We start from the raw sequence: 70,911 nt of genomic DNA, 5'->3' as shown, positions 1-70,911 counted from the left end.
CTAATGGATTCTCCTGGAGGCATAAGACATCAGTTACTCCAAGCTTGAGCAACCCCATCAGGATAGTTCTCCCAAATGTTTCCCTCCCGAATTTCTCCACTTCCTTTTCCTTCCACGCAAATCTTGTCGTGTTGGCCAATCCGACCGCCGGAACCGACCTGTTCTCCATGTTCTCCACCAAAAAAGCTCTCTTCAAAAATGAAGAAACTCGATACCAAAACAACAAACTTTCCTCCCTCCGGTCTTCCTTCGACCTTCTGGCTCAGCGGGCTTTGGGGCACCTCGGTACCAAGCTTGATCTGAGCCAAAAGGCAGAGAAGCGATAACCCACAAATGGAACTCTGCAACCGCCGGGCCCCCGGGGGTCTCGGCAGACCTCAGCGGGTGGGTTGGCAAGAGCCGGCTCCTCCAATCCCAGCCACCCACCGTTTCCCGTTTATTTATTTTTATTTTTTGGGGGAAAAAAATTATTTATTACGTTCCATACCATTAATTCTTTACAAAAACATAATTGTCATTCAAACTCTAACAATGGTATATTTTTTCAAAAACAAACCCAAAACAAAAACCTCAGGGGAGCATCATCCCTCCCCGTCATCCTACAAACTACCTTTCCCTATCTCTCCGTCATAATCTATCCCCTTACAAACCTAAATCACATCTAAATCACACCCAGCCCTAAACCCCCCTTCCACCTCTCCCGGGCAGCATGCTGCCCCCACTTCCTCTCCTCCCTCTTCATCCTCCCTCTCAAATCTCCTTCCACCCTCCTCACTATTCCTTCCACCCCCCTATCTCTCCCTGTCTTGACAAAGTTCTGCCTGGCTTCCCAAAGCCCCTGTTTAAAGAGACTTATGAGAAGCCAGAGCAGAAACCTATCCCTATCTGTACCTCTCGCTCTCCCTACACCTCTCTCTAACCTTGCCCATGTCAACACAAAATCACCTCTTACCAATCCCAACAACACCCGTGCCCTAGCCCATACTACTCCGGCAAAGGCACAGTCCCAAAAGGCATGACGCACAGTCTCCTCCCTGCCACAAGTGGATCTTGGACAGGTGGGGGATCGCGCCAAGCTATGCCGGTACATGATGGAACGTACCGGCAAGCACTTGTGGAGGCTCAACCAATTCAGGTCCTTGAGCCTGTTGTCCAGGCCACGCGCCTGCACTCCCTCCCAGACCCCTGCCGAGATGCCCGCTACAGGCCCCGGACTCCCTGCCTGTCTGACCTCCTCGTACAGGTGCCTGTGATCTAAACCTACTCGGGCAACTTCAACCTCGGGGTGCGCACGCAGCCACTTGGCCGCATGACCAAAGTGCCACGGCAGCTGTTCTGCCCGAGGACCCGTGTTAGACCACACCATTACGCTTCTCGCCTGATACGAGAAGAACACCCGCAGGAGGTAGCCGGACGGGTGTATCACTGGATGAGCAAGCTCCGTCAACACGAACGAAACAAAAATTGCATCCAGCTTGAGGGGGAAATGTGGTATCCCCCTACCTCCCTCCCCGATGGGACAGAGCATGCGAGCCCTGGCGACCCACTCGTACCTGCCACCCCACATGAACTGAAACACGAGCCTCACTAGAGGCCTCCTCAGACAAGCAGGCAATGGGTAGATGTACGCCAAGTACAAAAGAGATGGCAATACATCCACCTTTAGGACAAGGACCTTGCCCATAAAAGACAAAGACCTAGCCTTCCACATTGCCAGCCTCTTCTGTACCACTGCGATACCCATGTTCCAGTTCAGCGTCGCTGAGCCGGAGGTCTCAAAATGGACCCCGAGAATCCTCAGGGCCCCCTCACAGAGAGATAACCCCCCGGGCACATCCGTCCTGCCGCGCCATCTTCCGAAAAATTTTACGGAAGACTTTGCGTGGTTCAGAACCGCTCCCGACGCTCGGGTGAAGTCCCCAATAATGGCAAGGGACCTTGTCAGGCACGAGTCCTTGCAAAGCAGCAAGGAAGTGTCATCGGCGTACTGCGTCAACTTGACGCGCATACCACCGCTTCCAGGGATCAACAAGCCCTCCACCCCTGTGTCTGCCCTAATGGCAGCCCCCAGAGGCTCCATGTACAGAACGAAGAGGAGAGCCGAGAGCGGGCACCCCTGCCTGACCCCTGACGAGAGGTCAAAAACGTCACCCATGTGGCCGTTTACGCTAACCCGGCACCCCGCTCCGACATATAAAGTACGGATCCATCCTATAAACTTCTTCCCAAATCCTAACCTATCTAACACCCTGTAAAGAAAGGATCTATTCACGCGATCAAAGGCTTTCGCCTGATCTAGCGCTGCTACCATTAAAGGCAGCCCTCTATCTTCTACCCAAGCGATGGAGTCCCTGACCAACTGCAGGTTCCACCTGATAGAGCGGCCCTCAACCCCACACGTCTGATCCTCATGGACGACGTAGGGAAGGGCTGTGCGCAACCGATCCGCTAGGACCTTTGCAAGCAACTTGTAGTCTACACACAGCATGGTCAACGGCCGCCAGTTGCCAAGGTCTGTGGCGTCCCCCTTCTTGTAAAGAAGTGACAGCACACCGACGGCCATTGAACCCCCCGGGACCCCCGTCTCAAGGATGGCCATCAAGACTTCGAGGACCACCGGTCTGAGTATCCCCCAAAACTTGAGGTAAAACTCGGCCGGCAGCCCATCCATCCCAGGTACCTTCCCTTTTCCCATCCTCCTGAGGGCGCTCTCAACCTCTTCAAGGGAAATCTGAGCCTCCATCGCTTCTCTAATGTCCTCCGGCAATCGCCGGGACAAGTGTTCTAAAAACACACTTCCCTGCTCTACATCTACATCCCTCTCCTTAAAGAAACCTCGGAAATGGTCAGTGGTCACTCTGACCATCTCCTCCGGTTCTTTAGCTACACTACCATTTCTTCCCTAACGCCATGCATTACCTTCCTACTCTGTCTGGCCCTAACCGACTTAAAGAACATAGCGGAACAAGTCTCATTATGTTCTAGAAAGCCACTATGCGCACGCTCCAGGAAAGCTCGAGCCTTCCGCTCCTGCAGCTCCCTGAGCTGCGCCTTTAGGGCTGCAGATCTCTCCCAGTCAATCGACCCGCCGAGGTTGCCTGCCTCGTACTCAAGTTCAATTAACCTTTTGGATACGATCAACCTCCCTCCTTTCCTCCCTCTTTTTCCTTTTACAATACCCTATTATAAAAGCCCTAATCCTCACCTTAACCAAATCCCACCACTCTAACACCCCCTCGCACATAGACCGGAGGCCGTCAAGCCTTCGAAAGAAACAAAAAAATGCGTCAACGAAAGCCTGCTCCTCCAGTATATCCCGATCTACCTTCCAGTACCCCCTACTGAAGAGGCAGACTGGCGACCCCACCTGCAGGAACACCCCGTCGTGATCCGAGAAGAAAACAGGCAACAACCGCCCAGACAACTGACCCAAAGACCTGGATAGAAAAACGTAGTCGAGCCTCCGCGCCACCCCCCTGGAGTTGCGCCATGTAGGACCGACCATTACCGGAGTAGTGTGCAGGCCACCATCAACCAGACCATGGCAAGCCATTAGCCCGGTGATGGCTCCTGCACTACTATCACCACCTACCCCTAAATCTATATTAAAATCCCCCCTATCACCAAGTGCCTATTTGTAACACACAGGGGCGCCAGACAGTCCACCATCTCCCTCCTGTCTGCCGCCACCTGTGGCCCATACACCCCAATTAACCTATAACTAGCTTCTCTATACCTAACATCTATCCCCAATACTCTACCCTGCATTATAACAAAAGTGCTCTCTACCTTAACCTCTCTATTCCCACATAAAATCCCTACTCCTGTTGAGTGCACCCCTCCTATGCCCCAAAAAGTTTACCCCTTAATCCACTCCCTCCTAAATCTAGACACATCCCCACCATCCCTCAGGTGAACCTCCTGTAAAAAACAGAAATCAAAACCCACCCCCTCTAAATAACAAAATACCGCCCTCCTTTTAACAAAATCCCTTAACCCTCTAACATTTAAATTTAAAAAAGAAACCGACATTCATTTAATAATTACCTATAATCTAACCCAAAACCCAAAGAAAAAACAGGAGACTCACCCGATGCTCCCCTGGTCCATCTCCACCGGCAGGGATGTCCCCTCTACACCTGACGTCCCCCCGTCCTCCATCTCTCGAGACCAGGATGCAGGCATGTTGTTAGGTATTGGAGTGTCCTGCATCCCGGGCTCTCCACCACCACTTTCCCTGTAGGCTGCCTGGCTGAGGATAGGGGACCCCATCCCCTCAAACAGGAGTTGGGATCCCCCCTCAGACAAACAGCCCGGATCCCCATCCTGGCTCTCTCCCCCCACCAAACTTCCAGGAGCTGAGGAAAAGAGCGAGGACAAACGAACATTACCCCCCCATCCCTCTTTTTGCTACCCCCTCCCCATCCACTCCCCCCTCCCCCTCACCACCTGCCGAGCCCCCCTTCATCTTCCGCTTCTTTTTTTCCTTTTTTGGTGTAGGAGGTAGCGGGGAAACACTACCCTTCTTCCCCGCTAGCTCCTCCACCATTTCCCTCATCTCTTCTACCCAAAAACTCTCCATGCTATCTCCCCACTCCCGCACCCCCCCCTCCCCCTCCACAGGTCCTGCCACAGGCACCCCCCTCCCCCCCCACCGGTCCTGCCACAAGCACCCCCTCCCCCCCACAGGTCCTGCCACGGGCACGTCCTCCACTCTCTTTCTTTGTTCATCCTTTCCTTCTTCTGCTCCAGTTTCTATCCCCTTCCCTCCTGTTGCCACTCCTTGCTTCTCCTCTGGGCCTACGCCATGGTCCAGCGACGTCCTTCCTGTTCCTCCTCTACCCCCATCCCCCGCTCCTGCTCCCCCCCCAGCTGCAGACGGGTATGACCTGTGACGAACCGGGCACTCCCGCCACAGGTGTGCTGACGAGCCACACCCGTGGCACGCCTTTGGTTCGTCACACTCCCTCGCCTCGTGCTCAGCAGATCCACAAATTCTGCATTTCTTCGTGCTGCACGAGGCGAGGATAAGACCATAGGCCATACATCGCCTGCAGAACGGGGGCTGACGCGCATAGTACAACGTCCCCCTGTCAGCCCCCAGGGAGAACATTGCGGGAGGATGGAGATAGCCTCCCAGGCCCTTGGAGTCTTCTCTAAGGAGAGCCTGATAGCTTCTCCTGCCATCCCAGAATCCAAGGGAGTCCTTTAGGTGTCTTGCCGTTGAGATGTTGTCCATATATCGACCCAAAAATGCTCTCACTTCCTCGTCTTTTACATGCGGGTTATACATCTTAATGGTCACCACCCTAAAATTGTTCTTTGCCAGGCTTGTTACACCATAGTGACAGATGGGCTTGGTCTTCTCCACTTCTTTCACCTTCTGCATTATCTCCTGGTGCTTTTCCTCTGTGAAAAAAGTAACATCAAAAGCTCTCTCTAATGGGTTTTCCTGGAGACAAAGAACTTCTCTTACCATGAGCTTAAGTACTCCCATCAGCAGAGTCCTCCCAAAAATTTCTCTCCCAAACGGCTCCATGTCCTTCTCTTTCCATGCGAAACGCACTGTATTTGCAATCCCTATCCCAGGGATTGACGTGGATGGTGTTTTACGTGCCATCTCCTCCAGGAGAATGGCTCACTCGCTCCGGCTCCAACTCTCTACAAAGAGGGAAAAAGAAACAGTGTTGAATGATTTTTGGCGGGAAAATCACCAAAAAATACCTTTATCGCCCTTCTACTTCGACCTCCTGGCTCAGCGGGCTTTGAGACACCTCGGTGACAAGCTTGAACTGAGCCAAAAGGCCGAGAAGCGATAACCCACAAATGGAACCCTGCAACCGCCGGGCCCCCGGGGGTCTCGGCAGACCTCAGCGGGTGGGTTGGCAAGAGCCGGCTCCTCCAATCCCACCCACCCACCCACCGTTTCCCCAGCTACAGACAGACAGGCAGGCAGGCAGGCAGGTGTTTTTTGTAAAAAGTCGCTAATGCGTCTTTAAGTCACTATCCTGGCTCATCTATGTCAATTTCTCTTGAAACAAGATACCGGGCTCTGCAAGAAGCAAAGCCACTCCAAAAATACATTGAACTCATAAGTGTTCCTCTCCACGGAAGTCTTTAGTAAAAGGCGAAAGGCTTGTGCTTAATGAAGAGAAACCAGAGTCATATGGAAGTCAGAGGTCGGGGGCCCGAGACACACTCTGTGCACTGTAGGCCGGGTCCCCGCGGGTGCTCCCGGAACCCACTCTTCCAAGTTTGAGGGCTGTGGATGAAAAGAAGGTCACAGACACAGAGACACGAGACACAGAGAGAGAGAGACACACACAGAGAGAGACACAGAGAGACAGAGACACACACACACACACACAATGACACACACACACACAATGACACACACACACACACACACACACACACACAACATCCTGGCCCAATTTTTTTTTTTTAATTATTATTATTATTATTATTTATTTTTTTACTAAAATGGCGGGAAACGGGGGACCCCATTGAAAGGCGCTTCGCCCTTTTTTCAGTTTGAATGTTTCTTTCCTTCTCTTCTTCTGCTAGCTAGCTAAGCTAAGCTAAGCTAGCTGTTTACATAGCTTTGTGAATGAGTATTTTTCCTTGACAACGGGAGAAAAGTGTTGCACCGTTCCCGGAGGTACTGCAATACCGGGTCGATGCGTGGAGCGGACGGAGCAAGCCCCATTTCCGACTCCCTGTTCGAAAAATCCATTTAATATGTAGTCCCCCTATGGGGGACGTATCAGATATTAAACTGATAAGAACAGATTTTTTTTTTTTTTTTACAAAAATAATATATTTACCATCAATACCATTCATTCTTTTACAAAATCATAATTCTAATTCTCATTCATTCTTAATTCAAATTATTTACAAAATACACCAAAACAAAAACCAACCTCAGGGGAGCATCGTCCCTCCCCGTCATACCTAACCAATACCTAACCCTTCCCTATCTTCCCTTCCCTAATCTATCCCCTTACAAACCTCACTCTAACACTCCCAGCCCTAATCCCCCCTTCCACCTCTCCCGTGCCGCATGCTGCCCCCACTTTATCTCCTCCCTCCTCATCCTCCCCCTCACATCACCTTCCACCCTCCTCACTATCCCTTCCACCCCCCAATCTCTCCCTGTCTTAACTAAATTCTGCCTGGCTTCCCACAGCCCCCTTTTAAAGAGACTCATGAGAAGCCAGAGCAGAAACCTGTCCCTTTCCGTTCCCCTCGCTCTCCCTACGCCTCGCTCTAACCTAGCCCAAGTCAGCAAAAAATCGCTCCTAACCATACCTAGCAACACCCGTGCCCTAGCCCAGACTAGTCCGGCAAAGGCACAGTCCCAGAAGGCATGGCGCACAGTCTCCTCCCTGCCACAAGCAGATCTTGGACAGGTGGAAGATCGCGACAAACTATGCCGGTACGTACCGGCAAGCACTTATGGAGGCTCAACCAATTCAGGTCCTTGAGCCTGTTGTCCAGGCCCCGCGCCTGCACTCCCTCCCAGACCACTGATGAGATGCCCGCTACAGGCGCAGGACTCCCTGCCTGCCTGACCTCCTCGTACAGGTGCCTGTGATCTAAACCTACTCGGGCAACTTCAACCTCGGGGTGCGCACGCAGCCACTTGGCCGCATGGCCAAAGTGCCACGGCAGCTGTTCCGCCCGAGGACCCGCGTTAGACCACACCATTACGCTTCTCGCCTGATACGAGAAGAACACCCGCAGGAGGTAACCGGACGGGTGTATAACTGGCTGAGCAAGCTCCGTCAACAAGAAAGAAACAAAAATTGCGTCCAGCTTGAGGGGGAGATGTGGTACCCCCTACCTCCCTCCCCGATGGGACAGAGCATGCGCGCCCTGGTGACCCACTCGTACCTGCCACCCCACATGAACTGAAACACGAGCCTCACTAGATACCTTCTCAGACAAGCCGGCAATGGGTAGATGTACGCCAAGTACAAAAGAGATGGCAATACATCCACCTTTAAGACCAGGACCTTACCTATAAAAGACAAAGACCTAGCCTTCCACATTGCTAGCTTCTTCTGAACCACTGCGATACCCATGTTCCAGTTCAGCGTCGCTGAGCCGGAGGTCTCAAAATGGACCCCGAGAATCCTCAGGGCCCCCTCACAGAGAGATAACCCCCCGGGCACATCCGTCCTACCGCGCCATCTTCCGAAAAACTTAACGGAAGAATTTGCATGGTTCAGAACCGCCACCGACGCTTGGGTGAAATCCCCAATGATGGCAAGAGACCTTGTCAGGCACGAGTCCTTGCACAACAGCAAGGAAGTGTCGTCGGCGTACTGCGTCATCTTAACACGCAGCCCACCGCTTCCAGGGATCAACAAACCCTCCACCCCTGTGTCTGCCCTAATGGCAGCCCCCAGAGGCTCCATGTACAGAACGAAGAGGAGAGCCGAGAGTGGGCATCCCTGCCTGACCCCAGACGAGAGGTCAAAAACGTCACCTAAGTGACTATTTACACTTACTCGGCACCCCGCTCCGACATATAATGCACGGATCCATCCTATATACTTCTCCCCAAATCCTAATCTACCTAACACCCTGAATAGAAAAGATCTATTCACGCGATCAAAGGCTTTCGCCTGATCTAGCGCTGCTACCATTAAAGGCAGCCCTCTATCTTCAACCCAGGCGATGGAGTCCCTGATCAACTGTAGGTTCCATCGAATAGAGCGGCCCTCAACCCCACACGTCTGATCCTCATGAACGACGTAGTGAAGGGCTGTGCGCAACCGATCCGCTAAGACCTTTGCAAGTATCTTGTAATCTACGCACAGCATGGTCAACGGCCGCCAGTTGCTAAGGTCAGTTACTTCCCCCTTCTTATAAAGAAGTGACAGCACACCAACAGCCATTGATCCCCCCGGGACCCCCGTCTCAAGGATGGCCTTCAAGACTTCGAGGACCACTGGTCCAAGTATACCCCAAAACTTGAGATAAAACTCAGCCGGCAGCCCATCCATCCCAGGCACCTTCCCTTTTCCCATCCTCCTAAGAGCACTCTCAACCTCTTCTAGTGAGATCTGGGCCTCCATCACGTCTCTAATGTCCTCCGGCAACCGCCGGGACAAGTGTTCTAAAAACACATTTCCCTGCTCTACATCTATTTCCCTTTCCTTAAATAAACTTCGGAAATGATCAGTTGCCACCCTGACCATTTCCTCTGGTTTACTTACTACACTACCGTTTTCTTCCCTAACGCCATGCATTACCTTCCTACTCTGCCTGGCCCTAACCGACTTAAAGAACATAGCGGAACAAGTCCCATTATGTTCTAGAAAGCCTCTATGCGCACGCTCCAGGAAGACTCGAGCCTTCTGCTCCTGCAGCTCCCTGAGCTGCGCCTTTAGGGCTGCGAATCTCTCCCAGTCAATTGACCCGCCGAGGTTGCCTGCCTCGTACTCAAGTTCAAATAACCTTTGGATACGATCCACCTCCCTCCTTTCCTCCCTTTTTTTCCTTTTACAATATCCCATTATAAAAGCCCTAATTCTCACCTTCACTAAATCCCACCACTCTAACACCCCCTCGCACATAGACCGGAGGCCGTCAAGCCTTCGAAAGAAACAAAAAAATGCGTCAACGAAAGCCTGCTCCTCCAGTATACCCCGATCTAACTTCCAGTACCCCCTACCGAAGAGGCAGACTGGCGACCTCACCTGCAGGAACACCCCGTCGTGATCCGTGAAGAACACAGGCAACAGGCGCCCAGACAACTGACCCAAAGACCTGGATATAAAAATGTAGTCGAGCCTCCGCACAACCCCCCTGGAGTTGCGCCATGTAGGACCGACCATTGCCGGAGTAGTATGCAGGCCACCATCAACCAGACCATGGCAAGCCATTAGCCCGGTGATTGCGCCTGCACTACTATCACCACCTACCCCTAAATCTATATTAAAGTCCCCTCCTATCACCAAGTGCCTATTTGTGACACACAGGGGCGCCAGACAGTCCACCATCTCCCTTCTGTCTGCCGCCACCTGTGGCCCATATACCCCAATTAATCTATACCTAGCTCCTCTATACACTACATCTATCCCCAATACTCTACCCTGCATTACAACAAATGTGCTCTCTACCTTAATCTCTCTATTCCCACACAAAATCCCTACCCCTGTAGAGTGCACCCCTCCAATGCCCCAAAAAGATTTCCCTTTATCCCACTCTCTCCTAAATCTAACCACATCCCCACCATCCCTCAGGTGAACCTCCTGTAAAAAACAAAAATCAAACCCCACACCCTCTAAAATATTAAACACCGCCCTCCTTTTAACTACCTCCCTCAACCCTCTTACATTTAAACTAAACAATTTAACTGAAATACTCATTTTATTTAATTAATTACAACCAATCAACCCCTCAACAAATAAACCCCAAAAACCAATGAAAAAAAACAGGAGACTCACCCGATGCTCCCCTGGTCCATCTCTACCGGCGGGGACGTCCTCTCTCCTCCTGACGCCCCCCCGTCCTCCTCCATCTCTCCAACCCAGGATGCAGGCAGTGTGTTAGGCCTATTGCCCTGCATCCTGGGTTCCTCCCCACCCTCCAACCCCCCCTCCCTGTCTGCCTCGGGGCTGAATGCAGGGGATCCCAACTCCTCAAACAGGAGTTGAGATCCCTCTAACAAACTGCCCACAGACCCCTCACCGGAGGCCAATGAAACCCCCCCTCCCCCCCCCCGCTGATCTCTTAGCCCCCCTCCCCACCCCCCCTCCCTCTCACTCCCTGCCCGACTTCCCCTCTTCTTCCCCTTCTTCTTTGGTGAAGGAGGTAGCGGGGAGACACAACGTCCCTTCCCCGCTAACTCCTCCACCAATTCCCTCGTTTCCTCCTCGAGGAAGTCCGGCAGGTTGTCCCCCCAATCCCTCCCTCCACCTCCCCCTCCCACCCCCTCCCCCAACACCACCACCCCTCCCTCCTTTCCCATCACTGTCACCGTTCCCTCTTCCACTCCTTCTCGAATCACCGTCCCACTCTCCCTCTTCTCCGCTCCTTCCCGTTCTTCCGCCTTCTTTTCCTTTTCTCCTTCTTTTTCCTTCTGCCCATCTTCTCTCCTCTTCCTTCTCGCCTCTTCCTTCTTTTCATCCTCTTCCCTCGCCGTCTTTTCCCCTGTGCCATCCGTACAATCCGCACGCGTCCTTTCCTTCCTCCCCCCATCCCCCGTTCCCCCTCCAGCTGCAGACGCGTATGACCTGTGACGAGCCGGGCAATCACGCCACAGGTGTGCTCTCGAGCCACACCCGTGGCAAGCCTTGGGCTCGTCACAATCCTTGGCCTCGTGCCCTCCCGACCCACAGAATCGACACTTCATGGTGCTGCACGAGGCCAGGATGTGTCCGTAGGCCATACAACGCCTGCAGAACGGGGGCTGACGCGCGTAGTACAGAGTCCCCCTGTCAGCCCCCAGGGAGAACATCGCCGGAGGATGGAGGTAGCCATCCACACTCTTCGGGTCCTCCCTGAGTAACACCTGGAACCCTCTCCTCCCGTTCCAGAAACCCAGGGAGTCCCTGAGGTACCTCGCTGAGGAGATATTATCAACATACCTCCCCAGAAAGGCCCTCACTTCCTCTTCCTTTACGTGCGGATTGTACATGTTAACGGTGACCACCCTGAAGTTGTTCTTGGCCAGGCTGGTCACCGCATAATGGCACAGGGGACCTTCTCCTTTCTCTGCCTTCACCTTCTTCATTACCTCATCATGCTGTTCTTCCAAATGCAATGTCACATCGAACCCCTTCTCCATCGGGTTCCCCTGAAGGCAGAGAACATCCTTCACCTTCAATTGCAGGCATCCCATCAATATTGTCCTCCCGAAGGTCTCTCTCCCCCAAGGCTCCATTTCTTTTTCCCTCCATTTAAAACGCACCGTATTGGCCAGCCCAATCCCAGGAACCGACCGTGACGTGCCATCTTGCGCCATCTCCGCAAGGAGAATAGTGCACCCGGTTCACCAACCTCCTCCAAAAAACAAGAAAGAAAATACAAAAAAGACAAGAAATTATTTTTAAATTTACCAAAAAATCCACACAAAAAAAACTTACCGCTCTCCTGGTTCGACCTTTTGACTCAGCGTGCTTTGGGGCACCTCGGTGTCAAGCTTGATCTGAGCCAAAAGGCCGAGAAGCGATAACCCACAAATGGAACCCTGCAACCGCCGGGCCCCCGGGGGTCTCGGCAGACCTCAGCGGGTGGGTTGGCAAGAGCCGGCTCCTCCAATCCCAGCCACCCACCGTTTCCCCGGCTACAGACAGACAGGCAGGTGTTTTTTGTAAAAAGTCGCTAATGCGTCTTTAAGTCACTATCCTGGCTCATCTATGTCAATTTCTCTTGAAACAAGATACCGGGCTCTGCAAGAAGCAAAGCCACTCCAAAAATACATTGAACTCATAAGTGTTCCTCTCCACGGAAGTCTTTAGTAAAAGGCGAAAGGCTTGTGCGTAATGAAGAGAAACCAGAGTCATATGGAAGTCAGAGGTCGGGGGCCCGAGACACACTCTGTGCACTGTAGGCCGGGTCCCCGCGGGTGCTCCCGGAACCCACTCTTCCAAGTTTGAGGGCTGTGGATGGAAAGAAGGTCACAGACACAGAGACACAAGAGACACAGAGAGAGAGAGAGAGAGAGACACACACACACACACACACACACACACAGAGAGAGACAGAGAGACAGAGACACACACACACACACACACACAATCCTGGCCCAATTATTATTATTTTTTTTTATTTTTTTTTTTTAAAGTAAAATGGCGGGAAACGGGGGACCCCATTGAAAGGCGCTTCGCCCTTTTTTCAGTTTGAATGTTTCTTTCCTTCTCTTCTTCTGCTAGCTAGCTAAGCTAAGCTAAGCTAGCTGTTTACATAGCTTTGTGAATGAGTATTTTTCCTTGACAACGGGAGAAAAGTGTTGCACCGTTCCCGGAGGTACTGCAATACCGGGTCGATGCGTGGAGCGGACGGAGCAAGCCCCATTTCTGACTCCCTGTTCGAAAAATCCATTTAATATGTAGTCCCCCTATGGGGGACGTATCAGATATTAAACTGATAAGAACAGATACTACACTTGATCTGAGCCAAAAATGCCGAGAAGCGATAACCCACCTGCTAAGAACAGATTTTTTTTTTTATTTTTTTACAAAATATATTTATTACGTTCCATACCATTCATTCTTTACAAAAACATAATTGTCATTCAAACTCTAACAATGGTATATTTTTTTTCAAAAACAAACCCAAAACAAAAACCTCAGGGGAGCATCATCCCTCCCCGTCATCCTACAAACTACCTTTCCCTATCTCTCCGTCATAATCTATCCCCTTACAAACCTAAATCACATCTAAATCACACCCAGCCCTAAACCCCCCTTCCACCTCTCCCGGGCAGCATGCTGCCCCCACTTCCTCTCCTCCCTCTTCATCCCCCCTCTCAAATCTCCTTCCACCCTCCTCACTATTCCTTCCACCCCCCTATCTCTCCCTGTCTTGACAAAGTTCTGCCTGGCTTCCCAAAGCCCCTGTTTAAAGAGACTTATGAGAAGCCAGAGCAGAAACCTATCCCTATCTGTACCTCTCGCTCTCCCTACACCTCTCTCTAACCTTGCCCACGTCAACACAAAATCACCTCTTACCAATCCCAACAACACCCGTGCCCTAGCCCATACTACTCCGGCAAAGGCACAGTCCCAAAAGGCATGACGCACAGTCTCCTCCCTGCCACAAGTGGATCTTGGACAGGTGGGGGATCGCGCCAAGCTATGCCGGTACATGATGGAACGTACCGGCAAGCACTTGTGGAGGCTCAACCAATTCAGGTCCTTGAGCCTGTTGTCTAGGCCACGCGCCTGCACTCCCTCCCAGACCCCTGCCGAGATGCCCGCTACAGGCGCCGGACTCCCTGCCTGTCTGACCTCCTCGTACAGGTGCCTGTGATCTAAACCTCCTCGGGGTGCTGTTAGTAATTGGATATGTAGACGGACGAGTCGGTCAAGGATCGATTCAGACAAGGTGGTAAATTGTATGACAAGCTACAGTTTATTCAGAGTGAAGATATCTAGAACAGCGTAATTACGGCTCTCCCGCTGGTTCGTACGGAAGCGCAGACGAAGAAGAGACCGATACAATCAGTACACCACTTATATATAGAACAGAAAGTAGGTTGATTCTGGAAGATCGGATCTTTGGATTGGTTCAGCTGGGGTGTAGTCTGTAGTCTTCCGCCATTGGCTCAGTAGTCTGTCCGTCATCGTAGAATCCTCTTCGGGCATTCAACGTTCAGCTACTACGGAGATCATGTGTGTGTGCGCTGGTTTTGGCCATTAGTGTAATGCGGGAGCTATCCTGTAGGGGACCCCACAGGCTCAACTCTGAGTTGTAGCCCTTTATCAACAATAGTTTGGTCACCTGCATAAGAAATAGCATTTCTCTACAGTGCGCACGCAGCCACTTGGCCGCATGACCAAAGTGCCACGGCAGCTGTTCTGCCCGAGGACCCGTGTTAGACCACACCATTACGCTTCTCGCCTGATACGAGAAGAACACCCGCAGGAGGTAGCCGGACGGGTGTATCACTGGATGAGCAAGCTCCGTCAACAAGAACGAAACAAAAATTGCATCCAGCTTGAGGGGGAAATGTGGTATCCCCCTACCTCCCTCCCCGATGGGACAGAGCATGCGAGCCCTGGCGACCCACTCCTACCTGCCACCCCACAGGAACTGAAACACAAGCCTCACTAGAGTCCTCCTCAGACAAGCAGGCAATGGGTAGATGTACGCCAAGTACAAAAGAGATGGCAATACATCCACCTTTAGGACCAGGACCTTGCCCATAAAAGACAAAGACCTAGCCTTCCACATTGCCAGCTTCCTCTGTACCACTGCGATACCCATGTTCCAGTTCAGCGTCGCTGAGCCGGAGGTCTCAAAATGGACCCCGAGAATCCTCAGGGCCCCCTCACAGAGAGATAACCCCCCGGGCACATCCGTCCTGCCGCGCCATCTTCCGAAAAATTTTACGGAAGACTTTGCGTGGTTCAGAACCGCTCCCGACGCTCGGGTGAAGTCCCCAATAATGGCAAGGGACCTTGTCAGGCACGAGTCCTTGCAAAGGAGCAAGGAAGTGTCATCGGCGTACTGCGTCAACTTGACGCGCATACCACCGCTTCCAGGGATCAACAAGCCCTCCACCCCTGTGTCTGCCCTAATGGCAGCCCCCAGAGGCTCCATGTACAGAACGAAGAGGAGAGCCGAGAGCGGGCACCCCTGCCTGACCCCTGACGAGAGGTCAAAAACGTCACCCATGTGACCGTTTACGCTAACCCGGCACCCCGCCCCGACATATAAAGTACGGATCCATCCTATAAACTTCTCCCCAAATCCTAACCTACCTAACACCCTGTAAAGAAAGGATCTATTCACGCGATCAAAGGCTTTCGCCTGATCTAGCGCTGCTACCATTAAAGGCAGCCCTCTATCTTCTACCCAAGCGATGGAGTCCCTGACCAACTGCAGGTTCCACCTGATAGAGCGACCCTCTACCCCGCACGTCTGATCCTCATGGACGACGTAGGGAAGGGCTGTGCGCAACCGATCCGCTAGGACCTTTGCAAGCAACTTGTAGTCTACACACAGCATGGTCAACGGCCGCCAGTTGCCAAGGTCTGTGGCGTCCCCCTTCTTGTAAAGAAGTGACAGCACACCGACGGCCATTGAACCCCCCGGGACCCCCGTCTCAAGGATGGCCATCAAGACTTCGAGGACCACCGGTCCGAGTATCCCCCAAAACTTGAGGTAAAACTCGGCCGGCAGCCCATCCATCCCAGGTACCTTCCCTTTTCCCATCCTCCTGAGGGCGCTCTCAACCTCTTCAAGGGAAATCTGAGCCTCCATCGCCTCTCTAATGTCCTCCGGCAATCGCTGGGACAAGTGTTCTAAAAACACACTTCCCTGCTCTACATCTACACCCCTCTCCTTAAAGAAAACTCGGAAATGGTCAGTGGTCACTCTGACCATCTCCTCCGGTTCTTTAGCTACACTACCATTTTCTTCCCTAACGCCATGCATTACCTTCCTACTCTGTCTGGCCCTAACCGACTGAAAGAACATAGCGGAACAAGTCTCATTATGTTCTAAAAAGCCACTATGCGCACGCTCCAGGAAAGCTCGAGCATTCCGCTCCTGCAGCTCCCTTAGCTGCGCCTTCAGGGCAGTGGATCTCTCCCAGTCGACCGACCCACCGAGGTTGCCTGCCTCGTACTCGAGCTCGAGCAACCTTTGGATATGATCCACCTCCCTTCTTTCCTCCCTTTTTCTCCTCTTACAATATCCTATAATAAAGACCCTAATCCTTACCTTGACTAAGTCCCACCAGTCTAACACCCCCTCGCACATGGACCGGAGGCCATCAAGCCTCTGAAAGAAACCAAAAAAGGCGTCAACGAAAGCCTGCTCCTCCAGCACATCCCGATCTAACTTCCAGTACCCCCTACCGAAGAGGCAGACTGGCGACCCCACCTGCAGGAACACCCCGTCGTGGTCCGAAAAGAACACAGGCAACAGGCGCCCAGACAACTGACCCAAAGACCTGGATACAGAAATGTAGTCCAGCCTCCGCGCAACCCCCCTGGAGTTGCGCCATGTAGGACCGGCCATTGTCGGAGTAGTGTGCAGGCCGCCATCAACCAGACCATGGCAAGCCATTAGCCCGGTGATAGCGCCTGCACTGCTATCCCCCCCTATCCCTAAATCTATATTGAAATCCCCTCCTATCACCAAGTGCCTATTTGTAACACACAGGGGCGTCAGACAGTCCACCATCTCCCTCCTGTCTGCCGCCACCTGTGGTCCATACACCACCACTAACCTATACCTACTATCCCTAAAAGTGACATCTACCCCCAAAACCCTCCCCTGCATTACTACAAAAGTGCCCTCTACTTTCATCTCCCTATTACCAAACAAAATCCCCACTCCCGTTGAATGAACCCCACCTATTCCCCAAACTGATTCCCCCTTATCCCACTCCCTCTTAAACCTCACAACATCCCCTCCATCCCTCAGGTGAACCTCCTGTAAAAAACAAACATCAAAACCCACTCCTTCCAAAAAACTAAAAACCGCCCTCCTTTTAACAAAATCGCTTAATCCCCTTACATTTAAACTAAACAATTTAACAGAAATATTCATTATTAATTAAATATATCCCCCTCTAAATAACTTAAAACCTCCCTTCTTTTAACCCTATCCCTCAACTCCCTTACATTTATACTAACAAAGGTAAATTTATCCATAATGAAAACATCAAAATACAAACACTAATAACAAAAAATACAGGAGGCTCACCCGATGCTCCCCTGCTCCATCTCGTCCGACAGGGATGCAAAAATGCTCCCCTCGTCTGAAGAATACAGGTCCTCTAGAGATGTGGCCCCCTGCTCGCACCCCACTAGAGACATCCTGTTTCCCCCCTCCTCTATGACCCCCATTTCATCTACCCATGAAGCTGGGAAAGGGTTAGGGTTGGGGGCGGAGGTTTCCGGCTCCCCTGAAACACCCTGCGACCCTCCATCCTCCGCAGGCAGAGATAGAGCGGAGGTTGTCATGTCCATCTCCACTAAGGGTAAGGGGACAGATGAGGACTGGGGGTTCACGGCAGCAGCGTTTTCTTTATCCCCCATCACACGCTTGCCCGCCCCCTCCCCTAAGTCCCCCACCTCATTCTTCCGCTTCTTCTTTTTTCCGACATAGGGGCCCTGTTCAGGCTCCTGTGTCGCCCCCCCCGACTGACGGTTCCTTCACACCGGAGTGTGAGGCCCACTCCCCTGCCCTTGACCCCAACACTGGAAGGTTTCCCACCATTTCAACAAGGGCCCCTAGCCCCTCCACCCCATCCAGTGATGATCCCATCTCCTCCATTCCACCCCCCGCCTTCTCCACCGCCGGCTTCTGCATAGCTGGCGTCTCTAATGACACCTCCTTCCCGGCCCTGCTACCTGGACTGGGCGTTGGTGAGGTTGGTCTCTCCTGCTCCGTCCTCTCTGGGTCCTTCCTCTCCAGTTGCTCCCCCACAGAATCTCCTCCTTGCTTCCTTCCTGCCGCTGCCTCGGCATATGACTGCCGACGGGACGGGCAGTCGCGGAACAGGTGCAGTCTACTACCACACCCATGGCACTCCTTCGGCTCCCTGCAGTCCTTTGCCTCATGCTCCCCCGATCTGCAGAAACGACATTTCCCCTTACTGCAGGCAGCCGTTACGTGCCCATACTCCCTACACTTCTTGCAAAAGGGGGGTTGACGGGTGTAGAACAGCATCCCCCTGTCTGAGCCCAGTGAAAAGACTGCCGGGGGATGGAGGAAGCCTTCGAAACCTTCTTTATCCGGCCTCAGCAGTACCTGGAACTGGCGGCGTCCATTCCAGAACCCCAACGAGTCCTTCACGTACCTTGCCCCCGACGTCACATCGCAATACCGGCCCAGGAAAGCTCCTATCGCACTGTCCGCCACATGCGGATTGTACATATGTACATTTATCGTCCTAAAGTTGGTCTTTGCCAGGCACGTTATGTCAAAAAATGACAAAGGCCTCTCCCCAGCCGCCGCTTTTGCTCTGTCCATCACCACATCGCACATTCCTTCTGTGTGAAGAGTCACGTCGTAAGCCTCTTCCATAGTGTTGCCTTGGAGACACATCACCTCTGGTATCTTCAGTTTCAGGGCCCCCATCAGCACAGTTCTCCCAAATGTATCTCTTGGCATTCGTACTTCCTCGTCCTTCTTCCATGCAAACCGAATGGTGTTCTTCAGTCCGGCCCTCGGAACCGACCCTGTGCTCCCACTACCAGCCATATCTATATAGCTGTAGTTTAATAATTTATTTCCCAGAAATGTTTTGCAAAATTCCCAGAAAAACTCTTAACGCTCACCGGCCTTCGACCTTTGACTCAGCGGGCTCTGGGGCACCTCAGTACCGAGCTTGATCTGAGCCAAAAGGCCGAGAAGCGATAACCCACAAATGGAACCCTGCAACCGCCGGGCCCCCGGGGGTCTCGGCAGACCTCAGCGGGTGGGTTGGCAAGAGCCGGCTCCTCCAATCCCAGCCACCCACCGTTTCCCCGGCTACAGACAGACAGACAGACAGACAGACAGGCAGGCAGGCAGGCAGGTGTTTTTTGTAAAAAGTCGCTAATGCGTCTTTAAGTCACTATCCTGGCTCATCTATGTCAATTTCTCTTGAAACAAGATGCCGGGCTCTGCAAGAAGCAAAGCCACTCCAAAAATACATTGAACTCATAAGTGTTCCTCTCCACGGAAGTCTTTAGTAAAAGGCGAAAGGCTTGTGCGTAATGAAGAGAAACCAGAGTCATATGGAAGTCAGAGGTCGGGGGCCCGAGACACACTCTGTGCACTGTAGGCCGGGTCCCCGCGGGTGCTCCCGGAACCCACTCTTCCAAGTTTGAGGGCTGTGGATGAAAAGAAGGTCACAGACACAGAGACACAAGAGACACAGAGAGAGAGAGACACACACACACACACACACACACACAGAGAGAGACACAGAGAGACAGAGACACACACACACACAATGACACACACACACACAGAGAGAGACAAAGAGAGACACACACACAACATCCTGGCCCAATTGTTTTTTTAAATTATTTTTTAAGTAAGATGGCGGGAAACGGGGGACCCCATTGAAAGGCGCTTCGCCCTTTTTTCAGTTTGAATGTTTCTTTCCTTCTCTTCTTCTGCTAAGCTAAGCTAAGCTAGCTGTTTACATAGCTTTGTGAATGAGTATTTTTTCTTGACAACGGGAGAAAAGTGTTGCACCGTTCCCGGAGGTACTGCAATACCGGGTCGATGCGTGGAGCGGACGGAGCAAGCCCCATTTCCGACTCCCTGTTCGAAAAATCCATTTAATATGTAGTCCCCCTATGGGGGACGTATCAGATATTAAACTGATAAGACCAGATTTTTTTTTTTTTACAAAAATAATTTATTTACACTCAATACCATTCATACTATTTACAAAATCATAATTCTCATTCACTCTTACATATCATATTTACAAAACCAAATCACCAAAAACAAACCTCGGGAGCATCGTCCCTCCCCGTCATACCTAACCAATACCTAACCCTTCCCTATCTTCCCTTCCCTAATCTATCCCCTTACAAACCTCACTCTAACACTCCCAGCCCTAATCCCCCCTTCCACCTCTCCCGTGCCGCATGCTGCCCCCACTTTATCTCCTCCCTCTTCATCCTCCCCCTCACTATCCCTTCCACCCCCCAATCTCTCCCTGTCTTAACTAAATTCTGCCTGGCTTCCCACAGCCCCCTTTTAAAGAGACTCATGAGAAGCCAGAGCAGAAACCTGTCCCTTTCCGTTCCCCTCGCTCTCCCTACGCCTCGCTCTAACCTAGCCCAAGTCAGCAAAAAATCGCTCCTAACCATACCTAGCAACACCCGTGCCCTAGCCCAGACTAGTCCGGCAAAGGCACAGTCCCAGAAGGCATGGCGCACAGTCTCCTCCCTGCCACAAGCAGATCTTGGACAGGTGGAGGATCGCGACAAACTATGCCGGTACATAATGGCACGTACCGGCAAGCACTTATGGAGGCTCAACCAATTCAGGTCCTTGAGCCTGTTGTCCAGGCCCCGCGCCTGCACTCCCTCCCAGACCACTGACGAGATGCCCGCTACAGGCGCAGGACTCCCTGCCTGCCTGACCTCCTCGTACAGGTGCCTGTGATCTAAACCTACTCGGGCAACTTCAACCTCGGGGTGCGCACGCAGCCACTTGGCCGCATGGCCAAAGTGCCACGGCAGCTGTTCCGCCCGAGGACCCGCGTTAGACCACACCATTACGCTTCTCGCCTGATACGAGAAGAACACCCGCAGGAGGTAACCGGACGGGTGTATAACTGGCTGAGCAAGCTCCGTCAACAAGAAAGAAACAAAAATTGCGTCCAGCTTGAGGGGGAGATGTGGTACCCCCCTACCTCCCTCCCCGATGGGACAGAGCATGCGCTCCCTGGCGACCCACTCGTACCTGCCACCCCACATGAACTGAAACACGAGCCTCACTAGATAACTTCTCAGACAAGCCGGCAATGGGTAGATGTACGCCAAGTACAAAAGAGATGGCAATACATCCACCTTTAAGACCAGGACCTTACCTATAAAAGACAAAGACCTAGCCTTCCACATTGCTAGCTTCTTCTGAACCACTGCGATACCCATGTTCCAGTTCAGCGTCGCTGAGCCGGAGGTCTCAAAATGGACCCCGAGAATCCTCAGGGCCCCCTCACAGAGAGATAACCCCCCGGGCACATCCGTCCTACCGCGCCATCTTCCGAAAAACTTAACGGAAGACTTTGCATGGTTCAGAACCGCCCCCGACGCTTGGGTGAAATCCCCAATGATGGCAAGAGACCTTGTCAGGCACGAGTCCTTGCACAACAGCAAGGAAGTGTCGTCGGCATACTGCGTCATCTTAACACGCAGCCCACCGCTCCCAGGGATCAACAAGCCCTCCACCCCTGTGTCTTCCCTAATGGCAGCCCTGTTAGTAATTGGATATGTAGACGGACGAGTCGGTCAAGGATCGATTCAGACAAGGTGGTAAATTGTATGACAAGCTACAGTTTATTCAGAGTGAAGATATCTAGAACAGCGTAATTACGGCTCTCCCGCTGGTTCGTACGGAAGCGCAGACGAAGAAGAGACCGATACAATCAGTACACCACTTATATATAGAACAGAAAGTAGGTTGATTCTGGAAGATTGGATCTTTGGATTGGTTCAGCTGGGGTGTAGTCTGTAGTCTTCCGCCATTGGCTCAGTTGTCTGTCCGTCATCGTAGAATCCTCTTCGGGCATTCAACGTTCAGAGACAACGGAGATCATGTGTGTGTGCTGGTTTTGGCCATTAGTGTAATGCGGGAGATATCCTGTAGGGGACCCCACAGGCTCAACTCTGAGTGGTAGCCCCCCCTTAACAATAGTTTGGTCACCTACATAAGAATTAGCATTTCTCTACAGCCCCCAGAGGCTCCATGTACAGAACGAAGAGGAGAGCCGAGAGTGGGCATCCCTGCCTGACCGCAGACGAGAGGTCAAAAACATCACCTAAGTGACTATTTACACTTACTCGGCACCCCGCTCCGACATATAATGTACGGATCCATCCTATGTACTTCTCCCCAAATCCTAATCTACCTAACACCCTGAATAGAAAAGATCTATTCACGCGATCAAAGGCTTTCGCCTGATCTAGCGCTGCTACCATTAAAGGCAGCCCTCTATCTTCAACCCAGGCGATGGAGTCCCTGATCAACTGTAGGTTCCATCTTATAGAACGGCCCTCTACCCCGCACGTCTGATCCTCGTGGACGACGTAGGGAAGGGCTGTGCGCAACCGGTCTGCTAAAACCTTTGCAAGAATCTTGTAATCTACGCACAGCATGGTCAACGGCCGCCAGTTGCCGAGGTCAGTTGCTTCCCCCTTCTTATAAAGAAGTGACAGCACACCAACAGCCATTGATCCCCCGGGACCCCCGTCTCAAGGATGGCCTTCAAGACTTCGAGGACCACTGGTCCAAGTATACCCCAAAACTTGAGGTAAAACTTAGCCGGCAGCCCATCCATCCCAGGCACCTTCCCTTTTCCCATCCTCCTAAGAGCGCTCTCAACCTCTTCTAGTGAGATCTGGGCCTCCATCACGTCTCTAATGTCCTCCGGCAACCGCCGGGACAAGTGTTCTAAAAACACGTTTCCCTGCTCTACATCTATCTCCCTTTCCTTAAATAAACCTCGGAAATGATCAGTTGTCACCCTGACCATTTCCTCTGGTTTACTTACTACACTACCGTCTTCTTCCCTAACGCCATGCATTACCTTCCTACTCTGCCTGGCCCTAACCGACTTAAAGAACATAGCGGAACAAGTCTCATTATGTTCTAGAAAGCCACTATGCGCACGCTCCAGGAAAGCTCGAGCCTTCTGCTCCTGCAGCTCCCTGAGCTGCGCCTTTAGGGCTGCGAATCTCTCCCAGTCAATCGACCCACCAAGGTTGCCCGCCTCGTGCTCGAGTTCAATTAACCTTTGGATACGATCCACCTCCCTCCTTTCCTCCCTCTTTTTCCTTTTACAATACCCTATTATAAAAGCCCTAATCCTCACCTTCACTAAATCCCACCACTCTAACACCCCCTCGCACATAGACCGGAGGCCATCAAGCCTTCGAAAGAAACAAAAAAATGAGTCAACGAAAGCCTGCTCCTCCAGTATACCCCGATCTAACTTCCAGTACCCCCTACCGAAGAGGCAGACTGGCGACCCCACCTGCAGGAACACCCCGTCGTGATCCGTGAAGAACACAGGCAACAGGCGCCCAGACAACTGACCCAAAGACCTGGATATAAAAATGTAGTCGAGCCTCCGCGCAACCCCCCTGGAGTTGCGCCATGTAGGACCGACCATTGCCGGAGTAGTATGCAGGCCACCATCAACCAGACCATGGCAAGCCATTAGCCCGGTGATTGCGCCTGCACTACTATCACCACCTACCCCTAAATCTATATTAAAGTCCCCTCCTATCACCAAGTGCCTATTTGTGACACACAGGGGCGCCAGACAGTCCACCATCTCCCTTCTGTCTGCCGCCACCTGTGGCCCATATACCCCAATTAACCTATACCTAGCTTCTCTATACACTACATCTATCCCCAATACTCTACCCTGCATTATTACAAAAGTGCTCTCTACCTTAACCTCTCTATTACCACACAATATTCCTACTCCTGTTGAGTGCACCCCTCCTATGCCCCAAAAAGATTCCCCCTTATCCCACTCCTTCCTAAATCTAGCCACATCCCCACCATCCCTCAGGTGAACCTCCTGTAAAAAACAGAAATCAAAGCCCACCCCCTCTAAATAACAAAATGCCGCCCTCCTTTTAACAAAATCCCTCAACCCTCTAACATTTAAACTAAGAAACAAAACAGACATATTTATTTAATAATTATTTACAATTTAACCCAAAAAAACCCAAAGAAAAAAACAGGAGACTCACCCGATGCTCCCCTGGTCCATCTCCACCGGCGGGGACGCCCTCTCTCCTCCTGACGCCCCCCCGTCCTCCTCCATCTCTCCAACCCAGGATGCAGGCAGTGTGTTAGGCCTATTGCCCTGCATCCTGGGTTCCTCACCACCACCCTCCAACCCACCCTCCCTGTATGCCTCGGGGCTGAGTGTCGGGGATCCCATCTCCTCAAACAGGAGTTGAGACCCTTCCGACAAACAGACCACAGACCCCTCACCGGAGCCACCCTCCTCTAAATTTTGAGGGGTTGAGGCAAACAGGGAGACCAATGTCCTCCCCCCCCCCCGCTGATCTCTTAGCCTCCCCCTCCCCCTCTACACCCCCCTCCCCCTCTCTACCTCCCGAGCCCCCCTTCATCTTCTGTTTCTTTTTATCTTTTTTTGGTGTAGGAGGTAGCGGGGAGACACTACCCCTCTTCCCCGCTAGCTCCTCCACCATTTCCCTCATTTCCTCCACCAGAAAATCGGACATGCTGTCCCCCCACTCCCGTACCCCTTCTCCCCCCTCCCGCTCCACCGGTCCTGCCCCAGGCACCCCCCCCCCCCCTCCACAGGTCCTTCCACAGGCACCCCCCCCTCCCACAGGTCCTGCCACAGGCACCCCTCCCACAGGTCCTGCCCCAGGCACCCTCCCTGCCACAGGCACCCCCCCCCCCCACAGGTCCTGCCACAGGCACCCCTCCCACAGGTCCTGCCCCAGGCACCCCTCCCACAGGTCCTGCCCCAGGCACCCCCTCCCCCACAACTCCCTCCACTGTTGTTTTCTTTCTTTCTCCCTCTTCGTTCTTCTTTCTTTCTATATCTTCTCTCCCTGCTGTCTTCTCCTCTTCTTTCTTTTTTTCGTTGGCCTGGACTGGCCCTCCTTCCCCTCCTCTTCTTCCCCCATCCCCCGCTCCTGCTCCCCCTCCAACTGCAGACGCGTATGACCGCTGACGAGCCGGGCAATCGCGCCACAGGTGCTGAGTGGAGCCACACCCGTGGCAGGCCTTCGGCTCGTCACAGTCCTTGGCCTCGTGCTCGCCAGATCCACAGAATCTACACTTTCTATTGCTGCACGAGGCCAGGATGTGTCCATAGGCCATACAGCGCCTGCAGAACGGGGGCTGACGTGCATAGTATAATGTCCCCCTGTCAGCCCCCAGGGAGAACATAGCTGGGGGATGAAGGTATCCACCCAGTCCCTTAGGGTCTTCTCTAAGGAGGGCCTGAAATCCTCTCCTTCCATTCCAGAAACCAAGGGAATCATTGAGGTGCCTTCCTGAGGAGACATTATCCATATATCTCCCCAGGAAGGCTCTCACCTCTTCATCCTTTACATAGGGGTTGTATATATTTACTGTCACAATCCTAAAATTGTTCTTCGCCAAGCTTTTCACTTCATAATGGCCCATCGGCCCCGTTACTCCAACTTCCTTTGTCTTCTTGATGATCTCATCATGCTTACTCTCTGTATACAGAGTGACATCAAAAACTCCCTCCAGAGAGTTTCCTTGCAGGCAAAAAACGTCTTTGACCGTTAGCTTCAGTATTCCTATTAATATAGTCCTACCAAATGTCTCACGTCCAAAAGGCTCTCGTTCCTTCTCTTTCCATGAGAATCTAATGGTATTAGCGAGCCCAATCCTGGGTACCGACCTGTTCGAAGAGTTTTGCGCCATCTCCACAATGAAGATGACGCACTCAATTCCCGCACTTTTCCAACACCTGAAAAAGTGAGAACAAAGACTCACAAATTGTACCGCTCTCCTGGGACGACCTTCTGGCTAAGCGAGCTCTGGGACACCTCGGTACCAAGCTTGATCTGAGCCAAAAGGCCGAGAAGCGATAACCTACAAATGGAACCCTGCAACCGCCGGGCCCCCGGGGGTCTCGGCAGACCTCAGCGGGTGGGTTGGCAAGAGCCGGCTCCTCCAATCCCAGCCACCCACCGTTTCCACGGCTACAGACAGACAGACAGACAGACAGACAGACAGACAGACAGACAGACAGACAGACAGACAGACAGACAGACAGACAGACAGACAGACAGACAGGCAGGCAGGCAGGCAGGCAGGCAGGCAGGCAGGTGTTTTTTGTAAAAAGTCGCTAATGCGTCTTTAAGTCACTATCCTGGCTCATCTATGTCAATTTCTCTTGAAACAAGATACCGGGCTCTGCAAGAAGCAAAGCCACTCCAAAAATACATTGAACTCATAAGTGTTCCTCTCCACGGAAGTCTTTAGTAAAAGGCGAAAGGCTTGTGCGTAATGAAGAGAAACCAGAGAAACCAGAGAAACCAACCCCGACCTCTGACTTCATATGGAAGTCAGAGGTCGGGGGCCCGAGACACACTCTGTGCACTGTAGGCCGGGTCCCCGCGGGTGCTCCCGGAACCCACTCTTCCAAGTTTGAGGGCTGTGGATGAAAAGAAGGTCACAGACACAGAGACACAAGAGACACAGAGAGAGAGAGACACACACACACACACACACACACAGAGAGAGACACAGAGAGACAGAGACACACACACACACAATGACACACACACACACAGAGAGAGACAAAGAGAGACAGAGACACACACACAACATCCTGGCCCAATTGTTTTTTTTTTGTTTTTGTTTTTGTAAAATGGCGGGAAACGGGGGAACCCATTGAAAGGCGCTTCGCCCTTTTTTCAGTTTGAATGTTTCTTTCCTTCTCTTCTTCTGCTAGCTAGCTAAGCAAGGCTAAGCTAAGCTAAGCTAAGCTAGCTGTTTACATAGCTTTGTGAATGAGTATTTTTCCTTGACAACGGGAGAAAAGTGTTGCACCGTTCCCGGAGGTACTGCAATACCGGGTCGATGCGTGGAGCGGACGGAGCAAGCCCCATTTCCGACTCCCTGTTCGAAAAATCCATTTAATATGTAGTCCCCCTATGGGGGACGTATCAGATATTAAACTGATAAGAACAGATTTTATTTATTTTTTTAAATCAAAATATATTTATTACCATCAAAAACCAAACAATAATCTTCCAATAATTCAGACATATTAAATATACAAACTACAAATAATCATTTCAAAATTAATCAACTATGACCATATCCAAAACCAAATAATCGATAACCTACAAACTACCAAATTACGCCACCTCTATTACCACAATTTCTCACCCAGTGCTCCCCTTCTCTATCCCGTCTAATTGTGACCCTACATTACTCCCATCTCCCACCATCCCCCCTCCACTGAACACAGCAATGACACCCGGCCCCTGCCCCCCACTCAAGTCCATCACCCCCCCCTCCTCCGGACTCCGGACCGGGGACGCTGCATCCCCAAAGAGAAAGTCCGACTCTCCCTCCATCATCCAGCTTCGGGCCAACCCTGGGAGGTCAAGTTCAGCGAGGGGTTTAAATGATGAGGGAGACGGAGCCCACGAGGGCCCCGCCACCTCCCCATCCCCCTGTTCTTCCCCCCCTTTCTTTCCACCCCTCCTCCTCACCACCTTCTTTGCCCTCTTGCTCGGAGGCGTATTTGGCTCAGGTACCCTAACGACACCCATAGCGCTTGCCCTCTCCTTTCCCTTGTCCCATTCCTTCTCTACCAGTGCCCTCACCATCCCTCTCAACTCCTCCACCCTTGCCCTCGACACTTCCTTGTCCCCCCAACCCTTCACACCCCCTCCCCCTTCCGCCTCTCCTTCTGGTTCCATCTCCACAACCTCCTCCGCCTCCTTCCTCTCCACTGTTGTCTCCTCACTCTCCCCCATCACCGTCGCCTTCTTCTTCTTCTTCTTCTTCTTGTAGCTTTCTACCTCCTCTCCTTCCATCCCGGCCACCTCTCCTTCAGACCCGACCAACTCTCCTTCCATCCTGACCACCTCTCCTTCCTTCCCGGCCACCTCTCCTTCTGTCCCGATCCTCACCTCCGCCTCCTCTTCCTCTCTCCCAGACTCCTTCGGCGCAGTCCTTCCACCTCCGCCACCTCCTTCCTCCCGTTCTTTCCTTCCTCCATCCCCCGCTCTCGCTCCCCCCCTAGCTGCAGACGCGTATGACCCCTTCCGAGCCGGGCAGTCCTGCCACAGGTGTGCTACCGAACCACACCCGTGACATGCCTTCGGCTCGGCGCAATCCCTCGCCTCGTGCTCACTCGATCCACAGTATCTGCACCTCCTTGTGCTGCACGAGGCGAGTGCGTGGCCGTAGGCCATACATCGCCTGCAGAAAGGAGGCTGACGGGCATAATGTAGCGTCCCCCTGTCAGCCCCCAGGGAGAACAGCGCCGGAGGATGGAGGTAACCCTCCAACCCCTTTGGGTCTTCCCTGAGGAGTGCCTGGAAACACCTCTTTCCTTTCCAAAACCCCAGAGAGTCCTTGAGGAGCCTTCCTGAGGAGATACTGTCCATATACCTCCCCAGGAATGTCCTCACCTCTTCTTCCTTCACGTGTGGGTTGTACATCGTGACCGTCACGACTCTAAAATTTGTCCTTGCCAAGCTTGTCACTGCATAGTGAGACATAGGTCTTTCCTTCTCCAAATCCTTCACCTTCCGCATCGTCTCCTCATGTTGCTTCTCCGTGTAGAACGTGACATCATATGCTCCCTCTAATGGATTCTCCTGGAGGCATAAGACATCAGTTACTCCAAGCTTGAGCAACCCCATCAGGATAGTTCTCCCAAATGTTTCCCTCCCGAATTTCTCCACTTCCTTTTCCTTCCACACAAATCTTGTCGTGTTGGCCAATCCGACCGCCGGAACCGACCTGTTCTCCATGTTCTCCACCAAAAAAGCTCTCTTCAAAAATGAAGAAACTCGATACCAAAACAACAAACTTTCCTCCCTCCGGTCTTCCTTCGACCTTCTGGCTCAGCGGGCTTTGGGGCACCTCGGTACCAAGCTTGATCTGAGCCAAAAGGCCGAGAAGCGATAACCCACAAATGGAACCCTGCAACCGCCGGGCCCCCGGGGGTCTCGGCAGACCTCAGCGGGTGGGTTGGCAAGAGCCGGCTCCTCCAATCCCAGCCACCCACCGTTTCCACGGCTACAGACAGACAGACAGACAGACAGGCAGGCAGGCAGGTGTTTTTTGTAAAAAGTCGCTAATGCGTCTTTAAGTCACTATCCTGGCTCATCTATGTCAATTTCTCTTGAAACAAGATACCGGGCTCTGCAAGAAGCAAAGCCACTCCAAAAATACATTGAACTCATAAGTGTTCCTCTCCACGGAAGTCTTTAGTAAAAGGCGAAAGGCTTGTGCGTAATGAAGAGAAACCAGAGTCATATGGAAGTCAGAGGTCGGGGGCCCGAGACACACTCTGTGCACTGTAGGCCGGGTCCCCGCGGGTGCTACCGGAACCCACTCTTCCAAGTTTGAGGGCTGTGGATGAAAAGAAGGTCACAGAGAGAGAGAGAGAGACACAGACAGAGACAGAGACACACACACACACACACACAATCCTTTTTTTTTTTTTTTAAGTAAAATGGCGGGAAACGGGGGACCCCATTGAAAGGCGCTTCGCCCTTTTTTCAGTTTGAATGTTTCTTTCCTTCTCTTCTTCTGCTAGCTAGCTAAGCTAAGCTAAGCTAAGCTAGCTGTTTACATAGCTTTGTGAATGAGTATTTTTCCTTGACAACGGGAGAAAAGTGTTGCACCGTTCCCGGAGGTACTGCAATACCGGGTCGATGCGTGGAGCGGACGGAGCAAGCCCCATTTCCGAAAAATCCATTTAATATGTAGTCCCCCTATGGGGGACGTATCAGATATTAAACTGATAAGAACAGATTTTTTTATATTTTTTTTTATAAAATATATTTATTATTTTCAAATACCATCCATTCTATACAAAATCATACTTTCCATACAAACTTAAATAATAGTATTTTCATTCCAAATAACACAAAAACCCAAAAACCCAAAAACCTCAGGGGAGCATCGTCCCTCCCCGTCATACCTAACCAATCTATCCCCTTACAACACTCAGTCTAACACTAACAGCCCTAAACCCCCTTTCCACCTCTCCCGTGCCGCATGCTGCCCCCACTTCTTTACCTCCCTCCTCATCCTCCCTCTTAAATCTCCTTCCACCCTCCTCAATATCCCTTCCACCCCCCAATCTCTCCCTGTCTTTACCAAATTCTGCCTGGCTTCCCACAGCCCCCGTTTAAAGAGGCTCATGAGAAGCCAGAGCAGAAACCTATCCCTCTCCGTTCCCCTCGCTCTCCCTACACCTCTTTCTAATCTAGCCCACGTCACCACAAAATCACTCCTGACCATACCTATCAACACCCGTGCCCTAGCCCAAACCACTCCGGCAAAGGCACAGTCCCAAAAGGCATGGCGCACAGTCTCCTCCCTGCCACAAGCAGATCTTGGGCAGGTGGGAGATCGCGCCAAGCTATGCCGGTACATGATGGAACGCACCGGCAAGCACTTGTGGAGGCTCAACCAATTCACGTCCTTGAGCCTGTTGTCCAGGCCCCGCGCCTGCACTCCCTCCCAGACCACCGACGAGACGCCCGCTACAGGCGGAGGACTCCCTGCCAGCCTGACCTCCTCGTACAGGTGCCTGTGGTCTAAACCTACTCGGGCAACTTCAACCTCGGGGTGCGCACGCAGCCACTTGGCCGCATGGCCAAGGCAGCTGTTCCGCCCGAGGACCCGTGTTAGACCACACCATTACGCTTCTGGCTTGGTACGAGAAGAACACCCGCAGGAGGTAACCGGACGGGTGTATCACCGGATGAGCCAGTTCTGTCAACACGAAGGACACAAATATTGTGTCCAGCTTGAGGGGGATGTTTGGTACCCCCCTACCTCCCTCCCCGATGGGACAGAGCATGCGTGCCCTGGCGACCCACTCGTACCTGCCACCCCACATGAACTGAAACACAAGCCTCACCAGAGGCCTCCTCAGACAAGCCGGCAATGGGTAGATGTATGCCAAATACAACAGAGATGGCAATACATCCACCTTTAGGACCAGGACCTTGCCTATAAAAGACAACGACCTAGCCTTCCACATTGCTAGCTTCCTCTGTACCACTGCGATACCCATGTTCCAGTTCAGCGTCGCTGAGCCGGAGGTCTCAAAATGGACCCCGAGAATCCTCAGGGCCCCCTCACAGAGAGATAACCCCCCGGGCACATCCGTCCTACCGCGCCATCTTCCGAAAAACTTAACGGAAGACTTTGCAAGGTTCAGAACTGCCCCCGACGCTCGGGTGAAATCCCCATTGATGGCAAGGGACCTTGTCAGGCACGAGTCCTTGCATGGCAGCAAGGAAGTGTCGTCGGCGTACTGCGTCAACTTAACACGCAGCCCACCGCTTCCAGGGATCAACAAGCCCTCCACCCCCGTGTCTGCCCTAATGGCAGCCCCCAGAGGCTCCATGTACAGAACAAAGAGGAGTGCCGAGAGCGGGCATCCCTGCCTGACCCCAGACTAGAGGTCAAAAACGTCACCTAAGTGACCGTTTACGCTAACTCGACACCCCGCTCCGACATATAAAGTACGGATCCATCCTATAAACTTCTCCCCAAATCCTAATCTACCTAACACCCTGTAAAGAAAGGATCTATTCACGCGATCAAAGGCTTTCACCTGATCTAGCGCTGCTACCATTAAAGGCAGCCCTCTATCTTCTACCCAGGCGATGGAGTCCCTGATCAACTGTAGGTTCCATCTAATAGAGCGTCCCTCTACCCCGCACGTCTGATCCTCGTGGACGACGTAGGGAAGGGCTGTGCGCAACCGATCCGCTAAGACCTTTGCAAGCAACTTGTAGTCTACGCACAGCATGGTCAATGGCCGCCAGTTGCCAAGGTCGGTTGCATCCCCCTTCTTGTAAAGAAGTGACAGCACGCCGACTACCATTGAACCCCCCGGGACACCCGTCTCGAGGATTGCCTTCAAGACTTCGAGTACCACCGGTCCAAGTATACCCCAAAACTTGAGGTAAAACTCAGCCGGCAGCCCATCCATCCCAGGCACCTTCCCTTTTCCCATCCTCCTAAGAGCGCTCTCAACCTCTTCTAGTGAGATCTGGGCCTCCATCACGTCTCTAATGTCCTCCGGCAACCGCCGGGACAAGTGTTCTAAAAACACATTTCCCTGCTCTACCTCTATTGCCCTTTCCTTAAATAAACCTAGGAAATGATCAGTTGTCACCCTGACCATCTCCTCTGGTTTACTTACTACACTACCATCTTCTTTTCTAACTCCATGCATTATCTTCCTACTCTGCCTTGCCCTAACCGACTTAAAGAACATAGCGGAACAAGTCTCATTATGTTCTAAAAAGCCACTATGTGCACGCTCCAGGAAAGCTCGAGCCTTCTGCTCCTGCAGCTCCCTGAGCTGCGCCTTCAGGGCTGTGGTTCTCTCCCAGTCAATCGACCCGCCGAGGTTGCCTGCCTCGTACTCGAGTTCGATCAACCTTTGGATATGATCCACCTCCCTCCTTTCCTCCCTTTTTTTCCTCTTACTATATCCTATAATAAAGGCCCTAATCCTCACCTTTACTAAATCCCACCATTCTAACACCCCCTCACACATGGGCCGGAGGCCTTCAAGCCCCCGAAACACCCCTGTAACGGCATTAACAAAATCTTGCTCATCCAGTAAATCCCGATCTAATTTCCAGTACCCCCTACCGAAGAGGCAGACTGGCAACCCCACCTGCAGGAGCACCCCGTCATGATCCGAAAAGAAGACAGGCACCAGCCGCCCAGACAACTGACCCAAAGACCTAGGTACAAAAATATAGTCGAGCCTCCGCGCAACCCCCCTGGAGTTGCGCCATGTAGGACCGACCATTGCCGGAGTAGTGTGCAGGCCACCATCGACCAGACCATGGCAAGCCATTAGCCCGGTGATGGCACCTGCACTACTGTCTCCCCCTAACCCTAAATCAATATTAAAATCACCCCCTATCACCAAGTGCCTGTTAGTAACACACAGGGGCGCCAGACAGTCCACCATCTCCCTCCTGTCTGCCGCCACCTGTGGCCCGTACACCCCAAATAACCCATATCTAAACTCCCTAAACTTGACATCAACCCCCAAAACTCTACCCTGCATTACCAAAAAACAAAATCCCTACCCCCGTCGAGTGCACCCCACCTATGCCCCACAATGAATCTCCCTTTACCCACTCCCTCCTAAACCTTTCAACATCCCCTCCATCCCTCAGGTGAACCTCCTGTAAGAAACAAAAATCAAACCCTACCCCCTCTAAAAAACTGAACACCGCCCTCCTTTTAACATAGTCCCTTAACCCCCTAACGTTTATACTAAAAATAGAAACAGAAATATTAATTTTAAATTAAACCAATACAAAACCCCTTACTCTCAAAACACCCAAATAAAAGAGGAGGCTCACCCGATGCTCCCCTGCTCCATCTCCTCCAGCAGGGGCGTCCTCCCCTCTTGTGACACCCCCCTGTCTTCCTCCATCATCCCAATCCAGGATGCAGGAATGGTGTTAGCCACCCTGGCGTCCTGCATCCTGCTTTGGTCACCCAAACCCTCCTTTTCCCCTGCCTCCCCGCTTGCTGGGCAGTAAAAAGGGGACTTTGTATCATCAAAGATGGACTGCGATCCCCCCGGTTCCCACTCCAGCATCCCACTTGGTGGATCCAGTTCCCCTGGCGCCCCTGAATCCAAAGAGACCAACAAGGTCCTGGGAGTTTCCCCCTCCTCAACCCCCTTTTCCCCCATTGGTCTCTTGGCCTCCCCCTCTCCTTTCTTGCCATCCTTGTGGGGCGGCCTCTTCTTCCCTTTCTTTCTTGGTGTAGGCGGCAAAGGGGAAACACCGCCCCCCCCCCCCGCCAGTTCCTCGACCATCCCCCTCAACTCCTCCACCGAGGCACTCGACATGTCACAATCCCCCCATTCCCCCACTACTTCCCCCTGTTCAACCTCTCCCCCTGTTCCTGTTGCCGCGTCGTCCTCCTCCTCATCTCTCTCCCTTGTCACCTTCTCCTGCCTCTCCACTCCGTTTTCACCATCCGCCTTTTGCCCCTCCTCTCCTTCTGCTTCATCCTTCTCGTTCCCTTCTTCTGTCCGTGCCACTTTCGCCTCCTCCTTCTTCCTTGTGGCCTTTTCTTCTGGGCCTGATCCTGTTTCTGGGCCCCCTCTTCCTCTTCGTCCCCCATCCCCCGCCCCTGCTCCCCCTCCAGCCGCAGACGCGTATGACTTTTGACGAGCCGGGCACTAACGCCACAGGTGTGCCGATGAGCCACACCCGTGGCACGCCTTGGGCTCGTCGCAGTCCTTCGCCTCGTGCTCAGCAGATCCGCAAAATCTACACTTCTTCGTGCTGCACGAGGCGAGGACATGGCCGTATGCCATACATCGCCTGCAGAAAGGGGGCTGTCGTGCGTAGTACAGAGTCCCTCTGTCAGCCCCCAGGGAGAACATGGCCGGAGGATGAAGGTATCCACCCAGACCCCCCGGGTCCTCCCTGAGAAGGGCCTGGAATCCTCTCCTCCCGTTCCAGAACCCCAGGGAGTCCCTGAGGAGCCTCGGGGAGGAGACCCTGTCCATAAACCTCCCCAAAAAAGCCTTTACATCCTCGTCCTTGACGTGCGGGTTGTATATATTGACCGTCACCATCCTAAAATTGTTCTTAGCCAAACTTGTGACCTCATAGAAACTCATAGGCCTCTTGTCTCCCACGGCTCTCGCCTTCTTCATGATCCCATCATGCATTGCCTCCGTGTAAAAGGTTACATCATAGGCCTTCTCTGTAGGGTTAGCCTGCAGACATAACACGTCCTTTACCTCCAGTTTTAGAATTCCCATCAGGATTGTCCTCCCAAACGTCTCTCTCCCGACTGGCTCTGTCTCCTTGTGGCTCCACGCAAACCTTACTGTATTTGCCAACCCAATCCCAGGGACCGATCTTCTTGGAATATCATCCGCCATTTTTCCCAGAAAAAGCTCTCTCAAAAAAGAAGCCTCCAACAACAAACCTTTACCGCCCTCCGGCCTTCGGCTTCCGACTAGGCGAGCTTTGAGATACCTCAGTATCAGGCTTGATCCTAGCCAAAAGGCCGAGAAGCGATAACCCACAAATGGAACCCTGCAACCGCCGGGCCCCCGGGGGTCTCGGCAGACCTCAGCGGGTGGGTTGGCAAGAGCCGGCTCCTCCAATCCCAGCCACCCACCGTTTCCCCGGCTACAGACAGGCAGACAGGCAGACAGGCAGACAGGCAGGCAGGCAGGCAGGCAGGCAGGCAGGCAGGCAGGCAGGCAGGCAGGCAGGCAGGCAGGCAGGTGTTTTTTGTAAAAAGTCGCTAATGCGTCTTTAATTCACTATCCTGGCTCATCTATGTCAATTTCTCTTGAAACAAGATACCGGGCTCTGCAAGAAGCAAAGCCACTCCAAAAATACATTGAACTCATAAGTGTTCCTCTCCACGGAAGTCTTTAGTAAAAGGCGAAAGGCTTGTGCGTAATGAAGAGAAACCAGAGTCATATGGAAGTCAGAGGTCGGGGGCCCGAGACACACTCTGTGCACTGTAGGCCGGGTCCCCGCGGGTGCTCCCGGAACCCACTCTTCCAAGTTTGAGGGCTGTGGATGAAAAGAAGGTCACAGAGAGAGAGAGAGAGAGACACAGACAGAGAGACAGAGACAGAGACACACACACACACCATTTAAGTAAAATGGCGGGAAACGGGGGACCCCATTGAAAGGCGCTTCGCCCTTTTTTCAGTTTGAATGTTTCTTTCCTTCTCTTCTTCTGCTAGCTAGCTAAGCTAAGCTAAGCTAAGCTAAGCTAAGCTAAGCTAAGCTAGCTGTTTACATAGCTTTGTGAATGAGTATTTTTCCTTGACAACGGGAGAAAAGTGTTGCACCGTTCCCGGAGGTACTGCAATACCGGGTCGATGCGTGGAGCGGACGGAGCAAGCCCCATTTCCGACTCCCTGTTCGAAAAATCCATTTAATATGTAGTCCCCCTATGGGGGACGTATCAGATATTAAACTGATAAGAACAGATTTTTTTTAAATAAAATATATTTATTATTTTCAAATACCATCCATTCTATACAAAATCATACTTTCCATACAAACTTAAATAATGGTATTTTCATTCCAAATAACACAAAAACCCAAAAACCCAAAAACCTCAGGGGAGCATCGTCCCTCCCCGTCATACCTAACCCTTTCCCTATCTCCCCGTCCCTAATCTATCCCCTTACAAAAAATAATTTATTTACACTCAATACCATTCATACTATTTACAAAATCATAATTCTCATTCACTCTTACAAAACCAAATCACCAAAAACAAACCTCGGGAGCATCGTCCCTCCCCGTCATACCTAACCAATACCTAACCCTTCCCTATCTTCCCTTCCCTAATCTATCCCCTTACAAACCTCACTCTAACACTCCCAGCCCTAATCCCCCCTTCCACCTCTCCCGTGCCGCATGCTGCCCCCACTTTATCTCCTCCCTCTTCATCCTCCCCCTCACATCACCTTCCACCCTCCTTACTATCCCTTCCACCCCCCAATCTCTCCCTGTCTTAACTAAATTCTGCCTGGCTTCCCACAGCCCCCTTTTAAAGAGACTCATGAGAAGCCAGAGCAGAAACCTGTCCCTTTCCGTACCCCTCGCTCTCCCTACGCCTCGCTCTAACCTAGCCCAAGTCAGCAAAAAGTCGCTCCTAACCATACCTAGCAACACCCGTGCCCTAGCCCAGACTAGTCCGGCAAAGGCACAGTCCCAGAAGGCATGGCGCACAGTCTCCTCCCTGCCACAAGCAGATCTTGGACAGGTGGAGGATCGCGACAAACTATGCCGGTACATAATGGCACGTACCGGCAAGCACTTATGGAGGCTCAACCAATTCAGGTCCTTGAGCCTGTTGTCCAGGCCCCGCACCTGCACTCCCTCCCAGACCACTGACGAGATGCCCGCTACAGGCGCAGGACTCCCTGCCTGCCTGACCTCCTCGTACAGGTGCCTGTGATCTAAACCTACTCGGGCAACTTCAACCTCGGGGTGCGCACGCAGCCACTTGGCCGCATGGCCAAAGTGCCACGGCAGCTGTTCCGCCCGAGGACCCGCGTTAGACCACACCATTACGCTTCTCGCCTGATACGAGAAGAACACCCGCAGGAGGTAACCGGACGGGTGTATAACTGGCTGAGCAAGCTCCGTCAACAAAAAAGAAACAAAAATTGCGTCCAGCTTGAGGGGGAGATGTGGTACCCCCCTACCTCCCTCCCCGATGGGACAGAGCATGCGCGCCCTGGCGACCCACTCGTACCTGCCACCCCACATGAACTGAAAACACGAGCCTCACTAGATACCTTCTCAGACAAGCCGGCAATGGGTAGATGTACGCCAAGTACAAAAGAGATGGCAATACATCCACCTTTAAGACCAGGACCTTACCTATAAAAGACAAAGACCTAGCCTTCCACATTGCTAGCTTCCTCTGAACCACTGCGATACCCATGTTCCAGTTCAGCGTCGCTGAGCCGGAGGTCTCAAAATGGACCCCGAGAATCTTCAGGGCCCCTTCACAGAGAGATAACCCCCCGGGCACATCCGTCCTACCGCGCCATCTTCCGAAAAACTTAACGGAAGACTTTGCATGATTCAGAACCGCCCCCGACGCTCGGGTGAAATCCCCAATGATGGCAAGGGACCTTGTCAAGCACGAGTCCTTGCATAGCAGCAAGGAAGTGTCGTCGGCGTACTGCGTCATCTTAACACGCAGCCCACCGCTTCCAGGGATCAACAAACCCTCCGCCCCTGTGTCTGCCCTAATGGCAGCCCCCAGAGGCTCCATGTACAGAACGAAGAGGAGAGCCGAGAGTGGGCATCCCTGCCTGACCCCAGACGAGAGGTCAAAAACGTCACCTAAGTGACTATTTACACTTACTCGGCACCCCGCTCCGACATATAATGCACGGATCCATCCTATGTACTTCTCCCCAAATCCTAATCTACCTAACACCCTGAATAGAAAAGATCTATTCACGCGATCAAAGGCTTTCGCCTGATCTAGCGCTGCTACCATTAAAGGCAGCCCTCTATCTTCAACCCAGGCGATGGAGTCCCTAATCAACTGTAGGTTCCATCGAATAGAGCGGCCCTCAACCCCACACGTCTGATCCTCATGAACGACGTAGGGAAGGGCTGTGCGCAACCGATCCGCTAAGACCTTTGCAAGTAGCTTGTAATCTACGCACAGCATGGTCAACGGCCGCCAGTTGCCAAGGTCAGTTGCTTCCCCCTTCTTATAAAGAAGTGACAGCACACCAACAGCCATTGAACCCCCCGGGACCCCCGTCTCAAGGATGGCCTTCAAGACTTCGAGGACCACTGGCCCAAGTATACCCCAAAACTTGAGGTAAAACTCAGCCGGCAGTCCATCCATCCCAGGCACCTTCCCTTTTCCCATCCTCCTAAGAGCGCTCTCAACCTCTTCTAGTGAGATCTGGGCCTCCATCACGTCTCTAATGTCCTCCGGCAACCGCCGGGACAAGTGTTCTAAAAACACGTTTCCCTGCTCTACATCTATTTCCCTTTCCTTAAATAAACTTCGGAAATGATCAGTTGCCACCCTGACCATTTCCTCTGGTTTACTTACTACACTACCGTTTTCTTCCCTAACGCCATGCATTACCTTCCTACTCTGCCTGGCCCTAACCGACTTAAAGAACATAGCAGAACAAGTCTCATTATGTTCTAGAAAGCCACTATGCGCACGCTCCAGGAAAGCTCGAGCCTTCTGCTCCTGCAGCTCCCTGAGCTGCGCCTTTAGGGCTGCGAATCTCTCCCAGTCAATTGACCCGCCGAGGTTGCCTGCCTCGTACTCAAGTTCAACTAACCTTTGGATACGATCCACCTCCCTCCTTTCCTCCCTTTTTTCCTTTTACAATATCCTATTATAAAAGCCCTAATTCTCACCTTCACTAAATCCCACCACTCTAACACCCCCTCGCACATGGACCGGAGGCCGTCAAGCCTCTGAAAGAAACAAAAAAATGCGTCAACGAAAGCCTGCTCCTCCAGTATATCCCGATCTAACTTCCAGTACCCCCTACCGAAGAGGCAGACTGGCGACCCCACCTGCAGGAACACCCCGTCGTGATCCGTGAAGAACACAGGCAACAGGCGCCCAGACAACTGACCCAAAGACCTGGATATAAAAATGTAGTCGAGCCTCCGCGCAACCCCCCTGGAGTTGCGCCATGTAGGACCGACCATTACCGGAGTAGTATGCAGGCCACCATCAACCAGACCATGGCAAGCCATTAGCCCGGTGATTGCGCCTGCACTACTATCACCACCTACCCCTAAATCTATATTAAAGTCCCCTCCTATCACCAAGTGCCTATTTGTGACACACAGGGGCGCCAGACAGTCCACCATCTCCCTTCTGTCTGCCGCCACCTGTGGCCCATATACCCCAATTAATCTATACCTAGCTTCTCTATACACTACATCTATCCCCAATACTCTACCCTGCATTATTACAAAAGTGTTCTCTACCTTAACTTCTCTATTACCACACAATATTCCTACTCCTGTTGAGTGCACCCCTCCTATGCCCCAAAAAGATTCCCCCTTTATCCCACTCCCTCCTAAATCTAACCACATCCCCACCATCCCTCAGGTGAACCTCCTGTAAAAAACAGAAATCAAACCCCACACCCTCTAAAAAATTAAACACCGCCCTCCTTTTAACTACCTCCCTCAACCCTCTTACATTTAAACTAAACAATTTAACTGAAATACTCATTTTATTTAATTAATTACAACCAACCCCTCAACAAATAAACCCCAAAAAAACAAAGAAAAAAAACAGGAGACTCACCCGATGCTCCCCTGGTCCATCTCTACCGGCGGGGACGTCCTCTCTCCTCCTGACGCCCCCCCGTCCTCCTCCAACCCAGGATGCAGGCAGTGTGTTAGGCCTATTGCCCTGCATCCTGGGTTCCTCCCCACCCTCCAACCCCCCCTCCCTGTCTGCCTCGGGGCTGAATGCAGGGGATCCCAACTCCTCAAACAGGAGTTGAGATCCCTCTAACAAACTGCCCACAGACCCCTCACCGGAGTCATCCTCCACTATTTTGTGAGGGGCTGAGGCAAACAGGGAGGCCAATGAAACCCCCCCTCCCCCCCCCCGCTGATCTCTTAGCCCCCCTCCCCACCCCCCCTCCCTCTCACTCCCTGCCCGACTTCCCCTCTTCTTCCCCTTCTTCTTTGGTGAAGGAGGTAGCGGGGAGACACAACGTCCCTTCCCCGCTAACTCCTCCACCAATTCCCTCGTTTCCTCCTCGAGGAAGTCCGGCAGGTTGTCCCCCCAATCCCTCCCTCCACCTCCCCCTCCCACCCCCTCCCCCAACACCACCACCCCTCCCTCCTTTCCCATCACTGTCACCGTTCCCTCTTCCACTCCTTCTCGAATCACCGTCCCACTCTCCCTCTTCTCCGCTCCTTCCCGTTCTTCCGCCTTCTTTTCCTTTTCTCCTTCTTTTTCCTTCTGCCCATCTTCTCTCCTCTTCCTTCTCGCCTCTTCCTTCTTTTCATCCTCTTCCCTCGCCGTCTTTTCCCCTGTGCCATCCGTACAATCCGCACGCGTCCTTTCCTTCCTCCCCCCATCCCCCGTTCCCCCTCCAGCTGCAGACGCGTATGACCTGTGACGAGCCGGGCAATCACGCCACAGGTGTGCTCTCGAGCCACACCCGTGGCAAGCCTTGGGCTCGTCACAATCCTTGGCCTCGTGCCCTCCCGACCCACAGAATCGACACTTCATGTTGCTGCACGAGGCCAGGATGTGTCCGTAGGCCATACAACGGGGGCTGACGCGCGTAGTACAGAGTCCCCCTGTCAGCCCCCAGGGAGAACATCGCCGGAGGATGGAGGTAGCCATCCACACTCTTCGGGTCCTCCCTGAGTAGCACCTGGAACCCTCTCCTCCCGTTCCAGAAACCCAGGGAGTCCCTGAGGTACCTCGCTGAGGAGATATTATCAACATACCTCCCCAGAAAGGCCCTCACTTCCTCTTCCTTCACGTGCGGATTGTACATGTTGACGGTGACCACCCTGAAGTTGTTCTTGGCCAGGCTGGTCACCGCGTAATGGCACAGGGGACCTTCTCCTTTCTCTGCCTTCACCTTCTTCATTATTTCATCGTGTTTCTCTTCCATATTCAAAGTCACATCAAATCCTTTCTCCACCGGGTTCCCCTGGAGGCAGAGAACATCTTTAACCTTCAGTTGAAGGCACCCCATCAGTACGGTCCTCCCGAATGTTTCTCTCCCCCAGGGCTCCTTTTCTTTTTCCCTCCACGAGAAACGCACCGTGTTGGCTAAACCAATCCCTGGAACCGACCTAGGCATCTTCTCCTGCGCCATCTCCGCAAGGAGGATAGCACACCTGATTCTCAAAAAAAAAACTCCAAAAATGGAAAAAAAAAGGAAATCCAAAATAGCCCCAAAAAAATAAATTTGATTTAAATACAAAAAAACGGGAAAAAGCTAAAGCCTTTACCGCCCTCCTAGTTCGACCTCTTGGCTCAGGGGCTCTAGGACACCTCGGTGTCAAGCTTGTACTGAGCCAAAAGGCCGAGAAGCGATAACCCACAAATGGAACCCTGCAACCGCCGGGCCCCCGGGGGTCTCGGCAGACCTCAGAGGGTGGGTTGGCAAGAGCCGGCTCCTCCAATCCCAGCCACCCACCGTTTCCCCGGCTGCAGACAGGCAGGCAGGCAGGCAGGCAGGCAGGCAGGCAGGCAGGCAGGCAGGCAGGCAGGCAGGCAGGCAGGCAGGCAGGCAGGCAGGCAGGCAGGCAGGCAGGCAGGCAGGCAGGCAGGCAGGCAGGCAGGCAGGCAGGCAGGCAGGCAGGCAGGCAGGCAGGCAGGCAGGCAGGCAGGCAGGCAGGCAGGCAGGCAGGCAGGCAGGCAGGCAGGCAGGCAGGCAGGCAGGCAGGCAGGCAGGCAGGCAGGCAGGCAGGCAGGCAGGCAGGCAGGCAGGCAGGCAGGCAGGCAGGCAGGCAGGCAGGCAGGCAGGCAGGCAGGCAGGCAGGCAGGCAGGCAGGCAGGCAGGCAGGCAGGCAGGCAGGCAGGCAGGCAGGCAGGCAGGCAGGCAGGCAGGCAGGCAGGCAGGCAGGCAGGCAGGCAGGCAGGCAGGCAGGCAGGCAGGCAGGCAGGCAGGCAGGCAGGCAGGCAGGCAGGCAGGCAGGCAGGCAGGCAGGCAGGCAGGCAGGCAGGCAGGCAGGCAGGCAGGCAGGCAGGCAGGCAGGCAGGCAGGCAGGCAGGCAGGCAGGCAGGCAGGCAGGCAGGCAGGCAGGCAGGCAGGCAGGCAGGCAGGCAGGCAGGCAGGCAGGCAGGCAGGCAGGCAGGCAGGCAGGCAGGCAGGCAGGCAGGCAGGCAGGCAGGCAGGCAGGCAGGCAGGCAGGCAGGCAGGCAGGCAGGCAGGCAGGCAGGCAGGCAGGCAGGCAGGCAGGCAGGCAGGCAGGCAGGCAGGCAGGCAGGCAGGCAGGCAGGCAGGCAGGCAGGCAGGCAGGCAGGCAGGCAGGCAGGCAGGCAGGCAGGCAGGCAGGCAGGCAGGCAGGCAGGCAGGCAGGCAGGCAGGCAGGCAGGCAGGCAGGCAGGCAGGCAGGCAGGCAGGCAGGCAGGCAGGCAGGCAGGCAGGCAGGCAGGCAGGCAGGCAGGCAGGCAGGCAGGCAGGCAGGCAGGCAGGCAGGCAGGCAGGCAGGCAGGCAGGCAGGCAGGCAGGCAGGCAGGCAGGCAGGCAGGCAGGCAGGCAGGCAGGCGTTTTTTGTAAAAAGTCGCTAATGCGTCTTTAAGTCACTATCCTGGCTCATCTATGTCAATTTCTCTTGAAACAAGATACCGGGCTCTGCAAGAAGCAAAGCCACTCCAAAAATACATTGAACTCATGAGTGTTCCTCTCCACGGAAGTCTTTAGTAAAAGGCGAAAGGCTTGTGCATAATGAAGAGAAACCAGAGTCATATGGAAGTCAGAGGTCGGGGGCCCGAGACGCACTGTAGGCCGGGTCCCCGCGGGTGCTCCCGGAACCCACTCTTCCAAGTTTGAGGGCTGTGGATGAAAAGAAGGTCACAGAGAGAGAGAGAGAGACACAGACAGAGACAGAGACACACACACACACACACACCATTTAAGTAAAATGGCGGGAAACGGGGGACCCCATTGAAAGGCGCTTCGCCCTTTTTTCAGTTTGAATGTTTCTTTCCTTCTCTTCTTCTGCTAGCTAGCTAAGCTAAGCTAAGCTAGCTGTTTACATAGCTTTGTGAATGAGTATTTTTCCTTGACAACGGGAGAAAAGTGTTGCACCGTTCCCGGAGGTACTGCAATACCGGGTCGATGCGTGGAGCGGACGGAGCAAGCCCCATTTCCGACTCCCTGTTCGAAAAATCCATTTAATATGTAGTCCCCCTATGGGGGACGTATCAGATATTAAACTGATAAGAACAGATTTTTTTTTTTTTTTATTTATAAAATATATTTATTATTTTCAAATACCATCCATTCTATACAAAATCATACTTTCCATACAAACTTAAATAATGGTATTTTCATTCCAAATAACACAAAAACCCAAAAACCAAAAAACCTCAGGGGAGCATCGTCCCTCCCCGTCATACCTAACCAATACCTAACCCTTCCCTATCTCCCCGTCCCTAATCTATCCCCTTACAAAAAATAATTTATTTACACTCAATACCATTCATACTATTTACAAAATCATAATTCTCATTCACTCTTACATATCATATTTACCAAACCAAACAAAAACAAACCTCAGGGGAGCATCGTCCCTCCCCGTCATACCTAACCAATACCTAACCCTTCCCTATCTTCCCTTCCCTAATCTATCCCCTTACAAACCTCACTCTAACACTCCCAGCCCTAATCCCCCCTTCCACCTCTCCCGTGCCGCATGCTGCCCCCACTTTATCTCCTCCCTCTTCATCCTCCCCCTCACATCACCTTCCACCCTCCTTACTATCCCTTCCACCCCCCAATCTCTCCCTGTCTTAACTAAATTCTGCCTGGCTTCCCACAGCCCCCTTTTAAAGAGACTCATGAGAAGCCAGAGCAGAAACCTGTCCCTTTCCGTACCCCTCGCTCTCCCTACGCCTCGCTCTAACCTAGCCCAAGTCAGCAAAAAGTCGCTCCTAACCATACCTAGCAACACCCGTGCCCTAGCCCAGACTAGTCCGGCAAAGGCACAGTCCCAGAAGGCATGGCGCACAGTCTCCTCCCTGCCACAAGCAGATCTTGGACAGGTGGAGGATCGCGACAAACTATGCCGGTACATAATGGCACGTACCGGCAAGCACTTATGGAGGCTCAACCAATTCAGGTCCTTGAGCCTGTTGTCCAGGCCCCGCACCTGCACTCCCTCCCAGACCACTGACGAGATGCCCGCTACAGGCGCAGGACTCCCTGCCTGCCTGACCTCCTCGTACAGGTGCCTGTGATCTAAACCTACTCGGGCAACTTCAACCTCGGGGTGCGCACGCAGCCACTTGGCCGCATGGCCAAAGTGCCACGGCAGCTGTTCCGCCCGAGGACCCGCGTTAGACCACACCATTACGCTTCTCGCCTGATACGAGAAGAACACCCGCAGGAGGTAACCGGACGGGTGTATAACTGGCTGAGCAAGCTCCGTCAACAAAAAAGAAACAAAAATTGCGTCCAGCTTGAGGGGGAGATGTGGTACCCCCCTACCTCCCTCCCCAATGGGACAGAGCATGCGCGCCCTGGCGACCCACTCGTACCTGCCACCCCACATGAACTGAAACACGAGCCTCACTAGATACCTTCTCAGACAAGCCGGCAATGGGTAGATGTACGCCAAGTACAAAAGAGATGGCAATACATCCACCTTTAAGACCAGGACCTTACCTATAAAAGACAAAGACCTAGCCTTCCACATTGCTAGCTTCCTCTGAACCACTGCGATACCCATGTTCCAGTTCAGCGTCGCTGAGCCGGAGGTCTCAAAATGGACCCCGAGAATCCTCAGGGCCCCTTCACAGAGAGATAACCCCCCGGGCACATCCGTCCTACCGCGCCATCTTCCGAAAAACTTAACGGAAGACTTTGCATGATTCAGAACCGCCCCCGACGCTCGGGTGAAATCCCCAATGATGGCAAGGGACCTTGTCAAGCACGAGTCCTTGCATAGCAGCAAGGAAGTGTCGTCGGCGTACTGCGTCATCTTAACACGCAGCCCACCGCTTCCAGGGATCAACAAACCCTCCACCCCTGTGTCTGCCCTAATGGCAGCCCCCAGAGGCTCCATGTACAGAACGAAGAGGAGAGCCGAGAGTGGGCATCCCTGCCTGACCCCAGACGAGAGGTCAAAAACGTCACCTAAGTGACTATTTACACTTACTCGGCACCCCGCTCCGACATATAATGCACGGATCCATCCTATGTACTTCTCCCCAAATCCTAATCTACCTAACACCCTGAATAGAAAAGATCTATTCACGCGATCAAAGGCTTTCGCCTGATCTAGCGCTGCTACCATTAAAGGCAGCCCTCTATCTTCAACCCAGGCGATGGAGTCCCTGATCAACTGTAGGTTCCATCGAATAGAGCGGCCCTCAACCCCACACATCTGATCCTCATGAACGACGTAGGGAAGGGCTGTGCGCAACCGATCCGCTAAGACCTTTGCAAGTATCTTGTAATCTACGCACAGCATGGTCAACTGCCGCCAGTTGCTAAGGTCAGTTACTTCCCCCTTCTTATAAAGAAGTGACAGCACACCCACTGCCATTGATCCCCCCGGGACCCCCGTCTCAAGGATGGCCTTCAAGACTTCGAGGACCACTGGTCCAAGTATACCCCAAAACTTGAGATAAAACTCAGCCGGCAGCCCATCCATCCCAGGCACCTTCCCTTTTCCCATCCTCCTAAGAGCGCTCTCAACCTCTTCTAGTGAGATCTGGGCCTCCATCACGTCTCTAATGTCCTCCGGCAACCGCCGGGACAAGTGTTCTAAAAACACGTTTCCCTGCTCTACATCTATTTCCCTTTCCTTAAATAAACTTCGGAAATGATCAGTTGCCACCCTGACCATTTCCTCTGGTTTACTTACTACACTACCGTTTTCTTCCCTAACGCCATGCATTACCTTCCTACTCTGCCTGGCCCTAACCGACTTAAAGAACATAGCGGAACAAGTCTCATTATGTTCTAGAAAGCCTCTATGCGCACGCTCCAGGAAAGCTCGAGCCTTCTGCTCCTGCAGCTCCCTGAGCTGCGCCTTTAGGGCTGTGAATCTCTCCCAGTCAATTGACCCGCCGAGGTTGCCTGCCTCGTACTCAAGTTCAACTAACCTTTGGATACGATCCTCCTCCCTTTTTTTCCTTTTACAATATCCTATTATAAAAGCCCTAATTCTCACCTTCACTAAATCCCACCACACTAACACCCCCTCGCACATAGACCGGAGGCCGTCAAGCCTTCGAAAGAAACAAAAAAATGCGTCAACGAAAGCCTGCTCCTCCAGTATACCCCGATCTAACTTCCAGTACCCCCTACCGAAGAGGCAGACTGGCGACCCCACCTGCAGGAACACCCCGTCGTGATCCGTGAAGAACACAGGCAACAGGCGCCCAGACAACTGACCCAAAGACCTGGATATAAAAATGTAGTCGAGCCTCCGCGCAACCCCCCTGGAGTTGCGCCATGTAGGACCGACCATTACCGGAGTAGTATGCAGGCCGCCATCAACCAGACCATGGCAAGCCATTAGCCCGGTGATTGCGCCTGCACTACTATCACCACCTACCCCTAAATCTATATTAAAGTCCCCTCCTATCACCAAGTGCGTATTTGTGACACACAGGGGCGCCAGACAGTCCACCATCTCCCTTCTGTCTGCCGCCACCTGTGGCCCATATACCCCAATTAACCTATACCTAGCTTCTCTATACACTACATCTATCCCCAATACTCTACCCTGCATTACAACAAATGTGCTCTCTACCTTAATCTCTCTATTCCCACACAAAATCCCTACCCCTGTAGAGTGCACCCCTCCTATGCCCCAAAAAGATTTCCCTTTATCCCACTCTCTCCTAAATCTAACCACATCCCCACCATCCCTCAGGTGAACCTCCTGTAAAAAACAGAAATCAAAACCCACCCCCTCTAAATAACTAAATACCGCCCTCCTTTTAACAAAATCCCTTAACCCTCTAACATTTAAACTAAAAAAAGAAACAGACATATTTATTTAATCATACCTACAATCTAACCCAAAACCCAAAGAAAAAACAGGAGACTCACCCGATGCTCCCCTGGTCCATCTCCACCGGCGGGGACGTCCTCTCCTCTTCTGACGTCCCCCCGTCCTCCTCCATTCCTTGAACCCAGGATGCAGGCAGTGTGTTGGGCCTATTGCCCTGCATCCTGTGTTCCTCCCCACCCTCCAACCCCCCCTCCCTGTCTGCCTCGGGGCTGAATGCAGGGGATCCCAACTCCTCAAACAGGAGTTGAGATCCCTCTAACAAACTGTCCACAGACCCCCCACCGGAGTCATCCTCCACTACTCTGTGAGGGGCTGAGGCAAACAGGGAGGCCAATGAAACCCCCCCCCGCTGATCTCTTAGCCCCCCCTCCCCCTCCCCCTCCCCACCCCCCCTCCCTCTCACTCCCTGCCCGACTTCCCCTCTTCTTCCCCTTCTTCTTTGGTGAAGGAGGTAGCGGGGAGACACAACGTCCCTTCCCCGCTAACTCCTCCACCAATTCCCTTGTTTCTTCCTCAAGGAAGTCCGGCAAGTTGTCCCCCCACTCCCTCCCTCCACCTCCACCTCCCACCCCCTCCCCCAACACCACCACCCCTCCCTCCTTTCCCATCATTATCACCGTTCCCTCTTCCATTTGCGCCACTGTCCCCTTCTCACTCTTCTTCGCTCCTTTACCTTCTTCTGCCTTCTTTATCTTCTCTCCTTCTGTTTCCTTCTTTCCATCCTCTTGTCTCTTTCTTCTCACCTCCTCCTCTTCCTGTGCCATCTTCTCCCCTGTGCCATCCGTACAATCCACACGTGTCCTTTCCTTCCTCCCCCCATCCCCCGCTCCCCCCCCGGCTGCAGACGCGTATGACCTGTGACGAGCCGGGCAATCACGCCACAGGTGTACTTTTGATCCACACCCGTGGCATGCCTTGGGCTCGTCACAATCCTTGGCCTCGTGCTCCCCCGATCCACAGAAACGACACTTCATGGTGTTGCACGAGGCCAGGATATGACCATAGGCCATACAACGCCTGCAAAATGGAGGCTGACGGGCATAATAAAGTGTTCCCCTGTCAGCCCCCAGGGAGAACATCGCCGGAGGATGGAGGTAGCCATCCACACTCTTCGGGGACTCCCTGAGTAACGCCTGAAAACCTCTTCTCCCGTTCCAGAAACCCAGGGAGTCCCTGAGGTACCTCGCTGAGGAGACATTGTCCATATACCTCCCCAGAAAGGCCCTCACCTCCTCATCCTTCACGTGCGGATTATACATGTTCACGGTGACCACCCTGAAATTGTTTCTTGCCAGGCTGGTCACCGCGTAATGGCACAGGGGACCTTCTCCTTTCTCTTCCTTAACCTTCTTCATAACTCCATCATGTTGCTCCTCCAAATGAAACGTTACATCAAACCCTTTTTCTATTGGGTTCGTCTGGAGACAGAGAACATCCTTCACCTTTAAGTTGAGGCACCCCAACAGGATACTCCTCCCGAAAGTCTCTCTTCCCCAAGGCTCCTTTTCTTTTTCCCTCCAAGAAAATCTCACTGTATTTGCCAGCCCGATCAAAGGGATCGACCGTTCAGAGGTATTTTGCGCAATCTCCTCACGGATGATGGCGCACCCGCCTCACCTCCTCTTCAAAAAACCAGAAAGAAAATACAAAAAAGACAAAAAAATTATATATCAAAATTTTTAACAACAAAAACACACTTACCGCTCTCCTGGTTCGACCTTTTGACTCAGCGGGCTTTGGGGCACCTCGGTGTCAAGCTTGATCTGAGCCAAAAGGCCGAGAAGCGATAACCCACAAATGGAACCCTGCAACCGCCGGGCCCCCGGGGGTCTCGGCAGACCTCAGCGGGTGGGTTGGCAAGAGCCGGCTCCTCCAATCCCAGCCACCCACCGTTTCCCCGGCTACAGACAGACAGACAGACAGGCAGACAGGCAGACAGGCAGGCAGGCAGGCAGGCAGGTGTTTTTTGTAAAAAGTCGCTAATGCGTCTTTAAGTCACTATCCTGGCTCATCTATGTCAATTTCTCTTGAAACAAGATACCGGGCTCTGCAAGAAGCAAAGCCACTCCAAAAATACATTGAACTCATAAGTGTTCCTCTCCACGGAAGTCTTTAGTAAAAGGCGAAAGGCTTGTGCGTAATGAAGAGAAACCAGAGTCATATGGAAGTCAGAGGTCGGGGGCCCGAGACACACTCTGTGCACTGTAGGCCGGGTCCCCGCGGGTGCTACCGGAACCCACTCTTCCAAGTTTGAGGGCTGTGGATGAAAAGAAGGTCACAGAGAGAGAGACACAGACAGAGAGACAGAGACACACACACACACACACACACACACAATCCTGGCCCAATTTTTTTGTGTTGATGAATAGGTATATGAGAAACGAGACCAAGTCGAGACGCTGGACAAGGCGGATACGGTATAGTAAAGGCCGTTTATTCAAGAGTAATGATATCTGGCAATTACGTGCACGGCTCCGTTTCGTCAAGTTCTCATGCGAACCATTGGAAAAAGAAAAGAGAGCCCGGTCACAATCGTACAGTTCATTTTATACATTGAAATGACGTAGGTAGATTCTAGTAGTCCTGGCTTTCTGATAGGTTGTTTGCAGATGATAGACAGTCTCCTCCAGCCTGGTGTCAGTATCCCATTGGTTCTTGTTAGAAATTGGATATGTAGACGGGCGAGTCGGTCAAGGATTGATTCAGACAAGGTGGTAAATTGTATGACAAGCTACAGTTTATTCAGAGTGAAGATATCTAGAACAGCGTAATTACGGCTCTCCCGCTGGTTCGTACGGAAACGCAGACGAAGAAGAGGCCGATACAATCAGTACACCACTTATATATAGAACAGAAAGTAGGTTGATTCTGGAAGATCGGATCTTTGGATTGGTTCAGCTGGGGTGTAGTCTGTAGTCTTCCGCCATTGGCTCAGTTGTCTGTCCGTCATCGTAGAATCCTCTTCGGGCATTCAACGTTCAGCTACAACGGAGATCATGTGTGTGTGCGCTGGTTTTGGCCATTAGTGTAATGCGGGAGCTATCCTGTAGGGGACCCCACAGGCTCAACTCTGAGTTGTAGCCCCCCCTTAACAATAGTTTGGTCACCTACATAAGAAATAGCATTTCTCTACAAAACCCTCTCTTCACGTCTCACAAGAGACGTGACACAACCTAACTGGATCCAGACACAAAGAGAAACTTCTCCCAAGGGGACTATGAAATAAGGCACGGTTTTAAACAGAAATAGATATATATGTATTACATCATGTTCTCCATTCAATCCCACTATGTACTAAGTTGGCTACCAGCCACCAAGGAACTTACAACCCTCATTTAACAGAGCGGAGAACAACAGCTCAAAATAAAAGTAAATGCTTGTCTACATAAGCCAACTTTTTTCCCGCAGGAAAAAGTTGTGATTCCCTCTCTTCACATCTCCAAAGAGATGTGACTTAAACTAGGCAAGTCAGGCGGAATGATCCACTTGCATAACACATACATACATCCCCATAAGGCAACAGCAGATATAATGTAAACCTAAATAGGCACTCTCCTCCTCATCCTTGAATTCAAGTAGGTCTTTATCCAGCAGAGGAAACATCTGGGAGGGGGAGGAAGGGTCAATGGCTCTAGAGATAACCCTAGTGGCAAGGGAACGGATGCATGGAATGCAACAGCATCCAGAGAACTAAAATGGCAGCGAACACCGAATGGATACCAAAATGGAGGACACCAGGGTTTTATATTTACCAAACGCACTCATCCAGGAGTCCCACATCGAGGTATCCATCCCAGAATGAGATTTCATTTTACCATTAAGCGTCCTCAAACCTTCTAGGGCCATGGTCAAGCTACCATCGGAGGCTGTGTTATTAGGGATGAAAGTGCAACACTGTTCACCAAACATAGTACAAGCTCCACCTTTCTCCGCCAGTAGCATATCTACTGCAATGTCATAAGAGAAGTTGCAGCCAGGCTCTCATGCTCCATACCGTTATCACGCACCTGGCTCCTGTTATCTAACAAAAGACCGCTTGTTCTCGCAACCCCACGCTCTGAATGTGCCCTCCCTTCTGTATATATATTTTATTTTCAGCATGAGAAAGTCCCCTGGCCCTGACACTTTTAACAATGTTTCAAGTCAGCTATGTTGCATAACACTTGCATACATCAACACAAGCCAACAGCAGATAATATTCAATCATATATATGGTAATGGCTATAATGTAAAACACAGGAACCAATAATCCCTCTTTTTCACACCCCCCAGGGTGTGAACAAAAATTCAGCAATGAATCATAACAGTCACAGAGTTTAAAATACCTTCATGTCAAAAGAGAACAGCTCATTCAAAAACAGAACAAAAAAAATGGTGTGAAATTTAAGTCCCCCTTTTGACACCCACAAGGGTGTCACTTAGCAAAAACAGGATAACACTTTATTGTTTATTGTCATGTAAGATACAGGATAAAACTTTGGTCATGGAAAACAGAGTAAAGCAAAGCAAAGCATTATTATAAACCATCTGGTCCTCTCAGCTACTCCTATCCTGCACCAGTTGGGCTTCATGCCACCCAGGGACTCGAAACCTTCACAACAGGGAGAACAAACATACTGGAAAGAACCTATCATAAAGATGTATAACAAGGAACTGTGGTGGTGTAAGATTTATTCTACTACCTCACCCACAGCATACCATGGGTCATCCTCAGTCAGTCCCATCCTCCCCTGAAAGCATGCTTCAGTATCAGCATCTCCAACTGGAGCATCAAGCAAAGGTATCATCATGCCTGAAGCCTTCACCACATCTGTAACAGACTTCTTGAAACACGGTATGATGCAAGCAGCACAACACGTCAAATAACAAAAATAAGGGTCAGAAATCCAGTAACCACCATTCTAGTGTACTTACCAAAACCAGGCTCCCACTCAAGAGAACAGGCCAGACTCCTCCACCCCCGCCATGGTCCTCATCTCAGCAGATAGTGCATCAAGCCCACTAAGGGCCTTAGATATACTACCATCTGGACTGGTGTTATTAGGAATATACGTGCAACATTGTTCACCGAACATCTTGCATACGCCCCCCTGACTGGCAAGAAGCATATCCAAAGCAAGTCTATTCTGTCTGGCAACCCTAGATGTGGCCTCAAACTGTTCAGACATACCAGTGAGTGCATCACGGGGGTAATTAACAAAACGCTGTTGATCATAGTAGATGTAATGAATCCATGCAGTCTGTCTTGCATCCACCATGGCTAGACCTATAATCCATCATTCCTGCCCAAGGCCTGAAGCTCATGAGGAACCCCCACCGGCACTCCTAACAGGTTAGTGTGTATGTCAACTACATCCTCTGTCCATGGAGCACTACTTCTATGTCTCCCATGGGATGGAATGTTTTCAGGTCCCCTGGATACAGAACCCAACAACTGTTCAGCAGTAACATCAACAATGGTCAGTGGAATTATCAAACTGGTCAGAGCACACGTACCTTGCCAGTCTCCTCTAAGAATGGGTCTCAGCACTCTTTTGGGTCCACAGATCCACCACACATCAGCCAGACCACTAGTTTGGTTTAGGCCTGTAACTGGCCAAGTGGAATTAATGGTTATGTTACTACTGCAATCAGCTTCAGGCAATCTCCCATAATCAATGCCATTACCTGTACCCGTGATGCAACTGTAATTGCCCCCATATGCCTCAACACCCCAAGGGGCCCGATGAGGAGGTACTGTAGGAAACACAAGGCTCAAAGAGGAACAGAGAGTTGAATTGGCCTCAACCAGGTATAAACCTCTCAGAATACACAACCACCCCTCTCCTTCTCCTATAGCAAATGGGTGTGTAGCCAGAACAGGTCTATCATGACCAATGTTTCATGTAACTCATGTAGTCCTTTCTTTTCAGGGTCTTAACTGTACCTCATATAAGAAAGCCACAAATTGTCCCTACCAATAACACCAGTCTCACTGCCTAATTGATCAATAGCTGAATAGTCTAACATTAATTACCTGAATGGGATTTTTAACACAGTGGTGGCAGGTTCGGTCCAGGGGTGGTAGAGGAGTGTGTCTGGCCCTGGTTCATCTGGGACCTCTGGTTTTGGCAGCACCTTAATAGAAAACACACCCATCGTGTCTGTCCCGGTCCTTTGTAGTCCGAGGGTGTAAGTGCCTGCATCAGAGAGCTTAATCGTTTTGATGGTTAGCAAGATTTCATCACCTTTACAAAGTTCAACAGTGCTCCCAGGTTTTCCCATATCATGGAAAACCTATCCACCTTTGTGGGATCCCCTATGCTATAAGGATACCCTCTCTTCCAATCCCAGAACTGTCCCAAGTCTGTTATCCTGTAATCCCCATACGGACACCCTCCCAATTTAATATAATTTCATTTATAATTTTCGTCCACTTGTTCTGTAGACATACATTCAGCATTCCACGGGTCAGAACCTGGAATCCGCTGGTACATCACCATCTATTTCCATCGATTTCTCCAGAGTCCTGGAAATAAGGCCTCATACACAGGGAGTTAGACAACAGCCCCATAAAACTAAAACAGTAACACAGGTGAATGTAGCCCACAATACAGTGATCATAATATTTTCCCCATTTTCTAAACATACTATCAAACCCAATTAATCAGAGAAGTATCCACCCCAGTGTTTTCTGTCAACCCGTGAGCCAGGGTGGTCAAACCAGCTGAGGCTTCGGGCACTGATTCGTCCGGAGCTGTGTTATTTGGGATGTCACCCACGATAAGACAGCTCAGACAAACAGCTTCCATGTGAAGCCCCACCCTTTCCCCGAGAACACATCACTTAGCAAGAGCCAGACACATCTTCACTTCTATGAACAAAAACAGGGGTGACAGGACAGGGAGGATTTTGTTCATTCGAAAGATGGCCCCCGGAATTCTGTTAATTCCAGTTCTCCTCTCGAACACTGTTTATTGTTCGATAGTGTCAGTGTGTCTTACCCTCCCACCGTGCGATATGAATCCGGGTAGCTCTTTCAGCTAGCTGTCACCAGGAGACCTTGGTATGGTCCCCCCAACAAGCCTCTGGGACTGGATTGAGTGACTTCACCTGCAGTTCACCTATAATGCATAAAATGCTGGACATACAGGCTTGGTTAACAAACAGTTTCTCATGTTTTATCTGATTCTATCTTTAACTTCTATGCCCATTTGTTAACTACATTTAAAAAATATTAGTTTCTTATCCAATAGGCCCCATCCTATCCTAGACCACAATTTACCTATCCCCCTTTTGATACCTGGCTATGCCCAGGTAACAACCTTACCTATTCTAAATAATGACTTAGGTAAGATTAGTATATTATCCTTCTGTTCTGACATTATCATGTAGGAGCGCCCCTTTAATTTTCCACATGTCCAATTCTCCCTTTTGTCTCCACTCAGTGACTGTTATCTACACACTCCGTTATCTTTGCTCGTCCTGGCTCCCTTCTAAAACTTCTCCTCTGCTCTCCAACCGTCAAGGTCTCTGCAGTGCGGGGGAGGGCTCATCTGTCTGCCTTTTCCCATTTTTCCACATTTTAACTAAATGTCTCACTGTTTGGCTTTATCTAAACTCATGGATTTTTATTTTTAGAAAAACATGTCTATGGTGGCAATTACTAAAGTCTTTATATAGGTTAAGTAAACTCCACTATAATTAAGTTACCTTAAAAAACAAATTATTATTATTATTTTTTTAAACAGTATTACCCATGACCACAAATGTATTATTCAAATGGCACCCCCTTGTGGCTGATCAGACCACCCGAGAGAGCCATGAAATCCGGTCACGGGTTACACCATCCCCCCACATTCGTGTTCCATACCATATTAGACATATTAAAGAACCCTTTATCCTTAAAATAAAATAAAAATCACTTGTGTAATTAAAACTCATAAAATAAAAAACTCATAAAGGTTCCATATGTGAGCGTGCCTCTTTAAAATATCATGTCTCTGGGAACATGGAAATCCCCTTAACCCAAACATTTACTACAAAAACAAAACCTAATAATTATGATAATCCCCTCAAACTCAAATAATTTGTCTCGATGTCTTATTTGTGTTTCTCCAAATTGTCTCCCCAAAATACTTCTTAAATACCCAGCCATTAGACAGACACACACAACTGTGATAAATGTGCACTGTCCCTTTAACATAAAAACCTCAGCCTGCAATCCACTCTGCGGGCCTTTCATAGTTCTCCATAATGAAAACAGATTCTAATGTTAGTATACCTTGACCTCCTGTTTAATTTCAATGATGTTATCTGAACAATCAAACCAAAATCAATACCCGGGAAGTACTTGTGTAAATGAATTAAAATAACTAAATAATTTGGTTAGAACACCACTCCCGTCTTACATCGACCACACCCTTCGCCCCGTACCTAGTGTACAGCTTATCTATTACTCAGTGGCTCAATTAATGTTTAACGTAAGTATGTTCAGATGTTGATTATGTAATTCTACAACATTAGTATAGTTCAAACCTCATAATATAAATCCGCAAAAAGAATTTTGCGTTAATAGAGTTTAACACTCTTTCCAACAGTCATGCACCCCCCTCAATATTCTATGATATAACTCTCATCAGCAAGCCTGCGACTTTTTCAACATTCTCACCGGTTCCAGCTCCAACTGAAACACCTAATGTACCACACTCGCTTTGTCCCCGACCTCATTCATATCGATATTAGTCCCCGACTGAATATCAAGCGTGTTTCATGCACAGGATTTGATTTTCACAAATCTTCATTTACGCCAGTAAGCAGACCAGTGGGAGACGCAATGCCCCCGCCTTCTATTCATTCTCTGTTTGGTCCCTTGGTTCTTAAATACATGGTTTTTATTTCTTTCAACTTCCTTGTCTCTGGCCTCCTACTACGTCCCTCTCAACTCACATTCCATTGTTTTCAGCTGGGCCCCTGTTGGCGGCCACCCCCCTATATAACCTGCTTGTGTCCATCTTAACTTCAATCCCTCCCAAACTTTCTTTATAGGCGTCCATCGTTCCTTCCCCCCTGATCTATATTCAATTTTTTGTTCTAGGAACTCATTAAACCTCAGCTTTGGAGTATTGGGGGTCGCCATTGTGAATTTGCTTAAAACGTAATTTAATTTAATTCAATCGGAATTTAATCGTAGTTTTAATCGAAATTCTCTCCTTCTATCTGAATATAGTTAGCATATACTTCGCCCGACGTTGATTAATACCCACGATGTATTCGAAGAGACACTATTGCTCGTACTCTGCCTTATCTCAGAGCTTCTCCTTCGTATATTCAGGTTGAGAAAAAACGCATGGGCTGGTATAGCATTTGTGGAGCGCACAACCAAGGGATCTATTCGACTATTTAGTCTCAATATTTAAATATTATATTCAGTTATTATTTCAATTATACATCAGTCATTTCGTTCCTGATTATACATTTATACATGTACCTATTAACATAGGTACATACAATATAGAAGTTTCGGATTTAGCCAATATCCCTTATTATAATTCTCTCTCCCTCTATCTAACCACCAACAATCTTAATGGAAACAATTACAACCACATTGCATTTTAACATAACATAACATAAACAGTTACAAATAGACAAAACAACACGTTATATCTCTGACCCCTGAAAGCCGATCCTTATCAGTGAATTTATATCAGACTGTGCTGACCGGGTCACGGGTCCCAAAATTACAATTTGTCCCCTCGGCGCCAGAGTTAATGAATAGTAATTAGCTATCCCCTACTGATCTCTATTCCTGATCCCTATCGAGCTGACCCCTATCAGAATTATTACACATGTCCGACCCTTATCGGTGAATCTCTATCAGACTGAGCCATACCGGGTCACGGGTCCCAAAATTACAATTTGTCCCCTCGGCGGCAGATTTAATGAATAGTAATTAGCTATCCCCTACTGATCTCTATTCCCGACCCCTATCGGAACTATCAAAGACAAAACAGTGATCACTCATCATTGAAAGCTAGCAGACTGTGCTGACCGGGTCACGGGTCCCAAAATTACAATTTGTCCCCTCGGCGCCAGAGTTAATGAATAGTAATTAGCTATCCCCTTACTGATATCTCATCAATGATTTAAATCACACCGGCCGTCGCCGGTTCGTTACTACATATGTTCACATACACTGTTATTTCGACTCGTCAGCAAATTATAAATTTACACAAGAATTCATACTTACTCGGAAAAACTGATAAAAATTTGGACAGTCTATACGACAATATGCAAAGTTTGATTTAACAGGCTTTTGCTTACCTTATTTTTTTTTGGTGCACCTTGAAATCAGTTTCCCGAGTTGAGCAGAATTGTTGCCCTCCCCCGAAATTCTTCACCCGTCTTTTATTTTTATTTTTTATGAATCGTCCTTTCACCAACTCGCCTCCCCCACACCCAAATCAACTCACTTCGACTGGATCGTTAGTAAACTATACTCTGCTACCATTTCTGTTAGAAATTGGATATGTAGACGGGCGAGTCGGTCAAGGATCGATTCAGACAAGGTGGTAAATTGTATGACAAGCTACAGTTTATTCAGAGTGAAGATATCTAGAACAGCGTAATTACGGCTCTCCCGCTGGTTCGTACGGAAACGCAGACGAAGAAGAGACCGTTACAATCAGTACACCACTAATATATAGAAAAGAAAGTAGGTTGATTCTGGAAGATCGGATCTTTGGATTGGTTCAGCTGGGGTGTAGTCTGTAGTCTTCCGCCATTGGCTCAGTTATCTGTCCGTCATCGTAGAATCCTCTTCGGGCACACAATGTTAAGAGACAAAGGAGATCATGTGTGTGTGCGCTGGTTTTGGCAATTAGTGTAATGCGGGAGCTATCCTGTAGGGGACCCCACAGGCTCTACTTTGAGTTGTAGGCCTTTATCAACAATAGTTTGGTCACCTGCATAAGAAATAGCATTTCTCTACACTCTTCACCTGTCAACCGGAAGTTGATGATGTTGCTATGCAACCTCTTGCTAGATAGTTAGCATAACAAATGACTAGTTAGACATTTTACGACTTCAGGTGTATTCTTCAATTCAATCTGGAGAACCAGATGGGCATGGTTTGCATATTTGGTGCTATTCCATTGGTTCTACTGTGCTCGGCAAGCTCAATTAAGTGTAACAAATACAGAACCCAGGTCTGATGGCTACCTGTCTTTTGATCCCCCACCTCCAAGAGTGTTTCTCAAACGGAACGATGACTGCGCTGGCGATGAAGGTGGAGTCTGCTTCCGGTCTGAACCCCGGTCAGCTGACCCTGAGCGACCCCGCCTGGTGTCCCACCTACAGTGAAGATCGCTTTGCCTACTTCCACTTCACTGTGAACTCCTGTGGCACCACCAGGAAGGTAAAATGACTATTACCCTGAGGTGATGGGTACTGTGTATTTATGGCCTGTGTGCTTCTGTAGGCTGTAATAAGCAATTCCCCTCTACTACAGAGTTTATCAACAATTCATGCTGTATGAGTGCATTACGCATCACAATTGTAGCTATTAGCTGTTATAGGGTGTTTTTTTTCTTTCACCAATTGCTCAATACTTTGTATACAGGGAAAATGTGCCTCTACTATCAGTGTGTCCACTCCACTGCTTGAAGTTTCCCCTATTGAAGTTGCATACTCTTTTAAGGTTAAAGGTTTCCTGCTACTATGTGGTCAACATCACTCGCACATTGGCCTTCCTGACCAGGCCGCGTGACAACGAGCCTTTTGTCACCTTGTGACACACACTGAAAAGCTCAAACCTTGCTTGCATTTCCAGACCATATATTTCACTCTTGTGGGGGGGGGGGAGAGGGCACATCCTACGTTCATACTTATGACAACTTCATGGACTAGGGCCTTTTATTTATCACCCTAATAATGTTGTGTCTTTTTATTGGACTAAATGCAGTTTGTTAGTGCTTCCCTGCCCTGCCCAGATCAAATCAAATAATGGACAATGCGTTTACCTCAAAATCTAGGCAGTGCATTCAGCATTTGTTTTTAGGCTAGGATACTGTCAATGTCTGTAGTCCATTAGGGCCCTGTAAAATCCCCTTCAATGTTTTGACTGATTGCCCCCCCCCCCAAGGTTTTTGCTCTCATAAGTACACCTTTTTCATAGAACATCTAATCGTGTTATATTTCTATGTCCACGACAACATTTTCCCAACAGATGTCAAAGAAAAGCTCTCTCACACACACACAGCAAGGATGGAGTGACAAAGTGTGGTGCTTAAAGACACACAGAGCCTGCAAAGGTATTGAAATTCTCAGCAGGAAACAGAGACGTGCTAAATAATTTGCTCTTGTAATCTGAAGAACATGTGTTCAATCCCTGTTCGTACATTTATGTAACAGAAGTGGCATGGTTGTGTTGATGAATAGGTATATGAGAAACGAGACCAAGTCGAGACGCTGGACAAGGCGGATACGGTATAGTAAAGGCCGTTTATTCAAGAGTAATGATATCTGGCAATTACGTGCACGGCTCCGTTTCGTCAAGTTCTCATGCGAACCATTGGAAAAAGAAAAGAGAGCCCGGTCACAATCGTACAGTTCATTTTATACATTGAAATGACGTAGGTAGATTCTAGTAGTCCTGGCTTTCTGATAGGTTGTTTGCAGATGATAGACAGTCTCCTCCAGCCTGGTGTCAGTATCCCATTGGTTCTTGTTAGAAATTGGATATGTAGACGGGCGAGTCGGTCAAGGATCGATTCAGACAAGGTGGTAAATTGTATGACAAGCTACAGTTTATTCAGAGTGAAGATATCTAGAACAGCGTAATTACGGCTCTCCCGCTGGTTCGTACGGAAACGCAGACGAAGAAGAGGCCGATACAATCAGTACACCACTTATATATAGAACAGAAAGTAGGTTGATTCTGGAAGATCGGATCTTTGGATTGGTTCAGCTGGGGTGTAGTCTTCCGCCATTGGCTCAGTTGTCTGTCCGTCATCGTAGAATCCTCTTCGGGCATACAACGTTCAGCTACAACGGACACCTTTATTTATTAAAATCGCCCACTCCCCAGGAATACATCCTAATATTTTCTTGTACATAATTCTCCACAGTAGTTTTACTTATCTCTTCATCTACTTCAACCACACTATCATATATTTCCTGAAATGGAAGGAACCCAGGAATTACCTCAGTTGACATAACATATCTGCCTCATCCCAGCACTCATAAAATATTTACAAAACAACATATGATTACACTTTATCTTTGGATTTAAAAATATTGGCTGATTTAAAATATTTTCTAAAATGGTACATTCATAATAAATATTTGGTAAAAACTGCCCCCAAGCCTCAAACACTTCTCTATAAAACAAAGGTATATTACCTAACATTTCCTTTTTCATACTCCTCAATAAACCATTGTCCCCAAACCTCCCAACCTCCTGCAAATACTCTTAAAAAAAACTTTTCCACCCATAATCCAATTCACCAAATAAATATTTCCGTACCATTTTTACTCTAATTGCTGTTTTTCCTTACACTTAAATCTACCAACTTCAAACCCCCCTCATAACCTGCAATCAAAGTTTTAAAGCGATTTTTTTCCCCCCCTTCTCATCCCATTAAAAAAATAACTAATCTTATTAATTTCAGATAAAACCCATTCTGGCATATCCAAAACGTTCATTACATAAATAAAAATGGACATCAATGAATTTATTACAATTACTTTCCCTTTTAATTTCAAAGACCTCCCCCTCCACATATTTACCACCTTCCTAACTTTATTTATTACACCACTCCATGTCAAATCCCTAGCTTCCATTTCATTCACCCCTAAAAACACTCCTAACGCCTTAAAATAATCTTTTACCACCTTAAAAGGAAAATTCCCCACATTAATCTTACTCATTACTACTGACTTCTCCATGTTAACCTTTGCCCCTGATGCTTGTCCATATACTTTAAAACACTCCATCACCCTTTTAACACTTCCCTCATCTCTAACTGTTATAGTGGTATCATCTGCGTATTGATGAATCAAACTAAAACCTCCTTGTGGAGTCTGTACACAATTTATAAGATGATCTTTTTTAAGAAATGCTGCTAAAGGTTCTACCGATAAAACAAATAATAAAGCTGATAAAGGGCACCCCTGTCTCACAGATCTCTCAAGAATAAAAGAATCAGTTAAAACTCCATTACACTTCACCCTACTTTTTGCCTTCTTATATAATAATTTTATCCATCCTATTATTCTATTACCAAAACCATATTTATCCATTACCCTAAACATAAAATCATGTTCTACCCTATCAAAGGCTTTATTTAAATCTATGCTTAACACTATTCCCCCTATCTTATCATGATTCATTTTATTTATCACATCTCTAATCGTATTAATTGTATCAGCAATATCTCTACCAGGCACACTATAATTCTGTGTAGGTGCTATAATATCATTTAAAACTTGCTTCATTCTATTTGCCAGTATCTTAGCTAAAATCTTATAATCCGAATTTAATAAACTAATTGGCCTATAATTCTCCAGTTTCAATTTGCTCCCCTTATTTTTATATAAAATCGTTATCAGCCCTGTCACCATAGATTCTGAAACACTATTATTATCCTCCATATATTGATAAACCTCCAATAAAATAGCTGCTAAAAAACATTCATATATTTTATAAAATTCTGCAATTATTCCATCCACTCCAGGACTCTTATTTACTTGTAACCCCTTTATCGCATCTTTATCTTTATTCACTGTTATCTTCCCAACACACATTTGTTTATCCTCAACATCAATTTGCACATCCATACTATCCAATATCTCCTTTACACACCCCTCATCCACCTCCCCTTTCTTAAATAAATCCTTATAAAAATTCTGCACTGTTTCTAATATCTCTACATAATCATTGACAACTTCACCCTTTACATTTTCAATCTCTCTAATATATGTTCTCCTCTGTTTATTCTTCTCTAAACCAAGAAAAAAATGAAGAACATATATTGTCCCAATGTGTTTCTTGAAGGCATAAAATATCAGAATTCTTCATTTTGACTATTCTTTGAAATTTTTCCATTGTTCTTAAACCGTTCGCATTTATTGACATAAAATTAACCATTCCAATAAATAGTAAAAATAATAAATATTTTCTCATTTACCTCCATCTGTTTTCTTCCTTTTCTGTCCTTTTTCACCTCCGCCGCCGCTTTCCTCTTCCTGTAGCCTCCCCATTTTCTGTCAATCTGTTCCATGTCATCTGAATCTGAAATTGATTCTAAAGCCATCTCTTCCAAGAAACTTAAACTCTTCTTTCCGGTGCCTGTTGTGCTTCCTGTATCCATTTGTGTCTCCTTTATTATTGTCAGCATCCCACTCCCCTCCACTTCACCTTCTTCCGAGGCACCCACATAGCCCGAGGTCCCCCCCAAAATCTGTGAGTCCCCAGTTCCTCCATCCAGCCCACTCCCCCCCCTCCTCCTGAAAACTCCCTCTTCTTATTTCTGAGTCCATACTGCTCCCTATTTCGTTCGTCTTCTGTTCGATTTTCTCCCTTCTTGCGTTCTCCGTCTCTCCACCCTCCACCACGTCCTCTCCTCCATCATCTTCTTCTGGTCTCGGTGATACATCAGTCTCCACAAAAAGATCTTGGCTCCTCTCCTCATTCACAACCTCTCCACAGTTGCACTCGTCAGTTCTCATGCGACATCCTTTGCAAAATGCCCTTTCCTTTCCACCTAAACATTCTCTTGCATAATGCCCTTGCTTCCCACACTTATAACATTTGAATTCAGGGCAGTCCTTCAAAATATGACCAGGCTGAATACAAAGCCTACAAACTCTGACCTGCTTATCATGAATAACTCTAAAGTACTCTCCTCCTTCAAGTGTGTCAAACTTTGTAGAGTACAGCAATGATTGCACAGTATCAGTAAATTTCACTTTGCAGTATCTCGTGCCATCTGCTATCTCCGTCCCTGGCCAAACTCTCCTCTGGATTTCAGAGACTGCTGATACACCCCAGCTACATAGCTTGGCCAATATAGCGTTGTCTTCCATATACACAGGCAGATTCATGAAAGAGACTATAAGTTCATTGGAAACCATGTTTCTTTAATCATAAAGCCATCCATTAAGCGCTCTTTTCCATTTCTCATCGTGACCTCGTACTTTCTTTCTCCTTTTACTCTACATCCCACCACCTCTCCACACACCTCTTTAATTGCACGTAGTAACTCCATCGTCGTGACCCTATCTTCTCCCATCAACTCCACTGCCACCGTAAATTCTTTACCATATTTCATCTCTCCTTCATCTCCATTTTTCTTCCGTTGAGCATTTTCTTTGTCCTTATCCATTCCATTAGCCATTGCCATGTTGTCTGTCATAGTAAAGAAAATTAACACTCAAAAAACTCTCCCCCAAGCAGCAAAACTGCAAAGGGGGAAAAAACGAACCAAACTTAAACCTACCTTGTTCAAATGCAAAAATCTAAATTATACTCCAAAAAACGATGCAAATAACCAAAAAAGCTCTCAAGCAAACAAACACTCACTCACGACTTAATTACCAACACCTGTCAAACTTTCCAAACAGGAAGTGCTCACTCAGGCCGGGGTGGTCGTAAGCGAGAAAATATCTCTTGGTGCACTATATAAAGTCAAAGTGAGTCTGATTAACAGCTGTTGCATTTTCACCATTTAGATAAGCATCTTTGTGTCACTCAAAAAGTGGAAGAAATTGCATATACTGTAGCCATAATTTGTAGCACAGATTGTTGGATGAAATACAAACTAACCTTGCTTACTTATTTCAAAGCAAGGGCACATATTTCAGCCTTGTGGGAAAAAACGGACAAAGAGTTGAAATGCCACAAGGCAGTGACAAAAAGCTTACAGCACCTGGTATTCCCAGGCAGTCTCCCATCCAAGTACTAACCAGGCCCGACCCTGCTTAGCTTCCGAGATCAGACGAGATCAGGCATGCACGAGCAAAACTCATGTGACCACTTGTTATCTTTTTGGCTAATTTTTCAAAATAAAAGCCTGAAACTATGTCTGAAGACTATTGACACCCTGAGGAAGCGATAGGAAAAGGAATCTGCTTGATATCCCTTTAAATGGAGCAAAGGGAGGCTATGGAACATGGAGTTTTCAAAATAGAAGCCACTTCCTGTTTTGATTTTCCTCAGGGTTTCGCCTGCAATATCAGTTCTGTTATACTCACAGACAATTACCCCACTCTTCCACCAAGGCACCTGCAAGTACTCAGACATTTCTGTGGGGAATGGCCCTTGCTCTCACCCTCCAATACAACAGGTCCCAGATGTGCTCAATGGGATTGAGATCCGGGCTCTTCACTGACCATGGCAGAACACTGATATCCCTGTCTTGCAGGAAATCATGCACAGAACGAGCAGTATGGCAGGTGTCATTGTCATGCTGGAGGGTCATGTCAGGATGAGCCTGCAGGCAGGGTACCACATGAGGGAGGAGGATGTCTTCCCTGTAATACACAGCGTTGAGACTGCCTGCAATGACAACAAGCTTAGTCCGATGATGCTGTGACACACTGCGCCAGACCATGACGGACCCTCCACCTCCAAATCGATCTCGCTCCAGAGTACAGGCCTCGGTGTAATGCTCATTCCTTCAACGATAAATGTAAATCCGACCATCACCCCTGGTGAGACAACACCGCGACTCGTCAGTGAAGAGCACTTTTTGGCAGTCCTGTCTGGTCCAGCGACGGTGGGTTTGTGCCCATAGGTGACGCTGTTGCCGGTGATGTCTATTGAGGACCTGCCTTACAACCGGCCTACAAGCCCTCAGTTCAGCCTCTCAGCTTATTGCGGAAAGTCTGAGCACTGATGTAGGGATTGTGCGTGGGAAACATGGGAAACCGTGTTTAAACCCTTTACAATGAAGATCTGTGAAGTTAATTTGTAAAAATCCAAGTATCTTTGAAAGACAGGGTCCTAAAAAAGGGCTGTTTATTTTTTTGCTGAGTTTATATATATATATATAGTATTTACAAATTCACCACATTCATGATTTTATATGGGAATCAAAAAGCTTTCATGAATGTTCACCATGTGCTGATGTGCTCAGCACTGTCAACAGACCCCATTATGACATCACAATGTAACGGAAGCCTTGCCATGATATCATTGCTGGTTCCATCTGACAAGCAACATTTCATTTCCACTCATTTCAATGATAGATCTCTCACAGAGATAGGTTAACCTTTCTGAACTACCGATTAAAAAGGAAAGAGGTTAAGTTCTTATTTTGAGAGTGTTAATATTTATCATCAATGGCTTATCGAGGGAGAAAATCAAGTTTTGTAAGGCTCATCAGTTTTTCAAACGTTTTTCCAAAAATATCACTGTTTATTTTGTGGTTTCGTAGACATACAGTATGCCTACATCCATAAAATCTTTAGCTTACATTTTTTTTATGACACACTGTAGAAACTATTTTGCCTACTTCACTTCTGCTATACATTTCATACTGTACCATTGTGATCCAGGGCTATCAGGAGAGCTACCCAATCCCAGAGGGCCATCGTGGCTTCATCAGTGATGCCAGACTTCTGCAGAGGCAGAGAGCTGAGAGAGAGGCCATGGAAGCAAAGCAAAGAAAGATAAGTGCTATCCATGAGAATTATGTCCGGACTGCTCTCATCGGGGTTGGCAGCACCTTCGCGCACCACTTCGTCCCCTCTATTCAGTGCATTCCGCGGCCGAAAGCTCCACCAAGGCCTTTGCCACGAAGGCTTGAACACATAGCTCTGGCCCCACTGAAGAACGTGGTGGGGGTGGACGGAGCCCAAGTTCGACCCGGATCTAAACTCTCTGGAGTCCATCCAGGTAAATAAATCATTCAGCAGCATTAGCGTGTGGCCTGTTCCCGTCCCTCCAACTGGAGCTCCCTCCAAGAGGGGCAAGAAGAAGAAGGGCAGGCGGGAGTCGAAGCCCTGAAAGCCCAGTCGGACCAGGGCTGTGCTGACAACAACGGACCCATTGACCTGATGAAGGAGATGAGGGACATCGAGGCTCACCTGAAGGAGGAGGCCTGGGAGGTAGGATGGACTTCGAATTTATTGTAAATGTGAAAGTTTGCAGTTCAGAATTATACTTGGACCGATAAATTGCCAAAACAGATAGTTGTTCCATGTCTTAAAATCAAATCAAAATGTATTTGTCACATGTGCCGAACACAACAAGTGTGGCCCTTACCGTGAAACCAACAGTGCAGTTCAAGAAGAGTTAAGAAAATATTTCCCAAATAAACTTAAGTAAAAATTAATAATAATTAAAGTAACACAATGACATAACAATAACGAGGCTAAATACAGGGGGTATCGGTACCAAGTCAGTGTGCGGGGGTACAGGTTAGAAAGGATACTCTCTGACAGCATGATAGAATAGATCCTAGAATACAGGATCTCTGTATTAGTTTATGTATATACTAGTTCTATATGTATTTCTATGATGGGAGCATTCTTTTCTGGTCTATACCAAAGGTGGTACATGAGGTGAAGGCCGTGGGCAGGAGAAGTTTGGGCTCGGCCACGTCCATGGGGGAAATAGCCACCAGCTCTCTGGGAAGCCTGAGCTCAGTGGATATGAACACCCCTGCTGAGCTCCGTGACTACTTGTATGTTGGGACCCCGGGCAAAGCCAGCGAGGCCAACGCCTTCATCCGGCAGGGCGCCAACTTTGCCCTGGGTCACATGGTGCAGAGCTGCACCCCTACCCGTGTGATGAATGCCTTGGTGGTCGGTGGGCTGAGGTAAAGAGGGAGAGGGGTCAATTAACACTCACTAAGGGGTAGATCCGGACTTCCACAAATTGTCCCATTATCCAAACCTATATAAAATATATTTTTGATTTGTTTAACACTTTTTTCTTACTACAGGATTCCAATTGTGCCATTTCATAGTTTTGATGTCTTCACTATTATTCTAAACTGTAAAAAAAATTTAAAATAAAGAAAAACCCTTAATCGAGTAGGTGTGTCCAGACTTGACTGGTACTGTATATATTGTGATAATGCAAATATGGTACAATCCAGGGGCCAAAGCTTTTGGTGTTACGGTTTTCTAAGTGTGGTGAAGGAGAGTCGGACCAAACTGCAGCGTGTCGATTGCGATCCATGTTTATTTAAACAAACGTAAACACGACTAAACACGAACACTACAAAAACAATAAACGAAACGAAAACCGAAAACAGCCTATACTTGTGTCAACTAACATCAAACAAGGACATCAAGACACTCAGGACAAATAGGACAATCACCCACGACAAACTCAAAGAATATGGCTGCCTAAATATGGTTCCCATTCAGAGACAACGATAAGCACCTGCCTCTAATTGAGAACCACTCCAGACAGCCATAGACCTTGCTAGATAACCCCACTAGCTACAATCCCAAAAACATACACACCAAACCCCAAGACAAAACACACCACAATACAAAAACTCCATGCCACACCCTGGCCTGACCCAATACATGAAGAAAAACACAGAATACTTAGACCAGGGCGTGACAGAACCCCTCCCCTAAGGTGCGGACTCCCGAACGCACCTCAAAACAATAGGGAGGGTTCCGGGTGGGCGTCTGTCCATGGTGGCGGCTCCGGCGCGGGACGTGGAACCCACTCAGTTAATGTCTTAGTCCCCTCTCCTCGCGTCCCTGGATAGACCACCCTCGCCGCCGACCATGGCCTAGTAGTCCTCACCCAGAACCCCACTGGACTGAGGAGCAGATCGGGACTGAAGGACAGCTCGGGACTGAAGGACAGCTCGGGAGTGAGAGGAAGCTCGGGAGTGAGAGGAAGCTCCGGAGTGAGAGGAAGCTCCGGAGTGAGAGGAAGCTCCGGAGTGAGAGAAAGCTCCGGAGTGAGAGAAAGCTCCGGAGTGAGAGAAAGCTCGGGAGTGAGAGAAAGCTCAGGAGTGAGAGAAAGCTCAGGAGTGAGAAGAAGCTCAGGAGTGAGAAGAAGCTCAGGAGTGAGAGAAAGCTCAGGAGTGAGAGAAAGCTCAGGCAGGTAGATAGATCTACCAGATCCTGGCTGGCTGGTGTTTTCAGCAGATCCTGGCAGATCTGGAAGAGTCTGGTTGACTGGCAGATCTGGAAGAGTCTGGTTGACTGGCAGATCTGGAAGAGTCTGGTTGACTGGCAGATCTGGAAGAGTCTGGTTGACTGGCAGATCTGGAAGAGTCTGGTTGACTGGCAGATCTGGAAGAGTCTGGTTGACTGGCAGATCTGGAAGAGTCTGGTTGACTGGCAGATCTGGAAGAGTCTGGTTGACTGGCAGATCTGGAAGAATCTGGCTGACTGGCAGATCTGGAAGAGTCTGGCTGACTGGCGGATCTGGAAGAGTCTGGCTGACTGGCGGATCTGGAAGAGTCTGGCTGCCTGGCGGATCTGGAAAAGTCTGGCTGACTGGCGGATCTGGAAGAGTCTGGCTGACTGGCGGATCCTGGCAGACTGAAAGATCTGGCTGCTCCATGCTGACTGGCGGCTCTGGCTGCTCCACGCTGACTGGCGTCTCTGGCTGCTCCATGTAGGCTGACAGCTCTGGCGGCTTCTTACAGACTGGCAGCTCTGGCGGCTCCGTGCAGACTGGCAGCTCCTTGCAGACTGGCAGCTCCTTACAGACTGGCAGCTCCGTGCAGACTGGCAGCTCCGTGCAGACTGGCAGCTCCTTGCAGACTGGCAGCTCCTTACCGACTGGCAGCTCCTTGCAGACTGACAGCTCCTTGCAGACTGACAGCTCCTTGCAGACTGACAGCTCCTTGCAGACTGACAGCTCCTTGCAGACTGACACGGTCTAGCAGACTGACAGCGTCGTGCAGACTGGCAGCTCATTGCAGACTGGCAGCTCGGGCTGCTCCACGTAGACTGACAGCTCTGGCTGCGCTAAACAGGCGGGAGAATCCAGCAGCGCTGTAGAGGAGGAAAGCTCTGGCAGCGTTGAACAGGCGGGAGACTCCGGCAGCGCAGGAGAGGAGGAAGGCTCTGGCTGCGCAAAACAGGCGGGAGAATCCAGCAGCACTGTAGAGGAGGAAAGCTCTGGCAGCGCTGAACAGGCGGGAGACTCCGGCAGCGCTGGAGAGGCGAGGCGCACTGTAGGCCTGATGCGTGGTGCTGGTACTGGTGTTACTGGACCGAGGACACGCACAGGAAGCCTGGTGCGGGGAGCTGCTACCGGAGGGCTGGAGTGTGGAGGTGGCACAGGATGGGCTATACCGTGAAGGCGTACTGGAGATCTTGAGAGCAGTGCTGGCACAGGACGTGTAAGGCTAGGGATGTGCACAGGAGGCCTGGTGCGTGAGGCTGGCACCAACTTCACCAGCCGACTAACACGCACCTCAGGACGAGTATGGAGCGCTAACCCAGGTGCCATCAAATCCCCGACACGTTCCGTCGGGCGAATTCCATGCAAAAAGCACCAACACAGCAACTCCCTCATTTCTCTCTCCTCCAATTTCCCCATTAACTCCTTCACAGTCTCTGTTTCGCTCACCTCCAACACCGGCTCTGGTCTCCTCCTAGGCTCCTCACGATAAACAGGGAGAGTTGGCTCAGGTCTGACTCCTGACTCTGCCACACTCTCCCTGAGCCCCCCCCCCCCCAAGACATTTTTGGGGCTGATTCTCAGGCTTCCTTCCGAGTCGCCGTGCTGCCTCCTCATAACGGCGCCTTTTCGCTCTCGCCGCCTCCAGTTCTTCTTTGGGGCGCTCTCGCCGCCTCCAGTTCTTCTCCAGGCTGAGCCCAGGGTCCTTCTCCATTTAGGATTTCCTCCCATGTCCAGAAATCCTTATAGCGCATCTCCTCTTTGGGCTGCTCCTGCCTGTTGACACGCTGCTTGGTACGTTGGTGGTGGGTGATTCTGTTACGGTTTTCGAAGTGTGGTGAAGGAGAGTCGGACCAAACTGCAGCGTGTCGATTGCGATCCATGTTTATTTAAACAAACGTAAACACGAACACTACAAAAACAATAAACGAAACCCGAAAACAGCCTATACTTGTGTCAACTAACATCAAACAAGGACATCAAGACACTCAGGACAAATAGGACAATCACCCACGACAAACTCAAAGAATATGGCTGCCTAAATATGGTTCCCAATCAGAGACAACGATAAGCACCTGCCTCTAATTGAGAACCACTCCAGACAGCCATAGACCTTGCTAGATAACCCCACTAGCTACAATTCCGAAAACATACACACCAAAACCCCAAGACAAAACACACCAAAATACAAAAACTCCATGCCACACCCTGGCCTGACCCAATACATGAAGAAAAACACAGAATACTTAGACCAGGGCGTGACACATGGAGACTTACCCAGAAAGACTCACAGCTTTAATCGCTGCCAAAGGTGATTCTAACATGTATTGTGAATACTTATGTAAATTTGATATTTCTGTATTTCATTTTCAATACATTTGAGAAAAAAAAATTAAACATGTTTTCACTTTGTCATTATGGGGTATTGTC

The 70,911-nt window shown here is 50.1% G+C and overlaps 12 non-coding genes and 3 pseudogenes across 12 annotated transcripts; all 15 read right to left on the bottom strand.

The window, feature by feature from the left end:
• Positions 1-6,048: 6,048 nt before the first annotated feature.
• LOC116362141 (U5 spliceosomal RNA) lies at positions 6,049-6,165 on the bottom strand. Its single transcript, XR_004207705.1, has one exon. It is a non-coding gene; the product is annotated as a U5 spliceosomal RNA (small nuclear RNA).
• Positions 6,166-6,639: 474 nt separating this feature from the next.
• On the bottom strand, positions 6,640-6,821 carry LOC116362127 (U2 spliceosomal RNA). The gene has a single exon (XR_004207694.1). It is a non-coding gene; the product is annotated as a U2 spliceosomal RNA (small nuclear RNA).
• A 5,582-nt stretch (positions 6,822-12,403) lies between these two features.
• Positions 12,404-12,520, bottom strand: LOC116362136 (U5 spliceosomal RNA). Its single transcript, XR_004207700.1, has one exon. It is a non-coding gene; the product is annotated as a U5 spliceosomal RNA (small nuclear RNA).
• A 442-nt stretch (positions 12,521-12,962) lies between these two features.
• LOC116362137 (U2 spliceosomal RNA) lies at positions 12,963-13,154 on the bottom strand. The gene has a single exon (XR_004207701.1). It is a non-coding gene; the product is annotated as a U2 spliceosomal RNA (small nuclear RNA).
• A 6,146-nt stretch (positions 13,155-19,300) lies between these two features.
• On the bottom strand, positions 19,301-19,417 carry LOC116362135 (U5 spliceosomal RNA). The gene has a single exon (XR_004207699.1). It is a non-coding gene; the product is annotated as a U5 spliceosomal RNA (small nuclear RNA).
• A 456-nt stretch (positions 19,418-19,873) lies between these two features.
• LOC116362128 (uncharacterized) lies at positions 19,874-20,050 on the bottom strand (annotated as a pseudogene).
• Positions 20,051-26,309: 6,259 nt separating this feature from the next.
• LOC116362140 (U5 spliceosomal RNA) lies at positions 26,310-26,426 on the bottom strand. Its single transcript, XR_004207704.1, has one exon. It is a non-coding gene; the product is annotated as a U5 spliceosomal RNA (small nuclear RNA).
• Positions 26,427-26,941: 515 nt separating this feature from the next.
• LOC116362145 (U2 spliceosomal RNA) lies at positions 26,942-27,124 on the bottom strand. The gene has a single exon (XR_004207709.1). It is a non-coding gene; the product is annotated as a U2 spliceosomal RNA (small nuclear RNA).
• Positions 27,125-29,285: 2,161 nt separating this feature from the next.
• LOC116362134 (U5 spliceosomal RNA) lies at positions 29,286-29,402 on the bottom strand. Its single transcript, XR_004207698.1, has one exon. It is a non-coding gene; the product is annotated as a U5 spliceosomal RNA (small nuclear RNA).
• Positions 29,403-29,763: 361 nt separating this feature from the next.
• LOC116362131 (uncharacterized) lies at positions 29,764-29,932 on the bottom strand (annotated as a pseudogene).
• A 5,553-nt stretch (positions 29,933-35,485) lies between these two features.
• LOC116362133 (U5 spliceosomal RNA) lies at positions 35,486-35,602 on the bottom strand. Its single transcript, XR_004207697.1, has one exon. It is a non-coding gene; the product is annotated as a U5 spliceosomal RNA (small nuclear RNA).
• Positions 35,603-35,972: 370 nt separating this feature from the next.
• LOC116362146 (uncharacterized) lies at positions 35,973-36,146 on the bottom strand (annotated as a pseudogene).
• A 6,844-nt stretch (positions 36,147-42,990) lies between these two features.
• LOC116362142 (U5 spliceosomal RNA) lies at positions 42,991-43,107 on the bottom strand. Its single transcript, XR_004207706.1, has one exon. It is a non-coding gene; the product is annotated as a U5 spliceosomal RNA (small nuclear RNA).
• Positions 43,108-43,439: 332 nt separating this feature from the next.
• LOC116362147 (U2 spliceosomal RNA) lies at positions 43,440-43,622 on the bottom strand. Its single transcript, XR_004207710.1, has one exon. It is a non-coding gene; the product is annotated as a U2 spliceosomal RNA (small nuclear RNA).
• Positions 43,623-49,433: 5,811 nt separating this feature from the next.
• LOC116362132 (U5 spliceosomal RNA) lies at positions 49,434-49,550 on the bottom strand. The gene has a single exon (XR_004207696.1). It is a non-coding gene; the product is annotated as a U5 spliceosomal RNA (small nuclear RNA).
• Between the last annotated feature and the right edge of the window lie 21,361 nt (positions 49,551-70,911).

The sequence above is a fragment of the Oncorhynchus kisutch genome, unplaced genomic scaffold, assembly GCF_002021735.2.
Source record: "Oncorhynchus kisutch isolate 150728-3 unplaced genomic scaffold, Okis_V2 scaffold795, whole genome shotgun sequence".
Lineage (NCBI taxonomy): Eukaryota > Metazoa > Chordata > Actinopteri > Salmoniformes > Salmonidae > Oncorhynchus > Oncorhynchus kisutch.
Note: the sequence above shows the minus strand (reverse complement) of the source record. Positions and strands in the feature narration are given on the sequence as shown.